Below are 61,449 nucleotides of genomic sequence, written 5' to 3'. Positions count from 1 at the left end.
TTTAATCCAAATTCTAGTTATTTTGGTTTTTCATGTTATTATTTTTTCTCTGTGATTTTGACATGTGTATTTCTTTTGTAGTTTCTGACTCTTGTGTGGTACTCGGGCCTTCAAGTTTAGTTCTGTTTCTTTTTTTGAACTTTATGTGTCATCTTTGTCGTTTACTTTTTGGGTATGAAGAGCTGGTTCGTCTTAGCTTCTGGTTCTCTCTTTTGATTTTATATTGTCGAGGCCGGATTGATTTTGTCTTCAGGAGTTCCGCGGTGGCCCAACTCCAATGTGGATCAGAAGTTTTCAGACTTTCTCCTTAGGTCTGGAATCTTCTAAGAATGCTTTTGGCCTCAGGAACTTGGGTGGCACTGACCTGAGACCCTTGCCGTGGCTGCGCCACGCAGGGAAGCAAAGGCAGATGGGGAGGGAAGAAGCCCCAAGATTTCCCAGGGAGTGGATTGAGTAGCTGGGTTGTACTGGATGCAAAGGATCAGGGAGAGTAAAGGTAAGCCTCAGAGCCCTAGAAAGAGGCTGTCAGCCCCAGAAAGAGGCTGGCGGGGGTTGGAGGACCAGGGAAGTAGAGGGAGGTGAGGGCAGGGCCAGGACCAGAAGCTGTGCTTCTAGGGCCCAAGAAAGGCACTGAGTTGGTCTGGGTGAGAAGGATCAGGAAGCAGTATTGGTTCCCCAGGTGTCTGGGGCCCCAAGCCTAGGAATGGCGCAGGGCCCAAACTAGGAGTATAGAAGGGCGGGGGGGATGGAAGGGTGAATGTGGCTTAGGGAGTCCCGGCGCGGAGAGCTGTGCTCTAGACTTACCCCAAGAGGCCTGAGGATAGTAGTCAAACTCTTCTGTCTTTAAATTGTTTCTTGTCAGGTATTTGGTTACAGCAATGAGGAAGGTAAGTAGAACAGTATATTAGTAGTATAAATAGACAGTAACTAAAACGTCATGGCCTGAGACTATCAACAAAGATCCATTGGATTGCGTAGAGCCCAGAAACTCACCAGACATTGGTACAGAGATTCAGTATGTGAAATAGCCATCATTCCTCATCACTGAGAAAATAAAGGATTTTAAATGAATGATTGGGGGACATTTGAATAGTTATGTGGGAAAATATTACAGCTGAGTCTTCCATTAAATAAGGACTTCTATGCTTGTTTAAAATCAAAAGATATTTGCATGGCAAGATCTTATTGGTCAGCTAACTGCCGGCTGTGTGAGTCACAGCATTACTCTTCTACTTGATATAATTTAAGTTTTAGTTTAGTTTTACTTTTGGTTCACTGTCTTGCAGTTTCTTTTAGACAAAGTGCAGAGAAGGAATAGACCCCTGAATACTAGTGTTTTAATTCATTAAAAAATATTTATTGTATTGTGTGTGTATGTGTACGTGTATGTGTGTGTGTGTGTGTGTGTGTGTGTGTGTGTGTGTGTGCAGGTCAGGGGACAACTGTCAAGAGTCAATTCTCTCCTGCCACTTTGTAGGATCTGTGGATCAAAATCAAGTCCTATGCACAAGGATCTCTACTCACTGAGCCATCTTGCCAATCCTTGAACCCTGATGTTTTAAATCCAAGTCTTTGACTTAAGTAGGGCATTAAACTGTGACTTGAAGGACATATTATGGGACCTTTGGGTCTCACTGGAGTGACGCTTCGGAAACCCTTGCCAATTTTCTGCAGTGATGCTGAAGAGAGAACTCTTGGGTACTCTCTGCCACTGTCTACTTGCTTAGTCATTCTGTCATGTCTCCAACAAACATTGATTGCCCAGCTATTTTGTGTGGATGTTGCTAGGCACGGAGATGATAGCTAAGCCCCCAACCTCACAGATTCTATAGACTGTCAAAAAAGAAGCATTTCTCTTTGAGTTGATCAAAACTAATAACATGACATGATACAAATTGACTTGGTCTACTTAAGGGCGAAGATGATCTCCCAAGAAGTGAGTGGGGCCCACAGATGGTGTCATTTTTTTTTCTTTCTTAATGATTTAACAGCTGAAAGTGGCCAACCAAATCATATTGTTGTTTAAGTATATCCTTAAAATTTTTTAATAGAGTCTTACAAACTTTTTCTTAAATTCTAGGGTCGTGATATAAAAGTTTTATGAGGTGTTCAATTTTATTCACTAACTATTGTGACAATAATCACATCTTTGATTAAGCAGCTGAGTAGTCAGTTAACCTGGTTTACTATATAATTCATCCCCCATCTACTTTTCTGGTAGTGCCATTAAACAGGAGAAAAAGATGGTGGAGCTCATCCTCGCTGGGCTCCAGCTTCCTCTGGTATCTCATGCGAATTGGTTGTTACTTGGTTAAAGATTATTTAGGCTGATTCAGGTGAGGCTCTTCTGTGTTAGCGGAAGTGATTTCATTGGCTGCTTGCTCACTTTCTTTTTCTGGTGGTTAGTAGATATTGACATCTGCTTTCAGGGATCATATGCATTCATTTTTGTGTCCCTTCAAACTGACTTTTCAACAGCTTCTCTTTCTTGGAGATCTACCGTGGCTGGAGGGTGAATCTGGAAGCAAGTAATCCACTAGCCTGGCATGTGACCTTCTGATTTCTGTACAAATAAACCAGCCATCTATCCTAAAACTCAACCTGTAATAGAGATTACTAATATACAATAAATAACCAACTGATTTGAAAACCTGTTCCACTCTGTGCCACCCACAAGAGCAGTTGTAATAACTGCTTGGTTATAAAAATCACGCAGCATGTAATTATTGGCATTATCGTGTCCATTTGTTCTCTTGTTCTCTCTTTTTGGAAACAAAATTCTTAGTTCAAAAACAACTTTCCAGTGGCATTTCCTATTCTGAATTGTGATGTGAAATTTAAGTAAAAAATAAACTTGGGCAGCGATACAAATGTAAGTGGATCTTTTTAAAAATAAAAGATCCAAAACTATAATTTCAAATGAGTCATTGCTGATTAATATAATAATAATTTTCTCTGGAATTTGCTGCAGCATATATAGAAAAGCCACTATGGAAACTCATAAAAGTGTTGTGGTTTGTCAAATTTTTAGATTTTTTTATAAGAAACTATAAACATGTGTCTGGGTAGAGCAGGGGGATTAAGAACCTGCCTTATTTCTACTGGCCAGGACTTCTGAGCTCTAAGAAATATCCAATATCCTTTGTCACTATGCTTCTCTGTGTAACCGACATTTTGTTTATAAAAATCCTGGGGTGCACAGGGAGTCTGTGCTGGTCAGAAAGCATGGCCAACAAATCCTTCAGTTCAGCCAGGTATCAGAAATATGTAGGGAAAACAAAGAGCATGCCAAATTCAATTTCTTTATTGAAACTCTAACCACAAGTTAGTCGATTGTATGTGTACATGGAAATTTCACTCCATAACAAAGGCTTATCCTTGCAGTGGTCACTGATGAACTTCTTCATCGGGGTACAGCCAGAGTGCCTCTATTCATTTTTCAACACCTGGGAGCCACACATAGGTTATTTTGTGGACATTTTCCTGAATAAATAGATTAAAGTCTCAGGGTACTTCTGGAGAGGATGAAAGTTAGGATTAGGTTAGTGACAATATGGTACCCATGATGCAATGGGACACCTAAATGAAAGCAAGCTTCAAGTTGGCCTATAACATCTATGCAGAATCTGTCAATCAAAGACCAAATGCAGATTTCACAATGGGATCAAACACCTCCTAGGTGCAGGGAAATATGAAAAATACTAGCATCTCTTTAAAGGCCTTCGAATTCATTTCAGATGCTAAATCCTAGGAGCCCATGTTACAGAATTCCTCTTGGTGTTGCAAGCATCCTGTATCTTCATTATGTAGAAGACGGTTAAACCACCAAGAATGGGTGACTTGCAAAAATTGTGGAAGAAGTCAGTTGAAACTCTGAAGAGCTTGGGTAGCTTCCTTAGCCTTTTCTCACAAGCGGTATTTAGGCATTTTCTGGGGTTACATGGCCTGCTTGGCGAGGAACTGAATCCTGAACAACAGCAGGGGCCCCTGCACGGTGTGACTATCCTGTTGCCAGTGAAGCTGTCTGATGAAGACTGGGGGACGAATACACCAGGAGTTGAAGACATCATTCTGCATTGCTATAATATTATAGCTACTAGATTTCTGACTGACACTCTCCCACATCCCCATCCATTCCCTCCCTCAGATGGCTAGTCTACATTAATAATTTATCCTTCTGGCTACTGTTTGGCTTTGGAATCGTTACATCTAAGCAAGTCAGAGCCACAGAAGTATAATAATTCAGGCTTGCTTAAGGAATTAGAGAGAGAGGAAAAAATAGAGCGCTTCTCTGTGTGTGTCTGTGTGTGTGTGTGTGTGTAGGACATCCTTGCTCTATCATCACAAAGGGGCAAAAACGCAGCTTCTAAGCTGCTAAGAGTCAGTAAGAACCCATCTTGCCTCGATTCAACCTTCCCTCTTACCATTCAAAACCAAAGAGCCAAGAGACCATATATATATATATAATATATATTATATATATGTATATATATTTCTACTGTGTCACTTGAATAAAAATAAATTCAAATGCTACATTAGTTTTCTTGGCTGCAATCTGCCAAGCAGTCCTAATTTCCCTTGATAGCTGACCATCGGTAGACACAGGTTCTGTTATTCCAATCTTACTTGCTATTATTAACTCATATCACATAATTAAAGAGCTCTGTTATGTAAATATGCAGGTTAAAGAATAGCTACCCACAGGCTAAGGTTGTGCAAAGAAGCCTTACTGGAGACAGAGAGCTGATAAAGATACAGAGTCACTGCAGTGGTAAGAAAGATTATTAATGAACCCAGTTGGAGAATTGCTGGAGGTGTAGACCCAGGGTGAAGGGTCTCAGGGTTGAAGGAGGCTTCCAAGTTGAATTGAGCTACATAAGCAATGAAGGGATGGGTGAAAATCGAAATAGGCCCTGTCAGAAGTGGGAACAGAGCTGAGCTGAAACCCTGGGGACAGCTGGAAGTTCTTTACCTGTAGATCTCTTGACAAACATACCAGATGGTCAGATGACAGGTCAGTGGGGCCATCACCATTGCAGTGTTAGGTGTCTTCTTTATGGGCTTCAGGTGAGGGTGAGGGAACTTTCTTTGGTCTGTGGTTTGATAAGTTCTTGGGACTGTTTCTGGTGTTGTGGTTTCAATACAACTATGTGTTCATATGATCCTAAGGTACTTTGATAAGTTTACAGGTTGATACCGTCTTACTTTTAGGAATAAATATTCATCAATGTTTGCCTTGTGGGTGGTCCTGGATAGGTGGCTGTCCTAGTTTGTTCTTCATTGCTGTGACAAAATACTCTGACCACTACCAACTTGGGAAGGAAAGGGTTTATTTATCTTACATTTCCAGGGTCACAGTTCATCATTGAGTCCAAGGTAGGAACTCAGAGCAGGAACCTGGAAGCAGAAGCTGGAGCACAGGCCATGGAGGAACGCTGCTTACTGGCTTGCCTCCCCGGCCCCTGCTCAGCCTGCTTTCTTATGCAACACAGGCCTACCTGCCCAGGGGTGGCACCACCCACAGTGGGCTGGGCCCTCCCACATCACTCATCATGAAGATGCCCCTCAGACATGGCCACAGGCCAGTCCAATAGAGGCAAATCCCCCAATTGAGGCTCCTTCAACCCAGGTGTGTCAAGTTGACACTAAAGCTATCCAGCACAGTGGCTTTGTCTACATGCATAGCAAGGTCCACAATCATTCTGCCTCTACATTTGTGCCCAAAATGGAGATAAATGCTGTTTGTAAAATGAAGTGTCCCAGGGCAAGGTTGACCTGAAAGCCACCATTTTGTGCAATATGGACTAACTTTAAGCAGAACACAAATCTCCTGTGAGGTCTCTTGAATTAGATGGTGTGTCTTTATCTTGTGTGTGTCATTTATTTTATTTATTTTTTGTTTTTTTTGAGACAGGGTCTCCCTGTAACCCCAGCTGGCCAGCAACTTACTATGTAGACCAGGCTGGCCTTGAACTCACAGAGATCCTGCCTGCCTCTGCCTCCCAAGTGCTGGGATTAAAGGTGTACGCCACCATGCCTGGCTTGTGAGTATCATTTAAAAGAAGCAGCAGACTTAACGGTATTGGAAATGCAAGTATCCACCTCAGAAGACCCAGTCAGACACAGCATCCCATGGATTTTTCTCCTTCTTTAGAAATTGCTCTAAATCCACAGCACATGACTTTTTAGCAGTGGGGAAATTCACCCATTCTCTAACTGATGGTCCCTCTTTTGATTCCATTTTCCAGATGGAGCACTTCAGATAGTGGGATAGAGAGATAAATACCACACATTTCCTTTAATGTAGCTTATGGTACAAATAGATTCCCTCCTTTAGTGGACTTTGATCTCTCCAAAGCTTTTTTTCCTATGATTTATTTATTAGTATATATTAATTATACTTAATGTGTTTCATTGCATTTTCATACATGAATACAGGGTACCCCTACTGCCCTCTGTTGATAAAATTCCTTCTGGGAGGCACACGTGGCATCTGGCCCCCTCCTCCCATGTCCTTACAACAAAACAAAGTATAATTTCTTCAAACTACAGTTTGGAGAACCAAAGAATTTATTGGGCTTCTGTAGAGATCAATGGGTGAGGGGGTTACTTACAGAAGTGTGGGCATGGGTGATCTTCCCTCTGCATTATGACAGGGACTTTGTGACAAGCTGTCCAAGACGGCGAAGGCCATCCCTCCTGTCTCACTTCCCCAGTCCCTATCCTTAGTCCCACCCCCATGTACCACTCAGGCCAGCTGGTTGGATGGAAGGTATGACTGACTCTCTCTGCCCCTCTCCTCTTACGGAAAGTTCATTTGTGGCAAGAGCAAGCGGGTGAACCCCAGCTTGAGAAGAAGGCATGGGTCCACTATTTGCCAGTCTAGCTTGCCAGGCAGAGGACAAGTCCATACAACACTCTCTTTGTACTCCCATTTCTGCTGATCCCTTTCCTCTTTCCAACTATTCCCCCTTCTACATTATTATTATTTTTTTAGATGACCTTGTTAGTTTCATTAGGGTTGCTTACAGAAGGATGGGTGAGGAGTTGCTTAGAGGAGCCTGGTTGCCCTACCAGTGGTTATACCACTGAAGTAAATGTCTTTCCCTCCCCCAGCAACCACTAACTACATATGAATCATCAGGCAAAAGGAGTGAGCTTCTCTCTACTTCATAACAGGATCCTGGCCAGGCCAATCTTGTGCAGATCTTGAGCAGATAATCACAGTTGCTATGAGTTCAAGAGTGCTATGGTCACATCATGCCCAGATGTCATCTTTCCACCCTTACTACTGCATCCTCTCTCTCCTTCATTCTTTCTGTCACTAAAGAGGCATACTTTAAAAAAAATTATTTATTTATTTTATGTGTATGAGTGTTTTGCCTGCAAGTAAGCAAGAGTACCCATATCATGCAATGCCTGAGGAGGCCAGAAGAGGGCGTCAGATCTTCTGGAACTGGAGTTACAGATGATTGTCAGCTGCTATGTGGGTGCTGGGAACTGAACCCAGGTCCTCTGCAAGAGCAGTCAATGATCTTACCAGCTGAGACATCTCTCCAGGCCCAGAGGCATACTTTCTTTATAGTAATTGGTAAACTAGCCTTAGAGTCAAGTTGACCTTCTTGGCATGATAGAATAGGAAGATGAAAACATACAGAGCTCTTTGATGAATACAAGAGCTCCATCAGTCCACTCTGAAGTCTCCCTGTAATGTGAGTGGATACATTTTCTCATTATGTAAGACAGTTTGAGTGAGGCTCTGCTATTTGCAATAGGCACCCTAATCAGCAAGTTGGGGATGTGAATCAGTGGTAGAACTCTCACCTGGCATCTTAGACCCTGCGTTGGGTCCCCAGAACCCCCAAAGAAAATTCTCATCAGATATTCTAATGTTTTGCTCATGTTATTTTTTGGGTCTGTCATGTGCCCCATCTTGTCTCTGCCCTTCTGGCCTCAGGACATTGACAGCCTGGGCTGACTGCACCACCTTGCCCTCTTGTTCTCTGATTTCTAGTTAGGATCATCCAACAGTAGAGGTACCAGAAGGCTGTGGGAGGGTAGAAGAGGAACTTGGGGTGTTCCCAACTCCCAGAAGATTAGAAGTTGCTTTCTGTCCAGGCCTCTTCTGGGCAGTAGCATTCCTTCCTGTCTTGCCATTTGGGTCCCAGGAGTAGCGGTAGATACCTGTTGTTCTTTTGGTTCCTTTACATTTGTCCCCACCACTGGAAGTGGCCCTTTCACTAGAACATCTTTATTTGAACCTTCTGTTCATTTTTTTTTTTCTTCCAGGAATAGCTGATACTTTTTTCTGCCTCATCTTCTGTATTTCATTTGTTTAAAGCTATAAAATTCTCCAACCTTGAGCTCTAAGTGAAACAATTTGGGCCGAGATGAGTGTGGGTCAGGGTTCGAGGATCTTTCTTTTTGCTCAGTTATTGGCTTTGGATGAGAGAGACTGGCAGGGTTTCCTACAAATGTTTTAGACTTTGTGGGACATACAGTCTGTGTTGCAACCATGAATTCTGCTACTTTTAAATGGATGGCTGTATATACATTCTAATAAAACTTTATTTACAAAAACAGATGATGAGTTAGGTTTGGTTCCAGGCCTGCAGTTTGTTGACCTTGAATTAGCTCACTTCGTTTATGGTCCTCTGGTGTGGGAAGAAAATTTTTTCTAGACAGTTTCAGATACCAGTGCATTGTGAAGAATGTTTTTTTGGTTACAAGGTGACTCTTGCACATGGTAAAAGCATTCTGGGGAGATGAGTTTCATTTTAAATATAGCATGGAAGAATAATTTTCTTCCTCTACCAGCAGAGAACCACAGAACAATGCAGTGATCACCAGGAAGCCTCACCCTTGGCTGGCCCTTCCAAACTCCCCTCTGAGGTGAGATAGATTTCTAGGTCCAGAGGAAGGCACTGGCTTTAAGGAACAGCTTACTATTTTATGTCAGGTAAGGACAGGAATTCCTGGGGTGGCTCCTGAGACTAGAGGAGAGTTTAGATTGGCAAGCAGTACAGACATCTACCATAAGGTCATGTGTTCCAGGAGCTGCCTTAGATTGTTTAAGGTTAAAATCCCCACCTCTTGAGATTTTCACCTGAGACTGTCTCCACAGTCATCTTGGGGTTGATAGACATGCTGTGTGTGGAAGCTGCAGTGTGACTCTCTGCTATTTACCACTAGGTTGTAAGCATCTCATGATGCAGACTCAGTTCATCTCTCTGTATGCCATAAACCTGCATGAGGTCTTCCTGTATACCACATAGGCCAGTGAACTGAAAATAATTTCTGGCATATCTTTAATATTTTCAGGGTCTGAGACAGTAAATGGAGGTCTCCACTATTTGTTCAGCCTGGCTGTGTTCCCATCCCAGCCCCACAGTTTGCCCATCAGTTATCTATCACCTTGAGGTCTGTGAGTAAGGCTCTCTCCTGGGCCAGCCTGAGAAATTGTATAGGCCTCCATGGGCAGAGCAGGAAACAGGGCAGCTCAGTCCAGGCTTAGGACTTCTGCATTCTGGGTAAGCTGCGGGTGGCTAGCACTCAAATTTCCTGGGGAGACTGGCTAGGCCAGAGTCCTCACTTCATGTCTTATTTGTGTGACTTGGGGTTTCTAGGCAGTGCCAAGGGCTTCCTAGAGTCACCTCATGTAAGTGAAGGGAAGAACAGAACAGATACCTAGGGAATTCGCCTGCTAAAAGTCCACTTTGGGCAATGGAGGGCAGCCAAGTTCAACAAAAGCAGGCACTCTGACGCTGCTCTCCCAGGGCAGAGATGGTAGCCAGCCGAGTCCCCTCCCTGCTTTCTCAGCCTTGCTCCCCTTGGCCTTGGGTTTTGTTCAATGGCTTTTTCTCATAATCTTCATTCACTTATTACTTAACATTAACAAGAGTAATGAAGCATCTTTGGGTGCAGTTTGTGAGGTCTGGAGTGAATCCAAGGGCACACAGAGGATATCATATTCGTCTTTCTGGTGAATCTGTCTGCTGAACCCTGTGTGCCTGTGGTCAGACTTGTCTGCAGGGTTTGCTGACACATACATTACTGGGCTCCACCTCCAGCATTCCTCATTCAGTGGGTTGGGATTTACGCATCTAAGAACCTGCCAGGTGATACAGGTTGTCTGAGCCCACAATGCCATGGGCGTGTAGACTGCGGTTAGTAAAGACCCTAAAATAGACATGCTATTCATAACTCTACAGACATGCCATGGGTTACCCTAGCTGGCATTGGCCCCAAGATATTGTTAGAAACTTGATCTTTAGTAGCTGGGAAAAGAGTGAAACATTCAAATCTGCAGGCAATTTCTAGTCTCTAAGGGTGGGGACACAAATTCACCTCAGAGGAAAATCATTGCTTTTGGTCTGGGAAAACCACTTGAGTCTGCCATTTATTTACAAAAATGTAAATCAAATACTCCCTCACTGTTCTAGAGGGACACGTGAATTCACTGTTAACCTGAACACAGACGTTTTAGACTGAGAAGTGAAGGATTCTAACTGATGATATAAATTTGGGGGGCAAGACGGAGCCAAACTTCTGTCTGGGAAATGTAGTTGTCTGGTGGGGAGAATGAATGTTCCAGGATTTCTAGGCCTGTTTCTTGGTTCTGAGGACACTTTTCCACAAGCTGGTGCCTAGTGTAGTTTTGCGTATGCGACTGTTTGCAGTTGTTTCCAGAACATCTGTACTTTGACCTAAGGACTGTGGAAAGACAAGCATGACTAGAACCACAGTTCCTGAGGCTTGGTAGGCTCACCAAGAATATCTCACCACAGAGGGAGGTTCAGCTACTGCCTTTCTTCTGAGGTGGCGGGAAGAAAGGATATTCACAAGATGTGATGGGAGGGGGAGGTGGCATGGACTGGGAGCTGCACTACAAGCCTGATGGTAAGAATCTTTGAAGAGAAGGTGGGGGTCTGTGGACCCAAAGTCTCAGCTTTTCTGTCCCAGAATTTCATCTTCCTTCCTTAATATCTGAACTTTTGCTGAAATATTTTACAAGCTAAAGTTTAGTCTTTGTTGGAACACAAAGACTTAAAGGAAGAAAGTCCCCTACCTTGGAACTAACTGCAAAAGAGAGATCAGTATTCATGTTATGGCCAGTTCTGAGGAACAGTGGGCCTCCCTGCAGTGAGAGGCTTTTCTAAGTATTATAGCAAGAATGGAACAGAGAAACAAGAGGGTCTAAGCCATGTGTAAACAACACATACCACATGGTGGGAAGGGTGTGTTAGACTCAAGCTTAACTGTGATTTTGAAGCTGTGGTATTGAAAACCTGGATATTTGGGTAGCAAATGGGATCTGGGTGCCATGTCTGGCTACACACTAGAGAGAATTTGGGAATGAGAATTAGCTATGAATTTCCATCTTAAAGATTAGTCATCAGTAATGGAGCTGGAACTGACCTGGAAGCCTCCTCCCTGAAGACTAGCTCTCATAGTATCAGGATACTATGCAACCTGCTAAGGGAGAAAATCAAATCAATGGTTCAACCTCACATGGAAAGCCCAGTAACTACGACAATGACTAGCACAACAAACTATCTCTATTGGTGCAGCAGTAGCACTTTTATCTTGGGGGTAATCAAGAGCTATCTAATTGAGCTTAAAACCTGCTCAAGGAAAGGGAACTCATGTGTGGTACTGTAAACATAGCCACATACACATGGTTCGAGGGGTCATAGATTCTACAGAAAAACCTATGTCTGTTACATTCCTGGACAAATGTAATTTCTTGCTGTTCGCTAGATATGTATCTTTATATTTACAGACAAGTATACTTCTCACCTCTCATCAAGGAAGCTTCTTTTTGCAACAGATGGAGACTATTACAGAATTCCATAACTCATCAACACAGAGAATAAGGGTGTATGAGATGCCCAACCCTAAGTGACATATCTACAATGGAACCTCTATACCTAAGACTCACAGAACATAGTAGGATAAAGGGTAGAGAGAATATTACTGCATCTCTCAACTCTCACCAGAGAAGCTTCCTTATGCAACAGAGGGTGATTAACACAGAAAGTCACAACTGGCCAAAATGTAATGAATAAGAGACTGCAGAATGTGTGTTCTGGTATAGGACTCCTTTATTAAACCTCAGTCACTCAGGATTCAGGGACCATTGTGGAAGATGGGGTGGAAATATTGTAAGAGCCAGGGGTGGTGAATGACCACAAGGAGATCGAGTTTTCCAGGTTGAAATCCTATATTAAACCTCACCCACCCAAGAACCAAAGACTATTGTGGAAGAGGGGGCAGAAAGATTGTAAGAGACTGGGGTGATGGATAACCACAGGAAACAGAATTTTCCTGGTTTCTGGTAACTTGATCATATGAACTTGCAGCAATGGTAACAGCATTCACAAGACCCATGCAAACTCAACCCACATAAAAACCCAGCATAGAACTTGGGAAATAGGTAAAAAGCCCTAATTTTAGCTGAGGAACTCTTGGCAGCTGATCACTGCTGGGTGAGGAAGAGTTGACCTTCTTTAAGGGAGAATAGTTGATGAACTCACATAGAAGGGCATATGGGCACACAAACCTCACTCGATAGGCCTTAACATATATGACAGAATATATAAAATATGGTGGGTACAGATAGGAGAGTAGGGTATCTAAATATGATTAAGATATATTGTATGAAGTGCACAAACTTTCAATCAAAATATATATTAAAAAGATCAGTTAGTAGAAAAAGTTCTGTTTCATTAATAAGATAATTCAAGTCTTCATGACAAGTGAATATTTCTAAAGCTATTTCAGCAAGAAGTGTATTGCTTTATCTGCAGATTTTAGATAGCAAATAAAGTTCCCGAATAGAGTTTCAAGAACTCCTTCCAATTGTATGATTCATATCAGCTTTATTAATACCCATGACATATAAAAAAGTCCTAAACATAGAAGGAGATAAATCAAGTTAGAACAACATAAGGGGCAGAATAGGTGCAGAGGTCACCAAAGGACAAGAACTGTCCTGTAATTTACTTTGAGAGCTCCCAAAACGTCATAATTAAAAGTCATGGAGCCATCATTCCTGCTCCTTTATAGCCCCCCACATCCAGCATACTGACCAAGGCCTTGTGGGCCATCTTGACTTTCACCAAAATGAGTAAGCATACTTGTGCAGAAAGCCAAACAGTTTGGGGAGAAGATACCAACATGTCACAAGTGCTGACTCAGTGAAAAAGTGAACGCTACTACATCAGAGGACTGTACTAAGGATGGCACCATGTGGGTACAGGACCATGGAAGTGACAATCAACTACTCGCTCTGACAAAAATGTCGCTTATGTGAGTGACAGCCCTCTATTGCTTAACAAGGAGTGAGACAGACTATCTTCTCTTCAAGGAAATTTATATATACATTGGCTATTTTTTTCTGAGACAGGACCTCATGGAACTTTAACTCACTATGTAACCTAGGATGACCTTGAAGGCCCCTACCTTCAGAATCCTGGGATTACAGACATGTGCCATTATGCCGTGCTGGAGAGCAAACCCAGAGCTTTGTGCATACTAGATAAGCATGCTACCAACTGAGCTATATCCCAGGTCCCTTTACTGGATTCTTGATCTTAAAAAACTGAAATGACTATTCTTCAGTATTCGGATGAAGGTATCAGATATTAGCTTCTTTAATGATTGCTGTTTGTTCTAGGAACTATAATGCTGGAAGGTTCATATGACTAAGGTCAGATATCATGTACAAAAGGCTTTCCTGAAGTTCTTTTAATTCAGTATCTCCCTTTAATTTCATTTATTTATTTTTTATTTTATTTGTATAAGTGTTTTGCCCACATTTATGTAAGTGTACCCTTGCGTGCAATGCCTGTGGAGGTCAGAAGAGGGTGTCAGATTATCTGGAACTGGAGTTATGGACAGTTGTTAGCTGCCATGTGGGTGCTGGGAACCAAACCTGGGTCCTTTGCAAGACCAGTCAGTGCTCTTAACCACTGACCATCTCTCTACTCCACCCCCAAAATTTCCTTTTGAAAAAGACCCACAGCTTATTTAGACTGTGAAACATTAAAAATCCCTTTACTCACTAATGTGAGAGAAAGGGGAACATTATATTTTCCACTTTGAATATGTTATGAACTAATTGGCATCATACAGTATTTCTTGACTGCAATTTTTCCCTGCTTGCATAATTTCCTTGGGAAAATCTACTGGTATATAATTATCTTTTAACCGCATTTTTTGAGTGGAGATTTCAGAGAGTTTTACCAGAATTTTCCTATCCATCTCCTGCCTCTGCTTTATACAATTGAAATCATGAAAACACACAAGTGAACAGCTGATTCAGGGTTACATAGTGAGTCAGTTATACAGTCAAGTAGGGGTTAGGCTCTGGATCCCCTATTCAGGGCATATGGAGTTTGCCAGTAAGCCTGTTCTGCTTCTTGGAGCCCTAAGTCCTCAGGGCACAGAACCCTCACAGATGTCAAAGCTCCCTATGGAGAAGTTCCTGTTTCTATGGTGCTATCAAACAGTGACATGCTGTAGAATTCAGAAACACTTGAGAACTTGATGACAATGGGGACATTTTACTTTATGGGATCTTCTTTTTTATTCAGTCAGAATAAAATTGATTGATTGTCAATATTCAGTCATTCATACAATCCAGGTATATCTGTTTGTACAAGGCCTAGGCATTCTAAAATGCTGTATTAATTTTACACTGGGTACTGTAAAATGATAAACATTACAATGCAAGGAAAATAGTACAAAGATAAAATTATTTCTTCTAGGCTTCTGGGAACTTGCTCATATGAACTTATAGTAATGGTGAAAACACGCACAAGACCCATGCAAACTCAAGCATACAAAAATCCAGCACAGAACTGAGAAAATGGACAGGAGGCCCCAGCCTTAGCCAAGGAACTATTGGCAGCTGATCAATGCTGGGTGAGAGAGAGTTGATCTTCTTTAAGAGAGTGATACTAGATAGGTTGAACAGGCTCTAATGAATGAACTCATACCAAGGGACATCCAGGTAAACAAATGACGCTATAAGCCTTAGCATATATGTCAGAATGCATGAAAACTGGCGGGTGGGATATGGGGAATGTAGACAGGGGAGGGGGTCTAAATACGATTAAGATGTACTTTATGAAATACACAAAAATTCAGTAAAAATATGCATTGAAAAAAATACAGTTGTTGTAGAGCTTTATCAGATAGCCTTTTACATTCTGAGTTTTGCCTTCAGGAATAATAGCATACTACATATCCAAACTCAAACTATTTTTTGAGACTACAGTACTCAACAGTATACCAGGTGCACTAAGTACGACATCGGACAAGAATCAAGAGAGACAAAGAAAGCCTTCAATGATGAAAGAGTGGGGAGGAGTGCGTAGAGAGTCAAGGAATCAATTGTTCTGTGCTGATTTCTTCTGAAGTGGTCTCCTTAATTTATGGCACTAATAAGAAGTCTGCAAAATAAGGAAAAAATGGATCCAGGCTTAACTTTCCATGGGGGATTTCCAACTCCGAACCTACCCAGGCAACAGCATTCAGGGTCTGTTCCTGGTGCCCTTGTTCGTTAGCCCTGTATAAGGACCCTTTGTTCTTTGCCCATGCCTTTTCTAATCTCTTTTTGAGGGTTTACCAGGCACATCTTGCTTACTATCACTCAAAATATAAACCAAAAGGCACTAAGCAGAACAAGAGAACCTATCCGGCTAATCAGGCCCAAAGACTCAGATTCTGTTTAGACATTAGTCACAAGACTCAGATAAGTCTGCACCTTTTCACACACATTCCCATGCCCCCAGCCCCCATGTATTGACCCAAAGGTTAATTTGGGGGAAAGATGACATCTTAGTAATTCTCTCCAATCAGTGATCTGCCTGTTGGAAAGCTGCTTTGGTTGGCAGCAGTGTTTGAATGCTTGGTCAAAATAGATAAAATGAATCAGTGAATTAAGATGACTTATTCTAATGGCTTTCATAGATAGGAAAGATTCACCTTACGGACTTCCCCCACTGATTTCAGAGGAAGAAGACTGCTTTTAAAGAGGAAAGAGAAAAACAAGCAGGGAAATACTATAAGATATAAGTGCTTTGGTAATAGCAATAAAAGAAATAGTCATAGCCAAGCCATTTTTCTAAGAGAATTCTGGCATGAAAAATCAAACTTTTTCTCTTACCATCTTTCTGTGCTAGAATAATAGATGTTTTATATCATGGGGAGTGGGGAAGTCACTTAAACACCTGCCTTTAAATATTGGGAGTTTCAGGCTTGTGGTGTGTGGATCCATCCTCTTCTACCTCTGTATGGAAATGTTACAAGGGAGTTTCTGTCAGGAGATCAAGGAGTTGATTAGCTTTTAAATCTGTGAAGATACTTCTGAAGATGATATTGAAGATGACATCCTTGCTGATGGGCCTTCTCCTGTCCATTTACACCATCAGTCTTACGTGGTACAGTTTATCCTTAACACAGTACCAAGAGCATGATCATTGATAAAGTAGTTACAGCAAGCATTTTCCCAACTGCAGCTGTCTCTACCCTCTGCATTTGATGAATTGACTCCTTTTAAATTATTCAAAGCCTATGGAAGCCTGCAATCAAACTGGAGCAGCTTGACCATGTTTCTTCTACACAAGGATTCTGAATTAATAAGTCTAAGGCAAACATGAGCTCAATGCCTTGCCCTGCTGCGCCATCTTTGGGGGAGACCCCCCTCCTACAGCTAACCTCTCCAGTGATGAGGTCACCTGGTTCTGCCAGCTTCAACAATAAACTTCCATTTTAAAAACATAAAGCAAATCTCCAAGCACTCCCATTACCTCTGGGGCTTTCCAAGTTTAGTCTGTCATTACCTACCTGGTGCACAGGGCAATGCTCTCCTCTAGTTTTGAAGCTTGTATTTCAAAGGCCATCAAATAGTTCTAATTACTTTACCTTTCATTCATCAGACAGCCATCATGTAAGGCCCATTTTGATGCCAAAGTATTTTGGGTGACTTTTAAAAGCATATTTTATAAGACTTTTTCTCTGAAATTATCAAACTGTCTTTTTGGCAAATGTGAATGAAATTTGAATTCTCACTCAAATTGACAGACAATTCGCTTTTTTAAAGATTTTTTTGAAGACACTTATATGCTTGATAATTTGATCTTTTACAGCATTAACCAAAATTTTAGCTGTTTAATAGTCTGAAAAGAAAGCAGTAGGAAAGAGCGTCAGGAGCCTCAAAGCTTGATGTTACGTTCCTCTAACCAGTTCCTCCTGTACATCTGCTTTTCAAGGCACTGTACTCTGTGTTTGGGAGAATATAAAGCGTGGTCTTTACTTTTAAGGAGTTTACCTTTGAATAAGGGAGAAAGAAAGTCACAAAAAGGTAATAAAAGCTGTTCAGGGTACAAAGTGTTATAAAAGTATAGAGGTGGGAAAATCACTTTATAAGAGACAAGAAAGGCTTAGTGGCTCAGACTGCCTTTGAACAGCCCAGTGGTTGGGAATGTTACCTAGGAAGAAGACCAGGGCACTCATCGAGGGTGATTGAAGGAAACCCAGCTAATTCAGGAAGCAGTGACTGGTCTGAGGAGACCCTAGCCCCAGTTTTCCATCTTAGTAGCATGCTCCAAAATTTCTTTAAAATATGTGACCAGTCAAAAATGCACCAACTATAAATATCTGTGTGGGCTTGTGATAGCCCCAATTTTATAGTTAACGGACCATTATAATTTGTCACATGGCATGATCAAAGGCTATCCTGACTTATGGAATTGAGACCATAGTGACCCGGTGCACACTGAGCACCAGCTGGCATTTTGGTGACCAGTGACCAACTCTGGTCTCCAGATCATGAACCAGATATCTGTCAGCAGGTCTGCACAGTGGCCTTTTCCTTCTGTAACAGGGAAAATTTGCAGTTGTATTGTGTGGTGTTGTGCTGTGCTGTGCTGTGTTGTGTTCTGTTGTATTATATGTGACAGGGGTTATCAGATAGTCTGGGAAGTTGGCAAGCCCTGATCGGCCTGGTCTTTCTTAGTGTTGATTTACTAGTGGACTATTGGAGAATTATCTTGATGAACAACACGTTTGGATTCACCAAGGATCAAAGGCTATGCCTTTGCATAGGTGTGAAAGATTTTCACTGAATGTTAGGAAGACGATACTAGAACTTTCTGTACATTGCAACATAATAATAGGAAGGAAACGAAGCTTTACTAACATATGATGCCCAACCCGAGGTTGTTCAAGTTAGAGTGTATCTTTTTGTTGTTAATGGAAGATTTCTTTTGTTTATTTATTTTGTGGTACTAAGATCAAACTTGATGCCTCAGATAGTCTTATGTCACCCTCTCTATATGGAGTATGAGAGTAGTGGGTCAAAGGACATGACTTCAGGTATGTGCATTCAGACTGGCTGCATTTGGCATACCAAATGAATTCACACATGACTCGTCTATGATGTCTTCTTACATTAATATGTTTTATGATATCATCAAATTCAAACTAAACAAAACCCACAAATATCTTGAAAAACTTCCTGCAAAGAATCATGAATTGAAGGTACTTCTGATAATGAAAGTGAGAGGCTGTGAGGCTTCTCATGTCCTTCTGCCATACAGTGAGCAAAGCCAGAACAGTGCACTCTGATCTATGAAACTTGCTACAATAACAGAAGATAGATTATGTGCTGGGCACAATTACGTATAGCATATGATTATCAAGAAATGCTTTTATGTTCAAGAGCTATTGTTAAGGAAGATTTAGCTCTAATATACCTTGAATCAATAATAGTAGTAAATACACTTTCCAAAGAAGTAGACAGATCTTGGGAGATGTGCTTACCATGTTGAAGATCCCTGCTCAACAGGGATCTTTGTGTCAGGCATCTAGACAGACAGAAACATCCTGGTGAGCATGGCATGACAGCATGGATGCTTCCCATGAGCTGTTTCCTTGGGTTAACACTGCCAAATGCAATCTCTCTTCTCAACTGCATCCTGAGCATCTCCATTCAGTTTTACATTCTTTTTCAAAAATATTTTTATTCTATGTGCATGACTTTTTCCTATATGTATATAAGTGTACATGTGTGTTTGATGCCTGCAGAGGCCAAAATAGGGTGTTGGATCCCCTGGAACTGGAGTTAGGGATGGTTGTTAGGTGCCATGTGGGTGCTGGAAACTGAACCTGGGTCCTCTGCAGGAGCAGCTTTTAACTACTAAACCATCTCTTCTGCCCCCTACATTCTATCTTTAACAACCTCAGTCACCCTCACTTTGTTCTGCCTTAGACCTAAGAAGCACTTGTGTTATAACCAGTATTTTGGTAGATGTATATGTAATCCACAATATTTTGATTTTACTGCGCTCAATATGAGAATTGTTACTGTGCCTCCAGAAGAGGTATCTTTATTTTTATCTAACAATGAATGCTTCCAATAATTATAGCGAACAAATTAAAATTTATAATGTATTCATTTCCAAATTTGAACTCATCTGCACTGTGGAATTCCATTTACATTACAAGAACAAGCAACATGAATGTGAAAAATGATTATAGGCAGTTTTACTAGGAGATGACACAGGATGACATATGTATGAAGTAAACAAGGCTACAGGTGTGTTTTCTCACTTCCTCCGTGTAGGTGTTGGAGCAGGTGGCTTAAATTAAGTGATTTTATTCAACGTTGAACCAGTGCTAACCACTTAATTAGACTTCTATAAAGTCTGTTTCACCCTAGAGTTCTAGAGAGGGTTAAAAATGCTTGGCACAGCAAACTCAAATATTTTTACCATTAAAAATAACTATAATTTAAAAACTTTTTTTAGTTTCTTCTCCTCTTTAAACCAAGGGTCCTGGGTAAAAGATCTAACCAACTCCTGGGATTTAATAAAACCTTCTGATAATAGTCTTTGAAATTCATTAGCTTTGTAATGTGTTCCTTTACCTCCATCTGAGTGGAACCATAAAATAATAGAGAGCAGGATTAACTCATTTCCCCCACCAACTTAGAGGCAAAACTTGCATAAACATGGTGTTACAAGATACAACTATCAGATAAGGTGTAATGCAGTGCAGGCCTTTGATGAAAATACGAGGGGAGGGTAAAGTGTACTGTTTCATAATGCAAACCCTTGCACATCAGTCCTTAGCAACAAAAGATGATGAGTCAGTTAAATTCTTTCGAGAAATCGATAGTACAGTACGAAATAAATTAGCAAATAAAGTAAAATTGAACCGATGTAGAACTCTTATACGTCAATATAAAACAGGTCTCACTGTTTCCTGCTTGGCAATACCAGGCACCTGATCTGAGTTCATTTAATTTCCCAGTTCCTTCATTCACAGGAAGTAAAGTACCTCTTAACAGTGTGGGGCTCACTGTCCCCTGATTTGTGTCACCCTACAAGAATGTTAAGTTCATCAGCGTGTTGTTCATCCACATTCTCCAAGGCCCCTTCCCTATGAATTTGCCATTTAAGGGTTGCAGAATTCCCTTGGAAAAGTGGGCTAAGTCTCTCTCAGTTTACTGAAGGCTTTAACTCATCCCTGGCTCCTCTGAGGAATACAAGTTCTCTTTGTAGCTCAGCAACTCAGAAACTAATTTGAAGGCCAAAATCCTGTCTCTGGAAAGTCCAGGGGGCTTAAGTCCCTCTAGTATAATGGATACATTTTCTCTATAACTCCTTAAGTACCACAGTGCTAAGATTAGAGTGGTCCTGCAGGCTAGTAGACTAGCCTGCACAGGACAATAGTGCCAGAGAAGTGCCTTTCCATCCATTGATGGTGGCTTATTTACATGGAAAAGCACAGAAAGCGGGCTAATCCAAGAAGCAGCAGTCTAGACATTTTTAGCAGGATTAAGGACTTGATTTTGGGGAGAAAGGGTAATGAATTTAAGATTAGTTACAACTTTAGTTATTTTCTTATTTGGATTTTTTGAGATAGGCAAATCTGAAATTCATGGTGATCCTCCTGCCTCAGCATTCCAAGTACTAGGATTATAGGCACAAGCCACCAAGCCTAGCAGGTCACCACACCATTGCTATAAAAAGATTAGGTATGGAAGACTGAAAACAGCAGCAGAGAATTCAGAAGACTGGTGAAGGGCAAGTGGGACTCAAATGCAGGTGCCCGCCATCCAAGCAAATGCTAAGGGAGCTTCTGGAAGTCATGTGGTTCACTGTCTCCACCTGCTCTAAATGATCTCCAAACCTGAAAAAAAGCATCATTTTCCCCTTTTCCTAAGAGAATGGGGTGGGGGTTTTGGGTACGTGTGTGTGTTTCTGTGCTTGTGCTCAGGAGTACACCCTCTACTTTGCTTCTGTGTTTGTCATTAAACTTGAAAGATGTGCAAGTTTTAGCTTCAGGGGACGCTTTTTATAGCAGAATTATAAATCACATCAAGGAGTGATTTTTGGTGGAGTTGACAGCTCACGAGTGAAGTGACCATGCCAGGCAAGCCATTCAAAGGGCTGGAGACCAGCCTCATTTTCCTCTCAAATGGAAGTGATCCTTTCTTGGGGAAGTCACAGGAGCAGGCAAGCCTTAGTGTTCCTGTCATTTGTGCTATCTTTGGATGAAACTAGGAGGCGTTAGTGTGACGCAATATACAATATGAACACGGAATGAAACAGTTGTGCCTGAGCCTCTCTCTGGTGCAGCCTGGAAATGGAAATGCTGTTTATTGCTACAGAAAATGTGTCTGGTTGCCACGTTTCAGTCCAATAATTGATGACTCCAAGTGGTAACCGCTGCAGCTCTGGGGCATGCTATAACCTTTTCCCATGATTTTAAGAAAACTGTAAGCCTAGAGAAAGAGTCGTCCCAAATCTCTCATGGTGGAATCTGTGGCACAGCCAAAGCTAAGGACAGTAATGAAATGTCTTAGTCCTTTTCATGTTGCTAATAGCACAGTACTACAGACTGGGTAAATTAGGAAGAAAAGAAGTTTATTTTCTTCCAAGGTCAAGAGGCTGCATATGGTTCCAGGCTTCTTGCCGGCAGAGTCCAGAGGCAGCTCAGGGTGTCACATAGCTGGTGTGGAGAATGCTCCGCCTCTTACTATCCCTTGATGGGAATTCATTTCAATATGAGCTTCAGTGAGACAGTTCTTACTCAAAACAGCAAGAGGTCAAAAAGGCCTCTCACACAAGGCCATTGAGAGTCATCTTTAAGCAAGAGATGAAGTCACAAGCTTCTGATGCAAGAAGTGGACCTCCGAGCACCCCTGCTAGTCATGAATAATGGAGGACATACAAGATCTAGAGCAGATAAAAATTCCCCTCAAATCCCAATTTTAGCACCAGTGCCCCAGGACAAAAGAGCCGGAGGACGAGAGCAGAAATCACTGCCTCTTTATTAGAGCTCACAGTCTCCCACCGCACACCTCTTGGCTCGTGTGAAACAATTCTGGAAAAAAAGCAGGTTAAAAAGCACACTTAAAAATATATTTGTTGCCAACATACTTTTTTGATAGAAAATATTTTATGGAAAATTAAGCTTCAAAAATAGTTTATTTAAAGAAGAAACAAATCATGTGCAATGTCAATTAGAGGCAGAGAAATTTCCACAGAAAGGATTTGAATGTTGTTCTTTCCGTTATTAGAAGTTCCTGGTGAAGAAGTCTGTATGGTACCTGGAGGCCCGGAGCTTTCTCTTCTGTAATGGCTTCACCATCACATCTTGTCCTTGGCTCCCTCTCAAAGTGGGGCCCAGGTCAAGAAATGCTTAGTGTTTTTTAGGGTGGTTGACATCTTCATTCTACATGGGGCTGAGATTTTTGTCTGCTTCTTTCATCCAAGATCCTCCCAATCATGTGAATTGATGCTTTCCTTGCTTAATTTCACTTAAGAGTTAAAAAAAAAAAATCCCAAGGAAATAGATGCATTCAAAGAGTAAAATTTCTGAAATTATTTTTGAAAGGCATTGATTTCTCCCTCATCTTACTCCTTTATCTTTATAGGCTTTAATTTATATAAATTTAACTTACATGTAGCTTTATGTATCTACGTAGATCTTGAGAAAATTGAGAAATGGCTATAATTCTCATTACAGAGTTGAGGATCTATTTTTAAATGTTATCATATGCAAATATCTAAATCAGTAGACTTTCACTGATTATCACAGCCAAGATCCTATTGTACAGAACAGGCAAAACCAGATAGGCAGCAGCCTCTGCAGTCCCTGCTTCAGTGAGGCTTATTTCTGTCTGGGAATGTAACGTGCTATAATGGCTCCACCAGATGGGACACTTAACACTGTCAGCACCCCCTTCCTCCCCAATATGCCACTGTGTAGGAGAGAAATCCACCCAGTAAGCGGGAATGAGATGAGCAGTACAGGGTCCTCTTTCAATTAAAAATGTAGCACTCAGATCCAACAAGTAGAAGGTTTAATTAAAACGTTTGGAAATGGACATAGATTTAGGTGCCTCATTAATTGCTTGGGTAATTTCCTTTGCGATCACGCAGCAAAGTTGCTTGTGTTCTCACCACATGGCATGCTTTCTACTACCTCCTGCTCTGCTAATTTCAGTGAATCTACACTTTGGTAATATGAAATTGAAAATCAAGGCTCTTGTTATTGAAGTCTTACTATTCACCCGAAAGCCATGGACTTCCCTTCAGTGGGCCCCGTAACCCATTTCTTTCCAGGTCCTCCTGCCTCTCACAAAGAATCATAATTCTATAAATAAATGAAAGAATACATTATTTAAGCATGGGCCTACTGTCACCTCTTTGTGCCTCTGCTCATGAGTTTTAAAATGGGTGCTAATAGCAAAGTTGCAGAAACAGTCACCTGGCTTCTGCTTTCAACCCATTCTCAGCATCTAATATTGCTGTCTCAAGAACTGGTTTCTTTTTCAGAAAAATATTTTCATTGATTCTTTTCATATGATATATTTCTATCCTATTCAGACCTCTCTCCCATGACCACTGCCACCTTATTAAATCCCTTCATCTCCTCTATTATTTTTTAAAGGCCTATTGAGTCTAATTTTTGTTCCCCAAATGCTCTTGAATATGGGTCCATCCCATGGAGCCTGGTTGACCTGCCCGTTATCACACTCTTAAAGAAAACTGACTCTCCCTCTCTAAGCAGCTATCAATTGCCCATAGTTCCTCAGCTAGGGCTGGAGCTTCCTATCTCTGTCACCCCCTGCCCCCTGCTTGCTGGGTTTTTTTCTGGCATGGCTTGTGCAGCAGGTCTTGTACATACTGTCACAAGCGCTGTGGGTTCATATGTGCAACTGCCTGTTGTGCCTGGAAAACACAGTTTCCTTTTATTCATCTACTTCTTACTGTTAGAGTTTTTCTTCCCCCTCTTTCTCAATGATCCCTGAGCCCTGGGAGGAGAGGGTGTGATATAAGTGTCTCATTCAGAGCACTCCGCAGTCTTGTGTTCTCTGCACATTGACCAATTGTGGATTGCTGTGGTAATCACCATCTGCTGCAAAACAAAAAAACAGAAAACAAGAAACCAAACCAAACAAAAAACCCAGAAAAACAAAATACCAAAACTTCTCTGGTCAGAATTGAGAAATGAACTAATCTATGGGTATAACAAAAAGTCATCAGTTGTTTTGATACTATATCCATTTAACAGGATAATATTAGTAGATCCTTCCTTATGTGACCTGTCTAGCTACAAGATTTTTGCCCTGATAACAGTGCTAGGTATGGGCTCCATCTTGTAAAGCAAGCCTTAAATTCCAGGAGAAACTGATTGGTCACTCCCACAGCAGTCATTCCACTAGTGCACCAGTGGGCGTATCTTGCCAGGCCAGTCATTGTAGCACACGGGGTATGCCGCTGGGTGAGATTGATGGTTACTTTTCCTTTCAACAGCATGTATAGAACCTTCCAGCACTATGAAAACTTGGCAGTAGAGATGAAGCTTTGAGGTCAGTACCAGCTTGATTTCTCTGTTTGTTCTATGACTCAGGTATATAGTGTCTTCCGCAACAAGGTCTTACTGTCATGTTTCCTTCATCTCCTACTTCAGTGTCTGCATTGCATTGTACATGGATGCAGTCACCTCGGAGTTTACCTTCTCCTGAGCAAGTCCCCTAGACAGAACGAGGCTGGGCTGCCTGTGTACTCAGGAGCTTTAAGAGCAATTCCTCACTGCATTTCCTTCCATGTCATATACTTCAAAATTTATAATAACATTTCATTTAAGGGGGAAAAACACCCCTGTTCTCTCTGTGAGGCATATCACTACTTTTTTCATGCTAATGTGTGTGCATTGTCCTTCATAACTATTGTACCACAAACACACCAATCAGTGAGAAGTGATGTGAGTTATTTTATTAACTAACAATATATAATATTGTGCCAATCTGGGGGGAATAGAACATCAGGCAGACCCATAGTGATCAATAACACATATTTGTAAAATTTCTGACTGGTATACAAATACAGTGTGTAAAATTTCTCTTCCTCCACAATGATAAATGATTTATTTCAGCCAAATTCATAGACATTTCATGTTCAGACACTATGTGAAGAAGCACAAAGTGGTTAAGTATAGGCTTTGGAATCACAGAAGCCTTCATTAGCTCTAGGCTCTGCAGTGATGACCATGGATGTTTCTCAATTTATGTGTTCTTGGGACCTCAGTTTACTTCTCTGAAACCCAGAACAACAATCAAACCTGCCTAGCAAGGCTGTCTTTTTTGATATGGGAGTAAGAAAGCGCATTTCATAGCATATCCAAAGCCCTGGGTTTAATTCTCATCACAGAAGAAGAAAGTGGAGGGAGAAGGAGGGAAAACATCAGCTGCATGGTGGCACCTAATCAAGAGTCTTTCTTTTAAAGACAGAATGCTGCTTTGTAGCCTAATTTGGCCTCCCTGCTGATCCTCCTCCCTTGACCTTCTTAATGTTGGCATCTGGTACCCAACCAGGATTCTGAAAAGAAAAAGATGATGTCTACCTTTTTTAGTTGATTTAATCACATGGTTAAATCATGGTGGTATGGTTGACAGATTCCATCCATGTAGTATGCAGGATGTAGTTACTTGCTTAAAATGATTGCAGCTTTCTTGGACAATATTCAGCTGCCACCTGGGACGTTTGTGGAATCATGTCCTTGGAGTCCCTTATGCTACCTCTTTGGCCCCTCAGTATCATCCCTTTCTCTGCAACACACTAAGTGTCATCCTTGACATTGCCTTCCTTTCTCACTAAGCTGATCCAGCTCTTCTTACTTCTCTCCATATCCATGCTACAGCATCCTCACAGCACGCCCAGGTTCTCATGTGGTCCCACTCCAGCTTCCCTGGCTTTCCTGTCTTTAGTCTTTGCCTGCTGTCCAAGAACACGTAGTAAATCAATTAAAACTGAAGTTTGAATAATCTATTCCCAACCAGACTTCTGCCTCAGTCCCTTCTTTAGTCCCGTTCTTAGACCAAGGACTTTTTTTACCATCAGATCCTGGGAGGCTTCATGCTGGCCAGTGAGTCAAACTCTTCCCCACCCACTACAAAGCTAGCAGCCTTGATGAAGCAATGGCCTGCTGTTTTTTCTGTATATGTCAATATTTATGACCAGGAAGGAAATCAAAGCTTCTTTTTCCTTCCTCAAGGCATGGTGAGGTTCCTTGAGAGCTTATTTTCCATAGACTTCCGGAGAACCTCTCATGAAATGTTAAAAAACAAGCCCAATTTATTACTAGGATTTGAATTACGCCCAAACAGCTCTGATATTTCTAGTAGGTCTGAAATTCCTAAACTAGCTACCATTTTCTTAGCATGTGTGAACTTCAATTTTCAGGCCTGAGTCTGGCTACAAAAGCCCTGACATTTTGAAATGTTATACTGCAGAAAAAGATACTGGAATGTTTTGTAACCTGTAAATGTTTATCTTGGAACTCAGTTCCAGGTGTCAAGGCAAATTTCATGTGACAGTGAGGTATCCAAAGTGGGAGCAAGTTTGCCAGGCAGCCAGGAGTATCAAAGCACCTTTGGAAGGAAGATTTGAGTAGAGCAGAAGTCTGTTCAATAGTAATTTCTGGGTAGGAATCCAACAGGACCTCCTCTTCTATCCCTGACACTGTTCTAGTACTTCCATTTTATTTTTGTCATCACTGGCAAGTGCCCATGGGTAATCAGGAGGATGCCAAGGGATTATAAGGCAAGGATGTTTCCAGAGGGCGTCCAGCCAGCTCAGAATCTCTAGATTCTGACAGCTGCTCAGGATGGGTATTTCTGGTTCTCCTGATGCTTCTGAGTATCTTCTGATCTTGACCAACACTGGAGCTGTCCAATCTGCTACCTGCTGACTTGTATGTCAGCATGCTGGTGTCTGCTTTTCATTAATTCCTCCTATTGCTACAGCTAAACTTCATAGGCATGAGTAAAAAAGATACGGGACTTTTTATCATTTTCTGTTTTGGTCAAGAGATTTCAGCCATTGAAGACTTTAAGCTTCAAAGATGAGCTTTTCTACTAATAACAACATTAGTCGTGACAGTTTTTGTCGTGGGAATTTTATGATGATTTTTAGAGGCTGAAGGAGGTCTTTCAAGCCCTCTGATACTTTGGGCCCCTCTGCTGTACTCTTTGTACACTTGGTGTTTCTCTGTTTACAAAATCTGTTTCACCTGTGTTAATATCAATACTGTTTCCTGCCAGACTACATGTGTCCTATGTACACAGGATCTTTGCTCATTTTATTCATTATGGATCCTTGTATGTTGTATCTGAATACTTTTTAGGCATGGATGGAAAAATCATAAAAGTGTAAGAGTATATACATAAAATGAGATTCTTATAACAGCACGGGTTCTTAAAGAGGAATTAGTTGAATTTATTACTGCTTGTAGCTAGAACAATTTTAATACCTCCTTAACCTGATATAAAATAATAATTTATAATAATGAGAGATAAGATTGAAAAACTGGATTTCATTAAATTTACATTTTTCTGCTCCGTGAAAGATAATGTAAAGGGGGGAAAAGAAGGTAAAGCCAAAAACTAGGAAAAATACTTGCAAAACATATATGTGATAAAGGGTTATTAACGAAAACATCCAAGTACCTGAACAGATATATCAAGGAAGAGACACAACTGACAAACATGAAAAGATGCTCCACCTGATATATCATAAAATGACAGTTACAACAACAATGAAACAGCCCAGCCCACTATTTGAACAGCTAAAGCCCAGAACTCTGATAACACCAAATGCTGGCAGGGATGTGGAACAACAGGAACTCGTGTGCATTGCAGGAGGGTGAGATACTGCACGTGCTTTGAAAGTTTTTTGCAAAACTGAATGTACTCATAACATGATACGGCAATCAAGAGCCTTGATATCAGCTTAGCCAGTGGCACAGGCCTTTAGTTCCAGCACTTGGGAGGCAGAGGCAGGCAGAGCTCTGTGAGATCAAGGCCAGCCTGGTTTACACAGCAAGTTCTAGGCCAACTGGGGATACAGGGAGACCCTGTCTCGAAAAAAAAAAAAAAAAAAAAAAAAAAACCAACCAAACAACAACAAAAAACCCCTAAAAGCCCTTTCTATTAACTTGAAGGAGCTGAAAACCTATGTTTGCAAACATCTGATGTAGATGCTTACAGCAACTACATTAATAATTGTTACACAAAAAAGCTATCAGGACACAGAAAAAATGTGAGATACTTAAAAATATGTAGTAGCTCCCTCCCCTGCTGTGACTACAAGTGCAACCTGTCATACCTGACTTTTCTTTTTTTAAATATGAGTTTTTGGGGTGGAATTCAGGTCCTCCTGGCTGTAAGAAGTGTACAGACTGAGCCATATCCTCAGCTCTGAACTGTAGTTTCGAGAAAATTGAAAGGTAATGGTAAGACCAGGAAAACAACAAAAGAAAGATGAAAGGAATGTTACCCTAAGTTTGGGAGAAGGACCTAAAGATAATTGAGCAGCTAAATAAAAACAAAGGGCAAGCAGGGTATGGTGGCGCTTGCCTTTAATCCCAGCACTCGGGAGGCAGAGGCAGGCAGATCTCTGTGAGTTCAAGTCCAGCCTGGTCTACATAGTGAGTTCCAGGACAGCTGGGGCTACAAAGGGCAAAAATCCTCTGTGGTACCAGTCAGGCCATGACTAGTTGTGACACCAACTCACCCTGCATGCTGGGTGTGGAGCAGCAAGGATGGGCAGCAGAGGCCTCGAACATCCTATTAATGTTCCCTAAAGAGCAGCTGACCATGAACTCAGTCCAGAATGGGGACCACGGTGTGGCTCCACAGCATGGAGGAGTGTGTGAAGGGGATGTGAGAGACACAAATGTGTCCGTCCTGTTGAAAATGCACCCCACCTGGCTTAAATGAATTCTCAGGCGGAGAGCGCCTATTCTTTTTTAACCTCTGCTAAAAATGTGGAAGCCAGTTTGTTTCTTCATCTGTAAAATAAAGGTATTATTTGCCATGCTCCTCCTCACAGAGATGCTGAGAGGATTAAAGGCTCCTGTGAAATTTCCAGGTCCTCTTTATAGCAGTTTTGCAAAACCAGTTTATCAATGTTCTTTTGTTATTGATTTTTATGGTTTTTAAGTAGTAATAAATTTCAAATAATGTCTAGAGTTCTGGCTTTTGAATGGGTTATTTTCCATAGAAAATCTGGCATCCATGAGTCCACACTTTAGCATGTCCACAGTAAGAACAAACCTGTCTGCTGAAAATATGGTTAGGCATGGACCAAGCCCCAAGCCCCAAGTGGGCTTCATTCTCATGGTTGAATCTCCCATTCTGATACAGACCCATTGTTTTTTGTTCTTTTTTTTTTAGCTACATTTGTCTGTTTCTCATCAAAGCCCTGACTGGTCAGGATGAACTACCTATAGGAGCCCTACTAGGTGGGGAAGGGACCAGGACTAGGTCATGAAAGATCATTAGCTGCCAGTCCATGAGGAATAAGCCAGAGACAGAAAGAAGAGACATGAATTCAGACTTGAGTCAGAGATCAGCGTCAGAAATTAGGAGCCTCCTCTTGGCAAACTAGAGCCAGTAGCTGGAGTTTTAAGTGTCTGCAGACTGCCCTTTAATGGCATTGCCTGTTTAATAAGATAAGCCACAGTGGTGCATTATAAACACTGGGGACATTATACACATACGTGTCCTTGCATCTATTTGTACCTACATCCAGAGCCCAAGCTTTCCACCAGCAATTCTGACTCAGAAGTTGTGGGTGGGGTTGGGTGGCAATATTTTCTGATGGTTCCCAGGAATTCATACTATGCATTGTACTGTAGTGAGCTAATCTCCTCCCGATGCCCTATCTCCAAGTAGAAATATGAGTCTGACTCCATACAAGGACATTCTCTAGAGAACAGAAGTTCATTCCTTGGAGGTTCCTCCTAACGTACAGTTCCCTAGTATGTGGAGGGAGGCAGTAGTGTCTTGATTCTGGATGGCTGGCTTCTGGACGTCTTCCCTGGCTGACTCAGTCCCATCATGGCTCATGTAGGTGTTATGAATTCCTCAGGGCCGATGGATGCCATATCCTCCAGTTGCCCTTTTCCTCTGGCCTAGGCAGTAACACATTAAGAGGGCCCCACGCCAGTTCCTCTGAACCTTAAAAGCCCCCCAGGGTCTGTGACAATCTGGGTCCTGCCCATTTACCTCTGCTTCTCCAGTGTGGGATTAAAGGCGTGTGCCACCACACCCAGATTTATTTTTTAAAAAAATATGCTGTAAGTTGAAAATCACTCTTTTTAGAAAAAGGAAGCCTCTAAATTTTGGTACCAATTTCAATATGAATAGCTGTAATGGAAAACAGTTTGGAAGTTCCCCAAAAAATTGAAAGTAGAGTACTCTATGATCCAGCAGCCTCACTCCTCAGTACAAATCCAAAGGAAATAAAGTCCCCATCTCCATGCTTGCTAAAAACCATTCACAGCAACTGAAGTGTCTGTGACCAATGACTGGATAAGGATAATGTGGTACCATAAACAATGGAGTATTACTCAGCCATAAAAGGAGAAAATTCTGATACTTGGGACAACACAGACAAACAGAGGACATGACATCTATGCTAAAAAAAAAAAAAAAAAAAAAGCCAGATCATTACTGTGTGATCTGACTTACACATGGAATGGAGTCAGCTTAATAGAGAAGCAGAATAGAAGGTGGTTTTGAAGAGTTAGGGGGTAGGACAGAGGGGAAAGTTTGCTCAAAGAGCACAGACTTTCCATTGTAAGGCGATTAAGTTCAGGAGGTCTATTGCACAGCGTTGCAATTACAGTCACAGTACTCTTTTTTTTTTTGAAATGTCAAAGAACAGATTATATGTATTCACTTTCCCCAAAGGCTAACTCTAAAATGGTGACAGGTGTGTTGTAATTGGTAGGAATCATATCACAATGCATATGTATGTTAAATTATCATACTTTATACCCTGAATATACACAATTTTATTTGTCCATTAAATATCTTAAAATTTAAAAAACAAAACAAATGCACTTTTACTAGTTGAAACGATGCTCTAAAACAAGAATGAGAGAGAATGCGAAGTACAAAAAGGGAAGCTCCGTGAGGCTGGTGCTCTGCATCTCCCTGGTTGTTACTGGCCATGAGCCTGGCTAGGAAGCATGGGGCACTGAGGTCTCCCTGCACAGTACACTTACGAAGCATGGAGGGCTCTGGGCTTGGTCTACTTTGAGCAGCACCCAACGGGATCCTGCCCTCCCTCTCCTCTGATGCCGTCTGAGCAGTGGAGAAGGAAGCCTGAGGGATTGTAATCACTGTGTTGGGTATGGAAGCAGACTAGCAATCAGTCCTCTCTAACTTCTCCCTTGGGTTCCCCACATTTTCTCTAACCCAAAAGCATACAAATCCTTAGCTGCCAGTGTACCTCTCATCACTCATCAAAGAAACAGATGGAAACTATTATAAAGCTCTACAACTGGTCAAACACAGAGAATAAGTGACTGAGATGCCCAACCCTAAGTGATATATCTACAATGCAGCCTCTACACCTAAGGCTTAGGGAACATTGTAGAAGAGGGGATGGAAAAAATAAAAGTAAGGGCCAGTGGGAAAGGACACCTGCTCCTAGTTAATGCATTCTAGACCTGATAGGCACGTAGTCTAACAAGATCTGCATAATGACAAACCAGTTGACATGCCAAGGTGAATGGGGAAAATTTCACAGGGTCCCACTTCAAGATAAAGAGCTACAGGCAAGCAGTGGGTACTGAGAGAAGAAGAATCAGTTTTCTCCAGAGACTAGCTCCCCGAGAGGTTATCTAACCCAAGTAGGCAGCTCTAAGCACAGGTACACATGAGCACCACTTCATCGATTCAGTACAGTATATGTATGTGTGTATTTATAAATATATGCATGTACCTGTAGCAATAAGAAGGAAGAGAACGAGGAATTCAGAGGGAGGGGGTGACATGGGAAGAGCGAGAGGGGGACTTAGAGTGAGGGAAATGATGCAGATACAATGCTCATTTAGGAAATTCTCAAAAACAAAGTTAAAAAAGAAAACCTTTTTTTTAAGGTTAAAAAGATAAAACAAAGCAACCCCAAAACATACAGGAATTCTTCCTCTCACTGGCTGCTCTTGCAGAGGACCCGGGTTAGAGTCCTAGCATCTACATGATGGCCAACAACTGTCTGTAACTCCAGTTCCAGGGGATCTGCTGCTGTCTTCTGATCTCTGTGGGCATTACATGACATGGGTGCACTTATATACATACAGGCAATACACTCATACACATAAACTAAAAATAATAAAAACTCCAAATAGTGTATGATAAAATGTATGTGATTTGCTTAGACTATATAAATCTATAGAGAGACTACAGACCAGTAGTTGCCAGAGGCTTGGAGGGGCTGGGGAGGCAATGAGAGTGATCACTCTGTGATTATGGTGTTTCTTTTGGGGGGTGATAAAATGTTCAGGGGGTAGTGGCGACAACTGCGCAACATTGGGAATGTATTTAATGCCATTGAGTACTGGGCACTTAAAATGGCTAAAATGATACTAGGAGAGCTGCTCTTTGGAGAAGAGGCCTCCAGGTCAGTTCCAGCTCTGTTGCTCCAAGTCCTGTGTCCAAAGATTGTCCTGTCTTCAGTACAGGGTTTTACCTTCAAAGTCTGGGAGACAAACAAGGGTTATGGCAATAGCTTAAATTATTTTGGGAGTCTCTTGAATTATTCTGACAAACAACTTGAAAGGAGCCCCCCCCAGCACTGTTATATAACCTTCAGCTATGCACATGCACTTACACACACACGCACACACACACACACACACACGCAACATGCACGTGTATGTACAAACATGCATTTTTAAGTAGTTTTATGAAATAATACATTTCCATATGGCTTTAAGACCACCTAAGTATTATTTATTTTTCTTTCCTTGCTCTCGCCCTGGATAACTCTTCCTCTCCCCATCTCTCAAGCTCCTTCTTCCCCTGTCTCCCATGATTTCTTTCTACTCTCCTGGCTCCCATGGTTACTTCAGGATATATACTCACATCTAAAGATTCAGAGCTAGGATACACAAATAAACAACAGTCTTACCAGCTGTAAAACCTAAAAATTATGACAAAGATCAGCCTAACAAAATAGTAGTATTAGGGCGGTAGTGGTACTTTTATCAACAGCTGTCTAGTTGGATTTAAGGCCTGCTCAGTAGAAGGGAATCTATGTATGGTACTGTAAACTAGCCAAGTACACATCGTAGGAAAGGGCATAGAACCTAGAGAACTTACTTCTGTCACTTTCCTAGGCCAACTGAATTTCTTAACTATATTCTAAATACAAATCCTTATTTTCATAGACCACTGTAGCTCTCACCATTCATCAAAGGAATTTCTTTTTGCAACAGATGGAGACCATTACAAAGCTCGACAACTGATCAAAATGCAGACAGTAAGCAACTTTATGGTGTTGGTGCCTAGCCCAAGTTGATGCATCTACAATGCAACTCCTATACCTAAGGCTCAGGGAACATTGTAGAACAGGGGACAGAAAGTGTGTAAGAGCAGAGGAACAGGGTGCCTGTTGCTAGATAATGCATGCCAGACATGATAGGGAAGCTGTACCAGTAAAATCTCCACAGTATAGTTTCCTAAACAAGACCTGCATGATGACACCACCAGATGACATGCCAGTGTGGATGGGGAAACGACACAGGGCCCCACCTCTAGATGAAGAGCTGCAGGTAATTAATGGATGCCACGAGAGGAAGAGTCAGTTTTCTCCAGGGACAAGCTCCAAGAGGTTATCTAATCCCAGTTGGTTAGCCCTAAACACATGTACATACGAGCACCACTAAATGGTTTCAGTTCATTATATATATATGTGTGTGTATTTATAAGTGTATTGTGTCTATGTAATAATAATAATCAAAGGAGAGAACAAGAGATTGGAAGGTAGGGGGGACATGGGAGGAGGGATGGAAATGTTCATACAGTCTCCATGTACGAAATTGTCAGAAAAATTTTTTAAAAATTGTGAAAATAATGACTTTTAAGTATTTTATCACAATAAAAAAATAGTGAGCCAAATGCTGTAGTGTAAAAATGACACATTTTTTACTTCATTGTCAGGGAAAAAGCATTCTCCTAGCTCTACTCCTGGTCCAGTCCTTTCTCTCTCTTCTCTGGGACTGAGCTAATGTAGGGAAGATGATTTTTCAGGGCAGTCTCCCTGGGGAATGCCTCATTTGGCCAGAGGTTGTAGCAAGACCATTTGTCTCATAGCTAAACAACATCATCCAGACAGACCTTCACGGATGTGCAAGCTGCTGACTGCTTCACTCATCTCTCCATGTTTCCAATTTTACATTGGGTGGTAATAAAGATTTTTCTTATTGAAATTTTCACCTGATCACTTCCCCTAACCAAGAAAACTCTAAGAAAAGTCATAGTTTAAACCATAATTCATGGGCTACAAGTAATCTCTGAACATCTTAACATGTGAAAACATTCACTTTAACTATTAAGAAGGAAGATGTTAAGTCAGGAACAATAGGTATTTTTTTAACAATGGAACATTCAATTATAGCTTCAACCTAACTTACAAAGTGTATCTTGTATAATCAAGTAGGTTAGCCTATTTGATTTATTAATTATAAGATAGATTTAAATCTCTTGCCCTCTCTCTCTCTCTCTCTCTCTCTCTCTCTCTCTCTTTTAAATGAGAGTGGGTCTCACTATGTAGTCCAAGCTGGCCTTGAACTCTTAGTAATCCTCCTGCCTCAGCCTCCTGATTACTGTGCTGATTAGTGTGTGCCACCATGCCATAAAAATCCTAGTTTCACCCCCAAAGAGACAGAAAGAAAATATAATATATAGAAAGGAAATATAATAACTGGAGAAAGGAATTCCAACGGAAAGTCATGAACACCTGTGGACATTTGAAGGCTTTTCCTGTGAGGTCACACACCAGAGTCTTTGTCTTTTTGGTCATCATCATTGACTTTTCTTCTAGAAAAGCAAAGCTTTCTTAAACATTGAGAATTATGAAATGCAAGACCAGCTCTGAACGAGGTCCAGATATGTGGACAGAGATGGCTGATGCAGAAGAACTTTTTTTTTTTTTCAGATGGTTTGGTGCAGGCTTGCTGAGTACTGAGGCTTACTTGCCTATCTCCTTTCCTTCCTTCCTTCCTTCCTTCCTTCCTTCCTTCCTTCCTTCCTTCCTTCTTTCTTTCTTTCTTTCTTTCTTTCTTTCTTTCTTTCTTTTCTTCCTTTCTTCCTTTCTTTTAATTCTGTTAAGAATTATAGCATCTACTAAAAGGATGCTTAAGGGAGTGGGAGAAGTGGGTGAGAAGCCAACTTGCACGGTCTTGGTAAACTCTATTTTCTTTTCATGTTTTGTATACTTGAAGATCTTTAGGAAACCTGTCTGTGACCCATATGAGCTCTAGTTTTATTTTCTGTATATTGTGCCATATTTCAGAAATAGAGGATCTTCTTGGAGCCACTAATAGCTATGGCTTTAAGAAGTAAAGATTGTTCTCTCTCTCTCTCTCTCTCTCTCTCTCTCTCTCTCTCTCTCTCTCTCTCTCTCTCTCCTCTCTCTATCAACTGGGAATGGTAAGCATTCTACCATTTGGCCACAGCCTTCAGTCCTATTGTAACTGAGGGGTGTGTGAAAAGTGCTTATAACAAATGAGCCTGGTATCCTGTTCCCAGTCAGGTCTGCATGCTTCAGTTAAATGTTCCAGCCTCTGTGCTCACACCTGTGAATGGAGGAGAAAATCTGAATGCTATAATTGAGAACAAAAGATAAGCTTTGCTCCTATGGAGATTTTTATCTTATGTGTTCAAAGATCACAATGTCCACTAAGGTTGCTGATGAGCGTAGCTGTCAGTGTATGATTTCTTCCTCTAGATAGCTATCCTGCAGAAGAATCCAGTTGTTTATACAACAGGCTTTGCTAAAGTGTCTGTGTCACTCTGATTAGCTGAGAGCAACTTTATACAATGGAGCAGTTATATTTTCTGTGGTATATTTATAGCATAAAATTTTTTGTTTAAAAAATTTACTTATTTTTATTTTATGTATATGTGTATTGCCTGCATGTGTGTAAGTGCGCCCATGTCATGCAACGCCCATGGAGATCAGAAGAGGGCATTGAATCCCCTGGAACTGGAGTTATGGACAGTTTGAACCTGGGTCCTCTGCAAGAGCAGCTGGTGCTCTTAACTGCTGAGCCATCTTTCCAGTTCCCCCATTGTATGAACTTTTACACAATAACTATAAAAAGGTAGTAGAGGTATGTGTTTATATATAAAAGACAACTTAAGGGATCTTGCTAAATGAAAAGGCAAGTTTCACAAAAATGTAAAGATCACAATTCAGTCTCTGACATAGCAGCATGGAAACTTGGATGCTGTGGAGACACAGACTGAAGGGCTTGAAAATGTCTTTCATGCTAACCAATGTACTGATAATTTAAAAACCATCTCATTTAACTCTCAATATGTACTCTTGTTATTCATATTGGTGATGAGGAAACTGAGGCACAGAAGTTAAATAACATGCCAATAGGTTATAATAGAAATCTATGATGCATATATTGGAGAAGGGCAAGATGGCGATACAGAGGACTGAAAATAAGATTTTAAAAAAATGTAACACAAACAACAAACAGGACTCAGAGATCTGGAGGCTAGAAAATCCAACAGGAAGGACTAGCAGACTCGGTGTCCAGGGAGGCTCCGCTCTCTGCTTATGGACAGCTGCTTTCTAATGTGTGCTCAGTGGTATTTCCTGGGTGCACATGTGTGAAGAGAGAGAGAGGGGGGGAGGGAGGGAGGGAGAGAGAGAGAGCGCTCTGGTCTCCTCCATTTCAGAGGATACCAATCCCATCCTGGAAGTTCTATTCTTATAACCTCATCTAAACCTGATCATCCCCAAAGTACCTCATTCCAAATGCCATCACGGTGGAGATTAGGCCTTCAACACACAGTTTTGGAGATGGACACATAACTTAGTGTATATCCAAGCATTTGCTAAACTCAACTTCCCATTTGAGTAAGAAAAAATAAAAATGGAAAGAAAAAGGTAAAATAAGCAACTATTGTTTCTTTTGAGTCCTCATGAGCTTCACAATGCTCTGCCTTCCACCCTTCACGACACTAACCTATAACGTGGTCTTGAGACTCTGCTGAGGCTTGTGTTCCTGTCTTCCCAGCCTTTACTTCTTCAGACAACATGGCTCTTTGGAGGTGAGAAGGTCAGGCTCAGCTAACAGCCACAGGATGGATGCAGGCATCATGTGGATCCCTCAGGTTCTGACTGTAAGAAAGGTGGTGAGGGGTACGGAGGAGTCAAAATCAGGAAATAATGTCGTATTTCCAGGGAGATTCACAGAGACTCCCTTAAGTCTCCACTGTTTACTTGGCTAGGTCCCAAGTAGTTCCCACATTCCTCTTTATGACCATTTCCCTAACAAAGCTGCTCCCTCCATGCCACCACCCCACATACTCATCAAGGCTGTTGTTGGTTCTATGCCTATAATTCATCAGTGAGCTTATGAATTATTTGTGCTACTGGTTGACATCTTCAATATGTTTGGTGTACACACAAGCTTTTCTAAGGCACTCGGAACACTTTCTGTCCATACAAGATTGATCTGGAGGAAACTGTGTTCAAGTTTTCTCTTGCACAGCCAGAGAACCATTCAGTCAGACTAAAGTTTTTCCTCTATGCCTGTATTAGTTAGCTTTCTATTGCTATGATAAAAATACTAACCAAAACCAACTTGGGGAGGAAAGGGTTTACTTTATCTTATGTTCCTCAGGTAATGGTATGTCACTGAGGGAAGTCAGGGCAGGAACTCAAGGTAGGAGCCTAGAGCACAGACCTTGGAGGAGTGCTGCTTACTGGCTTGCTCCTCCGGCATGTGCTCAGCCTGATTTTTATATAGCTCAGGACCACCTGCCTGGGGGTAGCACCACCTACAGTGGGTCTGGGCCCTCTCACATCACTTAATAATCAAGAAAATGCCCCACAGACATGGCCACAGGCCAGTCCAATGGGGAAAATTCCACAGTTGGGTCTGCCTACTAAGGTGTGTCAAGTGGACAACGGAAGCTATCCAGCACAATGTCCATTTCCAACTGGAGTCCAAAGACAAAGCCCACGAATTATGGGGTCTCTTCCTAGCAATGTGTCCCTGTCTCTTGGGTACTCCGGCCTGAAGTTTCTAGAGAATTGCCTGCTCAGTATTTGACTTTCTTTTCATTAATTCTTCAGGAAGAGGAACATACAGATTTTCTCCTAATACGTGACTCTGGGTCTAAGTTTCCCAATTGGACATGCAGATTATGTTACCTGCTCTTCTATAGATACCCATAAAATACCTTTCTGATGATTAAATTAAGAAAATGGAAAATTTCCTGAAATGTGCTTGCTTATCTGTTTAAAAGTTTTAAAAGCATGACTGATGCATTCTTTATTAGACATTTAGCCCTGGTTGGAATAAAATATGGAAAACCACATATAAATATCTCATTAAGGTAAAATATTTTGTCCTTCACCAGATGTATCCTCATATATTGAATATTTTTAAAATGTGACTGTACAAATATATTCCTCTCCAAAGTTAAAGTTCTAAGTTGTAATGTTTTCATCCAGAAAACATGAGAGGTAATTTTTGACTGTAGCAGAGACATAGACATTCATTTTGATTATTTTAATCTTTTCTAAGGGTTACTGCTTCTGAAAGAAGATAGAAATCATGTCATTAAAACTCTCCGTGACATCCATTAGGTTAACCATAATTGGGAGAAAATGAAGACAAGTATTAATCAGAGTGTGTAGAAATAGGAGTCATATGTTTCTGGTATCTTTTGTCTCAGTCCTTCTTGAGAAAGTCATTCTGGTACATGATTCCTGTTGACCATTCACCCAGAACAGGATGGGACTGTTTCATTGGCTTTGGCTCCCTTGTTACTGATGAAAACTGGGATGCTGAATCAAAAGCTAAACTGTTGAACTTTGGGCAATGTCTGTCTCCATTTTTGGTCAATAGTTCCTGCACCTTATTTATTTGTATCTGTCAACCTAAAAGGAATAACCTCCCCACACAAAACAATATGGAGACTCTCTTCAAAGAATAATATCCCTTATTTGAGAAGAACAAAGTATTTTACTGCCATGGGAAACCATACAGGAGTCAAGGAGTTGCAGGGAAAGAGGATCTTTGTAAAAGTCAAAGGGAGAATTTTATATAAGCTACTTGGACTCCAAGTATCCACTGAGCTTGGAGCCTCCTGGCAGGAGTCCCACCAGCTCACTGGAGGAGATATCACTCCTGGCATCACGTTCTGGTGAGCAAATCATTTTTGAAAATTGGCAATTGTAAAGAATGTTAAAGTAACCTTTGCTACAAAAAATCTATGCATACCTGGGAAGCAGGCAGAGCATGTGGTATAATGAGAAGTGATCTCTTTAGGGTTTTGAGAAATTCCTTAAACAAGTAGACACAAGCTCTCCCCGTTTGTAGCCTCTGATTCTAATTTTGCCTGAATCTGAACAGAGTAGTTTCATCTTGCTACCATCAATTTTCACAATTTAAAGAATGCTTGTTAAACAAATGGCTTCAATGCAGATGTAAAGTAGATACCTGACAATGAGGTTATTTAACTTCTTAATTTATGGAAGAACCAATAAAATATTACTGCCAGTACAAAAGCAAATTAACATACACACACAGGCAAACAAAGAGAGCTGGAATGAATTTTCAAAAAGATGTGGAAAGTCTAAACAAGGTCACTTATGACTTTATAATTCTGGGTACCATTAATTTGCATTCTAAAAATATTTATTTATTTTAGTGTGTGTGTGTGTGTGTGTGTGTGTGTGTGTGCCTGAGTGGATGTATGTATACCATATGCATGCAGGAAGCCATGGAGGTCAGAAGAGGGTCTCAGATTCCCTGGGGCTGAAGTTATAGGCAGTTGTGAGCTACCACATGAGTGCTGAGAACCGAATGTGGATCTTCCACAAGTGCTCTTTCACGTCTGCTGTAAGCACTCTGAACCACTGAGCCATCTCACCAGCCCCGGTAATTTGCATTCTGTGAGTAAAATCATTACTGGTTTTCTGATTTTGCAACTTAATAGAAATCTGAAATAACTAAAATGGATGCAATTTGGAGATAACTAAGATGTGTTCATTAGATAAAACTCTAGGAATTTTTATTTTTGCCTATTTAAATTATTTTCACAAAATTTCCCTATATTTATCTCTCTGTTTTAGTGTGTTGTGCAGTGTAATGCATCTCAGAAGCGGCTGGATGGCTGAGGAGACAGAACAATGTGCAAGTCTGAATTTACATTGTTAATAAAAATGGTTAAAGACTTGGAAAATCAGAAATAGAAAATCAAGCAAAAAGAAAGCGCAGCACGTAGGTGTCCTTTCAGTGGAATGTCATCGTGGCTCCCTGGACTGGGTCCTCCTTCAGAATCGTTCGACTTTATAAGGATGTGCACCTTTGACTCCGTCACATACAGTCCTATGAAGAAGCTGACATGGAGAAGGAAAACGAGCCCTATCCCACGAGGCCCTCACTCTTGTTCAGCACTATTCAAATCTTAAATCAGTCTCATTTGAACCAGTTTGAACATCTTACTGTTTCTAGTTAATGAGTGAAATGAAAATCTGTGACACATATTCATTTTATATTTATATGAAAGTTATGATTCTCCTCCTTTGAAAACTATGCCTTAATGATATTTCTAAGCAAACAGTGTAGGGTTGTAGGGTTGTAGGGTTGTAAACACACTCCCATACTAGGAAGCTCACTCAACATCTCATAAAAACAGACACTACAGAAGGCTTAGTCCAGAGTGTCCAGTGTTGCTTCCAGATGCAACTCTGAGAGAAACTGGGAGAACCTGCAGCTTCTAATTTCTGTTGTCCTTTCTTCTTCAGCTATGAGTTAGCATCATCCTTAAACAGGAATGACCTGCCCAGGTCATGCAAACTCCTGCCACTCCTGAGATGCCTCTGTTATTCCTGCAGTTCCTGCTCAGTGGACAGTGAGGGCAAGGAGGGTTTTAAAGAAGAGTCACTACTCTTGATGTCTCAGCTCTTGGGAGCCTGCTCCTGATCAGAACTTTTGGAAGTAAGTTAGCATACTGGAAAGGGCTGTTTGTGAGATCTAAAGTACAGTAAGTTGGATGTTCAGGACTCTGCCTTCTTAAGGAAGCCATCAATAACTATATATCCTGGGCAATCTATTCCTGCATTCTGTTCATATTCCCATCTAGAGACTTGTAATTGTGGACATCAGTCTTTATGCCCTACCTTACCAATTCAGATTGGCATTCCCCATGAGCACAAAGTCCTTGGACAAATGTCTGTTCATATATCATTTAAGTACTTTCATGTTTTAGTTTTAAAATTTTATTAATTTTTCATGTGTATGAGGGTTTTGCCTGAATGTATGTAAGGGCATCAGATCCCCTGGAACTGGAGTTATAGATGATTGTTAGCCACCAGGTGGGTGCTGGGAACTGAACTCAGGTCCTCTACAAGAACAATCAGTGCTCTTAACAACTGACCACTCTCCAGCCCTCAAGTACTTTCATGTTTTAAGTATGTGCTTGTCAAAGTCTATAATCATTAGTGGGAGATTTCTGATTCCATTTTAGAATCTCATTAACATTTCTCTCATTGTAGTAGCCAGTATTCTTAACTGCTGAGCCATTTCTCCAGTCATTAAAACATGTTTTAATGAAGAAAATTTTAGGATGAGATTTTCCCATAGTGTATTTAGGCCTCCCTTGTTTATGAACTCCTTCTTCTTGATGCCTCTTTCCCTTGATTCTTTATTGTGCTAGTTCATTTTCTCACTCTAACCCTCCAATGGAAGGAGGCATTTACACTTTACTCCAAATAACTGTTTTGTCTTCAGCTGCCTACAGACCCTTTTCAGTCTCTAAAGTTGATTTTTCCTTTATTTCAATAGTTCTGTAACACGCGTGTCACCCAGTGAACTCTTGAGAGCCTTTGTTTTCTGCTGCATGTGTGCGTGCGTGCGTGCGTGTGTGTGTGTGTGTGTGTGTGTGTATGTGTGTGTGTGGTAAGCACACGTGCCCGTGTGGGTGGATGCACATGCCTATGCACACCTAGAGGCAAGGGGGACGCTGGGTGTCGTCTTCTATTGTTCTCCGCCTTGTTCCCTTGAGACAGGGTCTTTCACTGAACCTGCCCCTGGCTGTTTTTATGCTAAGCTGGTGACTAGTGAGGCCCAGGGATTCTTCTGTCTAGAGCTTCCAGTATTGGGGTCACAAGCATGTGCAGCCACAACTGTATTTCTATATGGGTGATGCCAGCTTGGGTCTTCATGCTTTTGCAGCCAGTGCTTTTAGCCACCGAGCCATCTCCCCAGCTGGAGAGTCTCTTTTAGAGGCCACTGTTTTCTACTCTATAAGGTAAGAGTTTGGTGGGTGTTTTTTTATAAGCCCTTGATCATTTGGCAACAAGAAATTCCCAGTTCTCACTGCATACTGACTGTCAGGCCCTGATATCAACACTCAGATATCAATTCCTGGCTGATTAGAGCTCCTGGTACATAAGCAAATGTGATCAGACTAATGAATAAAATGAAGAGAAAAGCCCACAAGAGTACTTCTGCAGGGAGACGAGATAAGAAAGGGCCACTGGATGAAGAAGAGGATCATAGGTAACTCATGAGATGCTGGAGGCTGCCCGAGAGAAGAGGAGTTCGCCAAACATGGCACACAGGAGTGTATGAGGGAACAGACAAACAAGAAAACCAAAAACAGCAAGAACTGAGGTGGCGCCATGAGATGACCATGGTTGACTACAGCAGCACCTGGACTTCAGGGCATAAGTGGAAAAAGAATAGAAATGTATATGGTGGAGAGAGAGCCAAACTTCTTATGTAGGACCCTCCTAGACTGGTAAGATACTGAAGACTGTTTGACAGTCTGAGTTTATTTTAAAGTATGGAAGCAGTCTGAAAGGCTGTAGGAGGAACGAGATTGCCAGGACAGGAAGGGTAAGTAGTTCAGGTGAAGGATTAGAGGACTGTGGAAAAGGAGATAAGGACAGGTATCCAACAAAGCCCACTGAGCACCTGTCAGCCAGGACCAAAACTTGACAAGACAAATTCAGATCCATAGGTTGGGTGGAGGTCAGAAAGGAGTTAAGGATCTTGGAGAAGGTTTTATTACACATTTTACAAACTATAGAAATGATCACTGAACATATAGTCTTTTATTAGAATTTTTAAAATAATTTTTAAGGGGCTGGAGCAATGGCTCAGTGGTTAAGAACACTGGCTGTTCTTGCAGAAGACCCAGGTTCCAATCCCAGCACCCACATGGCAGCTAACAACTGTCTGTAACTCCAGTTCCAGGGGATCCAATGGCCTCTTCTGTCCTCCGCAGGCATTGCATGACACGGGTGCATGTACACACATGCAGGCAATGCAGTCATACACATAAAATAAAAATAATAAATAAAATATTTAAATAAGAGTTTTTAATTATTTCAACCCCTTTCAGTCCCCTCCCCAACTCCTCCTATGTTCCCCATACTCCCTCTCCATGTCTTGTCCTTTGGATTATTATTGTTACACACATACATAAAATTCACTGAGTCCATTTAGTGGTTCACGTGTGGACATGTGTTTAGGGCTGACCACTTTGCATCAGGTAACCTCTCAAGGAACTAGTCCCTTTAGGAAACTGATTCTCCCTTTCTTGACATCCATTGATTACCTGTAGCTCTTCATCTAGAGGCAAGTCTTTCTGAAATTTCCCCTGTCCACCTTGGCATGTCAACTGTTATGTCATTACACAGATCTTGTTTAGCTACCATGCTGTGGAGAGTTCATGGGTGCGACTTCCCTATCATGCCCAGAACGCATTGTCTAGCAGCAGGCATCCTGTTCCTCTGGCTCTTACAATCTTGCTGTTCCCTCTTCTGCAATCTTCCCTTAGCATTAGGTGCAGAGATTGCATTGTACATGTGTCAGTTAGGGCTGCTCACCCCACAGTCACATATTCTCTGCATGTTCACCAGTTATGTGGAACTTTACTGCAAAAAGAAACTTCTTTGATGAGCGGTGAGAACTATACTTTTTGGTGAATATAAGGATGCATACTTAGAAACATAGTAAGAAATTAGGTTGGTCTAGGGAAATGATAGAATAGGTTCTTTCTAGGGTATGCGACCTCTCTAGTCATGTGTGTTTAGCTATGTTTACCATGTATGAATTCCCTCCTATCGAGCAGGCCTTAAATCCAATTAGACAGTTATTGATTACCCCCAAGATGAAAGTGCCACTATTGCACCAATAGAGATAATTTGCTGGGCTGGTCATTGCTGTGGTTCATAAGCTTTACAGCTGGGTAGGACCACTGATTACTTTTCTTCCTTGGCAGCTAGGATAGTACATTTTGATACTGTGATAGCTAGTCTTCGGGGAGGAAGCTTCCAGGTCAGTTCCAGCTCAGTGGCTTGGAGAAGGTTTTGACTTGGGACATCTGTGTGAAGTTTGGTTCATTAACTAAAATGTGAATTCAGGAGGAGGAAAAAGATGGATGTTGGTGAGGCAGCAACTTAGTCCAGTTAAGAACATAACAGAATGTGTATTTTTCTAATGACCACCAGAGGAGAGACTGAACTTGAGAGAGAAGACAGTGATGCAAAGGAAAGAGCACTAATGCTGTTTTTAGTCCAGATGCCAAGCCCTGTGCCAGGTGATGCAGGCTGCTGCAGGGTACAACGGAAGTGGACTACGGTGATCTAGGAAAGGCGTTGCCACTCTGGATCCTGGTGGTTTCCTTTACTGGAGAATTATCCCAGGATTCTTGGGGAAAATCATAAAGTCATTATCAATGCAGATGCAGAAGTCATAACACGTTATGTGGTTTGTTTAATCATGAGCTTGGGGTACCACTGTGGTTGATTCATGGTCCTTGAAGCAGTACAGGCACATTTTTCCATAAATTCCAATTTATATTGCACCATTGGTATTTCCCATGAGGTATTGTTAAGATTTCCAAGCCTAGATATTGGCAAATTCACAACTAGCAGTTAGGAACAATAAGAAAGATACGAACACACAGCCTATGGATGGCCTGGGGATGAGAATTTCTTAAATGATCCCAGGGAAAAGAAGAGAGAGAGAGAGAGAGAGAGAGAGAGAGAGAGAGAGAGAGAGACTTTCTCTTTCTTTGTCTCCCTGTATCTCTTTCTCCTACCCTCACTCCTTCCAAAAGAACCTGGCAATTTTAGTGAAGACAAAGATCCAAGCAGGGTATGGTAGCCTTAAGCTCAGGAACAGTTGGAAAAAGAGATGGGGAAGTGGGGACCGGGGAGTTACTTAGAGGAGGTGATATTCATCCTTTAGGCTTTGATGTGGGCAGTGATTAGCCAGACTGAAAGGTAATACAGGGAAAGGGAGGGAAGATGCACTGAGGGACAGGGGCCAGACTGATCCTGACTGAGGAGCTATGCACAGGTGTTCATGCGAGCAGCAAGAGGAATGGACACCACAGGGAGAAGTCAGCCCAGGGTTGATGAAAAAGCAGGAGAGTGTGGGAAGCCTGTCCACAAGAGCGAAGAGGAAAGCAAGACAGTGACTAGTAAGAAAAAGGTGAGGAAGGATTTCTTACCATGAGCGAGTATGAAGAGCCTCATGTGCCTCCGTCTCCCGCGGCCCAGGATAGAAGGTGGGCTAGGAAGAGAGCTGGACTGGGAACCCTGGGAGCTGTGGGCGGGCTGCTACATCATGGAAGATGACAGAGGCTCTCCCAGGACTTTAAGCAGGTGACCAATGCAGCACCCCAGCAGCTGTTTGGACCTTAGTTAACTCTCACATTAGATCAGATGAGAAACCTGCAAGACGTGAATCAACAGGAGTGACAGGGATGGAGAGAAGGGGCATATGGCAATCATATGTTCTGGTCACAGAACTGATGACTCACTGAGACGGGTGCCATTGATCAAGGTAATGGACAAAAGAAGCAAGTGAGATCTAGGCTTGATGGTGGATGCCTTTAATTCCAGTACTCCAGAAGCAGAGGCAGGTGGATCTCTGTGAGTTCAAGGCCAGCCTGGTATATATAGTGAGTTACAGGCCAGTGGGGGCTACTGGGAGACCCTGTTTCAAAAATCAAAACAAACCAAACTGATAAGCCAACAAAGAAACAACAGAAAAGTGAGTTTGGGGAGTGCAGAGTGTGAAGCTAAAGTTCTCTGAAGAGACCCACCATAGCCAAGATCTTGCAGACTGTCTGCAATGTGGAGAAAGCGAATGCTCCGAGCCAAGGGCAAATTTATCCTGGGCTGTTTCAGTCCTTTAATAATGGTTGACTTTCAACCTTGATCTCCAGCTTAATCTCTTTGCTACTATTAGGCAAATCTCTCAGAATATATCACTCAGCTTTGTAAAACCACTTCCGTTAATCCCAAGCCCAAAATGCTATAAGTTAGAGCTTGATTCCAGTAGAAATATTTGTCCCCTTTGCTGTAGCTCACCTACTTAAAGCCCCACCAATGTATTTGCTCATGTCTTGACTCACAACTTCCTTTGCTCTGTGGATAAAAACTTCATTCAGCTTGTTCCACAACAGAACACAGTTTTCATGTTTGGAGCAGCTGGTTCCTGGGTCATGGTCATTCATATATGGAATACACTCTTTCATTGTTTTCTTAAATCGGAGTTGTTATTTGGCATTGACCATAAATAGAAAAATTTAGTTTTTAGCATACTAAATTTGAGGTCTCTGTAGATGAAGAGCAATGTGTAGTCTAGGAAAAGACTGAAAATCCTCATAGGTGATGGTCACAGGGGCAGGGATGATGATGGGTGATGGCCCCTTCACCAAGCACTTCTGGGTGAGGCACTGTGCTAGCTCCCACTTCGCTTTACCCTTCTTCAAGGTAGTGACTGCTACATACTATCTTGTTTGCTCATCTGTTCAGTGCCTATGTCTTTCCATAATAGAAGCATTGTGCAGACAAGGGCTTTTACTGTCATGTCTGTGAGAGTTTGAATGAGAATGTTCCCCATAGGTGCCAAGTATTTGGACATTTTGTCCCTAGCTGGTGCTACTGTTTTGGGAGGTCTTAGAAACTATGGCCATGTTGGAGGAAACACGTCGCTGGGGGTGGACTTAGAGAATTCTTGAGTCTTGCCAGATCTCAAGTCTCTCTCTTGCTTTCTGTGTCTGCTTGAAGATGTGAGCACTCCGCTTTCTGCTCCTGCACCAACTACCTTCTGTTGCCATGCCTCCCACCATGATGGACTTCTGCCCCTTTGGGACCGTAAACTAAACAAACTCTTCTTTTTATAAGTTCCCTTGGTCATGGTGTTTCTATCACAGCAACAGAAAAACTAATACAATGTCCTTCACCGTATAGCCAAGAGGAGAGTCAGAAAATGTTGGTAAATAAATGAATCTTTGTGAAAACAGTACCAGGTAAGAATGTTTTTTTTTTCCCATTTTGTGGATTAGAAAGCTGAGTCACACATATTGTCCCATGTCACAGGGCTCATTGGTAGACATGTCAGGACTCCCGTGCACCTCCATGATCCAGAAGTCAGGCACTTAACAGTTCTTCATATCAACATTAGCAGAAATGATTATAGAGCCCATGAGAAGGTATGAATTTAGACTCCTGAGAAGAATGTGCAGGGTGAAAACTAGAAAGACAAAAGGGAGAAGCCCCACAGCCCCACTCATTATGGAAAAAAAAGAACAGCTCTGAAAAAACCAGGAGACCAAAGCTGACAGAGGAAGTCAGCAAAGACACCACTTTCTAGAACAGAAGCAGGCAAGCCTGTCACAGTGAGTACCAAACTCAACTTACATGTCTAGAGGAGTGCTCTGGAAAAGGATTGTAAACCGGGGGTCCATGGCAGCCAGTGGCCTTAAGGAGCCAGACACAGGCATTCATGAGAACAGTAAAGAGGAATGGAAAACATAGTTCATGGAATGATGGTCAGAGAAGCCAGGTGAAGAGTGAGGTCAAAGTGGAAGAGATGGGGAGCCCATGGTAGACCACAGCAGGGTACGCTGTCCATGAGTACAAACAGGAAGTGAGACACTGACTAGTAAGAAAAAAGTGAGGATTTCTGAACAAGGTGAAAGGCTACTGCTCTTTGGCTGTACTTGACATAGAACAAAAATATGTGGGGTGCATGTGTACAGGTGGGTATGTGTACATGGGGGCAGGTATGTGTATGCATGTGTCATAAGAGAATTAATGAATCTATAGACTCTGATAATGGCTATAATCTGTTTTGTACACCATACAATGTAAAGCAAACAATTAATGAATCTATAGACTCTGATAATGGCTATAATCTGTTTTGTACACGATACAATGTAAAGCAAACACCATTTTTACTCCCTGCTTCATTCAATCTTGGAACCTTCAAACCCTGCTTTATATCCAGTGAGTACAAAGTTCTGACTGATGAAGGCTTACCTACTCATCCTGCTATCAGAAGCTGTGTCCTTCACACTCATTGTAGGCATATACAGTGGGCAGAGGGAGGGCATCACTATGGGTCACATAAACTATGCTTAAGGAGCCCAGAGAGGAAGCAGCAGGAAGTCCACCCCAGCCACGCCATCAGCCGGCTTCTGTGCAGAACAAAAGCCTGTCCTCCCACTGCCACTGACTAAAATGTGGAGGTTACCTTCTTATGCCACACATGAAATCAACTGTGGTCAGAGCTGCTGTGGAATTTACAGGGTCTCGTGAAAGATGAAAATAGAAAGTCTGTGATTTAACCTTGCCTGTCAACCCGACTGGATCTGTAATCAACTAAATGGCAAGCCACAGGGCACGCCTATGAAATATCTTCTTGATCAGATTATTTGAAGTAGGAAGACCACCCGCACAGTGGGTGGCACTTTCTGGTGGCAGCCCAGATAAAAGGAGATGCAAGAAGAAAGCTTCGTGCCTTCACCCTTGCCGGCCAGTTCATCTGTTGCTGCTGCTGATTTCCTTTGCTCTTAGAACCAGTTTCTTTGGGCTTACAGCATGCACTGAAGGCCAGTGGCTCTCCAAGCCTTTAGCACCACATCAGGAATGCCGAGACACCCAGCCTCCTGTACTGAGCAACTACCAGGTTTCCAGCCTCTCCAGTGTGACAACCATAATTGAATTGCTCCAACTCTATCTTGTAAACAAATCTAATAATCCCCTTTTGATATATATTCACCCTATTGGTTTTGTTCATCTGGAGAACCCCAACTGTACCAGGGACCTTGTTTAACTACATACAACTGTGAACAGCTGTGCCAGTGACAGTGCAGCACTTAACTAAGGGCAGCTCCTTCTAGCACCAAATCTTACCCAGGCTGTGAGACCCCAAAGGCCCTGAACTGCAGGAGAGGCCACGAGCAGTCCTCACTCTGCACAGATGCTTTAAGTTTCAATGTATGCCCTATCTTTGCAGAGCTGTCATTCTCAAAATTTCTCTATTAAAAAAAGGTGTTTTCCCCAGACTAACAAGAACGCCTGTCATTTATTGCCCATCTCTCTGGAAAGTTCTTTACTTCTCCTTTTGTGTGGTGGTTGTCTTGGCTTCCACAGTCCCACCCTTGGCCTTGTTTTCTCCTTACTTGTAACTCTATCTAGTGAGGATCAGGAGTTCATTTACTTCCCGTCCCTGGGTGACATATCTGATGATTTACTCACAGTGTGAGCCGACAGCTTCTTTGTGTCTGATATCATATCTCCCCGTCAGAGTGAGTTAAACTTTCAAATTCTTTCCCCCAGGTGACTGCAGAGAATCCCAAATACTTTAATGAATAAAGGTCCACAGTTAGGTGTCCATAATTCTGAATGAAATGACAACTGAGCAAAAGCTCTTAAAAAAAAAGAGAGAGAGATCTGAATGGAGACAAGTTGACCTAAAAAGGTTGTTCCTAGCCTTGTTATTGTGAATATTGACATGGTTCACTGTTGAAAATGTAATGGCTTGAGTGCTTCTCCAGCCTTGATGGGGGTTACACAATGCACGGTGTGTGCTTACATTACCTTCCTAAGGGTCCAGATTCTGAAGTCTGTCCCACATGGGTTATGGTTCAGTGAGTGTGACCTGAAATTAATATTTGCTTTGGGAAGCAATTTTCACTAGTCAGTGTGTAACCTGTTATCATTTGATTTGTATACACACTCTCTGGGAATGTAATTGATTGGAATTTTAAGCCACCTATTTTTTTATATTTAAATAATTGCCAAATCCCATGGCTGTACTCTTCCCAGGTATTGCCATTTCTTTGGGAACATTGACTAGGTTTGGGGAACTTTCATATTTAAGTCTTAAATCTTCAGTGACAATTCTTCACTTTATTAGCATTCTCTGGAGTTAGTAACCTCACATATAAATACTATAATAAAGTACTTATTGTCTTTAAAATATGACATTACTATAGCCATTGAACATTTCTAATTTCATTGGAAACAAGTGATTTAATTTGTAGTGTGAATCATTCAGAGACCAATAAAGGCATTTTATTTTCTGTGGGGAGGATGTGTGTCTGATGAGCCCTTGCAGTTTTGTAGCTGAGTGAAGAGCTGTCAGGTTATAAAGTGTTCAGAGATCTCCAACTCTACTAAGTGGGTTGAGTTGATCTGTATTCCTATTTATCAGATATACAAACTAAGACGCCTGTAGAAAGGAATGTTCAGTATTAGACCTTTGAATTTACTGTCAAAAACAACCCAAGAACCAAGAACTTTCCATCACTTCCTTCTCCTCCTCTCCCTCTCCCCTGTAGAAAGGAATGTTCAGTATTAGACCTTTGAATTTACTGTCAAAAACAATCCAAGAACCAAGAACTTTCCATCACTTCCTTCTCCTCCTCTCCCTCTCCCGGTTCTTCTGCAGCTCAGTGCCATTAGCTCACTGTTTATTCTTTTTTTGGCTTAAATTTCATCTTTTTTAGGATTTATTTATATTATTTTTAAATATGCACGTGCACGTGTGTGTGTGTGTGTGTGTGTGTGTGTGTGTGTGTGCATGTCTATGTGAGTGTGGGTGCCTACAGAGGCCAGAGGCTTTGAATCCCCTGGATCTGGAGTTGCAGGTGGTTGTGAGCCACTGACATGGATGCTAGGAACCCAGCTCAGGTCCTCTCCAGGAGCAGTATGTGTTCCTTAACACTGAGCCTCCAATGCCTTGGCTTAAACTTTCTATTACCTTTATTTACACGAAACATTTTTTACTTTCCCTGTGAAACACACAGTTAATGACTTTGGGATGAAGGGATTGCCTTAGAGACGATCAAAAACAGGGTGAACCATAGAAGGCAGAGAATGGCTTCATGGGCTGATGTAAGAAATGCATTATTTAGTAGAGCTATTGAAGCTAAGTTCTGGTGGACTTAATAGTTATAACCACCACTAAAAAGGGATACAATTTAAAAAATATCCCTAAAGTTATGGCTTGGTAAAACTCAATTTAGTGAGACTGACCACTTAGAAAGAAAGGCTGGCGCTGGCCAGGCTGGGCAGCGATGCAAGTCTCGAACGTCACAGATGGCACTGTAATTTGATGTCCTTTACAATTTGGTGAGACACGTCACAGTTGCAGCTCCCCTCAGGGAGACAAGCGTGGTCAAATTTAATAGAGCACTTATTACAGAAATGGAGTCAGAGGTAAAGCTGGGATGGAAACTCAGGGCATCCAAGGATCCCATTTCTGATACCCATTTAGCCATAGAAAGGATGAATTGAGTCACCAGTGAAAATTCTGGGGGAGGGGGACCCTAAAATAATTTCTTCTGACTATGCTACATCTTATCTTGCCACACTGTGGGTGACAGAGCCTGTCCTCATTATCTTATGCCCAACCATGAGCCCTTGTGTAGGAGAAGTGAGAAAAGTGAAGTCTGTGGTGTGATTTTGATTGTCATGTGGGAAGAGGATGGAACGGCTCCCTCCTCAGGGACCAGGGATATGAGTGTGCAGGCCTTTGACGATAGATCCAGGGCACGCACGGCGCTCTCTTCTCTGCCTGACAGCTGAGAGCGCACCTCCTACTTCCTTGGCCACAAGCACACATTTTTAATAAGACATCAGCTGAGCAGCAGGAGAGTGGATATGACTTTTAATTGCATTATGCTTCCCTTAAACTCCCTTCACTGTTACAAAAATCACCACCTTTGGGCTCACAAGGTGCTTTCTCCAGAGGCAGTCTCGAAATTTCATATTAAAAGTTCTGATGAAGATACCACCCAGCCCATCATCTTTTGGGGGCAAAACAGGGCTTCATTTCTCCTGGGTTTCATACCATATTAATCCCAAGCCTTTGTGCTACTGATCAGGAGAGGAATTGCCTCTGAAGATACCTAATAACTTTCTCATGGAAAGGGGACTGTAGTAATTATGAAGGCTTTGCAGAAGAGGACGCTATGTGATCGACCATTCCTCTAAGGGAGACCCTAGTCCCTAGACCTTCAAACAGCTGCGTTGTGGTGCAACAAAAACAGGAAATTTAAGAATACCAGGGCAAGGCGGGAAGTTGCAAGGTACCAAGGTATGCCTGCTACTAGCTCTGAGTGTAAGGCACCTCATCTTCATTTTCGTCCATGGTGGATTCAAATTTAAGCTACAATTGTGATGCTGTACACTTAAATGTGGACACTTTCCCCCAGAATGTGCTGTGGCACACTGGTTTAAGAAGGGTTGCAAAACTTGTTTTGCCCGGAAAGAGCTCTCTTGTGACTCTGGGCCTGATGCTGAACCTAGTTCTTGCTCATCTGTTGTCCTTATTCTGAGCGACATCAGGGCCTCAGATATTCTCTACAAACTTAGACAACTCAGTGCTTTGCTTTCTTTCCTTCTGGATGGCCACTTGGCCTTTAATATGAGTCTACTGACACAATGCCCAGTGTTATTCACTATCAAAACTGACCCAGCAACTTGTCACACTGAAAAGAATCTAGTCAGTACTTATTCTATATATTTAAAATGGCTTCCTATTTTCCCCTGAACATAAGCATGCAGTTTGTTATGCTGTTAAAGTTAGAAACAACTAAAATATTTTTGTGTCAGTGTTCAAAAAATTAGAAATAAAACAAATTAAATGGATAAAAATGATTCACCTCCCCCCAAACAATATTGTTTCGAGGCATGCCGTCATCTCATATAGGATTCTTGTTGGGGAAGGAGACAAAGATGACATCTAGCAATATATTTCATGTATATTAAAGTCACCACCAATGTTGATATTCTGACTATGTTAAGAACTGAGGAATCCCAGGGCTTCTGATACAGGTCGAGCCACTCTGACTCGAAAGCTGAAATCTGAAACACTCCCCAATCTAAACTGAGTGCTGTCACAACATCACTCTCCACAAAATTTTGTTTCATGCACAAAATTATTTACAATATTGTATAAAATTACCTTCATGCTGTATTAAATTGCATATGAAACACAAATGATTTCTTATTTAAACTTGAGTCCCATTCCCAAAGTCACTAATTAGATATAAACAAATCTTCTAAAATAAAACAAAACAAAAATCTCCAAATCTCAAACACTTCTGGAGTCATGCATTTTAGAAATGGGATATACAATCACCACAACAGCCAGGAAACTCATGTAAGAATGAGAAATACTCCCTTTTAGTCATACATTCAAAAGCATGCTTGGGCAGTAAGGGGGAAGACATGCAGGTGTCTACCAGGGCCCAAGTAGACTGGGCTCAGAATGGTTTCACAAATATTTCCTGTGGATAAAGTTAAGGCCAGCTTACACCTCATTGTAGTTCAGCTAAAGTAGACTCACATCTACCATAAGGCAGGGTTCCAAGAGCAACATCAAGGCAAATGCTATACATAACTAAATTATCGTGAAAAATATTCTCCAAAATGCCTGTGGGTTCAGAGTATATTTCTTTGTGGGTGGAACTCCAAAAGAACATCAGGTATCCGTTCCCCTGTCCTTGGGCATATGCATCACACAGAGAGGCTATAGCATCATCCACAACATTACACTGTACCCTCTTTTCTCCATGTGGTTATAGGTTAATGCTGTGAATTAACTGTGTATGTGCTATAACTACACTGTAGGTGGGAAGAAAAGCTATGAACAAGGGAGGCTTGAAAACACTGTCTCACCAGGAAAGACAATATTCACTAGGAAGTGCAAAGAAAAAAAAGCATTTCTAAAAATAATTCTGTCACAAAACCAAACAAATTGTATCTTCTCAGGAAGCTTCCAGTGTGAGATGCAGCCATGAAGTTCTTCAAAGGAGCCAAAGAGGAGACTGACACAGTTCTTGACACAGTTTCTAAAGTATTGACACAGTTTCTAAAGTGTTTCTTAATCTGGCTTCAAGGTCTCTAAACTATTTCTTCCATTGTGGCAATAACTTCTTGCCAGGGTTCTTTGCTCCTTCCTCCTCACCTTCCTGACCTCTGTTGGGATTCCACTGGACTTAGTTCATATTTCTTAGGTATACACTTACTGTCTTGGTAACTGTTTTGATTCCCGTGACTCTGAACCCATGGCCGTGATGGCTTTGCATATGTGTCTATAACCAGGGGTTCAAGACTTACATATGAATCACCTGCCTATTATTTTCACTTGGATGCAATAGGTATCTTAGGCAAACGTGTCTATTTCCATGATACTTGTTCTTCCTCCAGCATGTCCCATCACTGTCAGATGTATCACCTAGCTGCTTGGTTTAAAATCCAAAGTCATCCTTCACTCTCTCCTTTGCTCATTGGCAGATCTCATGGGTAGATACTCAGAATATGTACAACCTTGAGCCTTTTCATCATCTTTCGTGACAACTCCCTCGTCCAGACCACTGATATCACTTTCCTGGATCATGGACACCCTTTTCCAACTGATCTCATTTATCTTATACTTCCCTCTCACAAACTATTCTTTTCTCAGTGATCAGAGATTCATTTTAAAGATATTAACCATATGCCTCCTTTATTAAAAAATTTCAGGTGATTTTCCACTATGGCTAGAGTAAAAATCTCATTTTTTTTTCTGATGACTATTAAGATGCTCTGTGATCTGGACCCTGCCCACCTTTCAGCCATAAATTACTTTAGCCTTCAATATTTCCTAGAACTGTACTAAATTCTTAAGCTTACAAGAACATTTTTTTCTCTGCTAGCTCCTTAAGCCTGGAACCACCTTCTACAGTTTTAGTACAGCTGGCTCTAAGCCTAAAAAGCTGTGCATATGAAATAGGGAGAATGGAATTAGAAGAGCTAACCAAGTCCCATTTCACACTTCAGATCTTTACACCATGGCTAAAACCTGCATTGGGAAGAGGGGAGAAGTTGTTTAAATAAAATTTTTGGTTAGAGCCTTTGTCTGCATACGTTTTAATGAAGCAAATATTATGGAATTTGACCAAGTGTAATTAAAAGATACAGCTAGGAAATTCACCACAGCAGAGTTGAAGATAAAAGTTGGTGAGAAATTAGAAAAAAGGAAGAAATGTTTCATATTTATAATGCCTCCAGCTGACACTTCTCAGCAAACCAGTTCCTGTCATTTAGGGAAACCACTGATGTACACATATCAGACCCTCCATACTAACAAGCTCCATAAAGTTTCTAATAATAGTGGGTATTTCTTCACAATAAACAGTAGTATACCCTATTACTGCTCTTTGTGAATTGGAGATAAATACCTATCTCCAATATATATACCTCAGATAGATATAAACTCTTACTCAATCTCCTTTTTATACGAAAGAGGAAAAGCAAGTAATTGTTTCTCCAGAATCTGGCTTCTAAAGCTGGCTGTGCTGCCTACTTTGTTTTAATGTTTCGGCTAGACTGTGTGCCTAAGGCCAATACTGCTCTGTTTACATGTACAGACCTACCCCATACCACATGATGCAATGCACACAGTAGGCTTAGCAAATATTCATTGAGCTTCAGACTGTTCCAAGGTAAATCCACACCCTCCTGGAAGGATACATCAGAGGAATGATGTTTATGAGTTTCCAGAAAATTAGGCTGATCTCACTTGTTCACTGTGCAACAGAGGGTACAATTGGGCAGACTCTGCCCTGCTCACAGGCTCTCAGCCATGAGGGAACCTGGGAGCTGACATTCAGCCTGTCCTCAGGTCTCCCCCTCCCTCCTCCCTCCCTCCCTCCCTTCCTCCACCCATCCATTTTTCCTTCCTTCTCTGTGGTGTATGCCTGTGTGTGTGGATTTACTCACCCATTTGTGCATGTGTGGTGGCCAGAGGTTGACAGTGGCTGTCTTCCTCTGTTGATCTCTTCATTATTTTTTGAGAAAAGGCTTCTCACTGGTCCTAGATCTCACAGTTTTTCCCTCCTCCCTCCCTCCCTCCCTTCCTCCACCCATCCATTTTTCCTTCCTTCTCTGTGGTGTATGCCTGTGTGTGTGGATTTACTCACCCATTTGTGCATGTGTGGTGGCCAGAGGTTGACAGTGGCTGTCTTCCTCTGTTGATCTCTTCATTATTTTTTGAGAAAAGGCTTCTCACTGGTCCTAGATCTCACAGTTTTGGTTATACTCGCTGACCAGCAAGCTTCCCAGGATCCACCTGTCTCTACCCACCATAGTACTAGGGTTACAAGTGGGCACTGCTGCACCTAGTTTTGCATGGGTGCTATGGATCCAAGCTTAGGTTTATGGTTACACAGTAAGCGCTGCACCATCTCCTTAGTCCCTTCTTCAAGTTTTCTATGTAATGTTTTTGAGATTTATTATAAGAATATTCTATACCCTATCCATTATGTGTAATAATAAAAATAATTTTCAAAATGAGATAGTCAGAACTTAGAAGTCTTCAGGGTTAATCTAAAACAAGACAAAACGAGATGTGTTGCAACTGATGGAACTGAGAATTTACAACAAGAACAGAGTAAATATTAAAGTCAGCAGGCCATGTTGAATATGGTATTCGTAAACAAGACTGAAAACACAAAAAGACAAGTCAAAATAGTGTGTACTATGAAATTCATCATAATTAATTCATAATAAATCATAACTACGGTCCCAGGTCAGTTAGTAGCAACTAGGAAACAACAACTGAAGAGAAAAAGTAAATTCATACCAAGTTTCTCACTGGAAATATTATTGGGCAAAATTTATTGAGAATTAGATATATCTGGTTTAAAATGCAATGCATAACTTGATATTCTTTTTGAAAAAAATTAGCAGAATAAAAATTATTATTTGCAAATTATTATAGAAAACAAGAATTCTAAAGATGACTTACTTGTCAAGAGTTTTTGTGACCTAGGAACAGTAACACAGCACTTTCATTTTATACAAAAGTTGTTTACAAAGAAAGGAAAATACTCTTTAAAATGTGACAATGGTAGGCTGGCAAGATGGCTCAGCGAGTAAAGGTGCTTGCCACCAAGGCCGATGACCTGAGTTCAACACCCAGGATTCATATGGTAGAAGGAGAAAATCAACTCTCCTCACATATGGTCACACATGTGCAAACACCCAAACACAGTATAATAATTTAAGGAAAAAAAACGTGTTTAGTTATCAAGGTAGATTCCTTAGTATTCCTTAGAGCAATTAAAAAAAAAAAAAATAACCGTGCTAGGTTTCAGTTACATCTTGTGGAGCAGGATGTAAATCCAATCAGGAAGCATTTGATCGCTCCCAAACATTCATGCCACTATTGCACTAGTAGGTATCTCTTGCCAGGCCAGCTGTTACTATACATCACAGGGGTCATATTGGGTAAGAGTGCTGACTGCTTTTCTCCTCCAGTAGCATTCATAACACCTTCCAGCACCATGAAAACTGGACAGTAGGGATGAAGTGTCCAGGTCAGTTCCTGCTTGATTTCTCCATGTTCTATAACTCATGTATGTAATCTCTTCAGCAACTGGGTCTTACCATCATGTTCTGGAGGGTAACCAAGAGCGATGGCGATAGCCAGTACTGATGGAGAGTCTATAGGTCATCCTTGGTCAATAACTCCAAAAAAGGGAGCCCATTGTTGGCACTGGGCTTTTTGAACCCTAGCTTCTGGTATCTGGTAAGGGCCTTGCCCCCCATTATAGGGTAATTATATATGAAGCTTCTACAGTGGTAGGTTTCTATATGGCTTTTTCAAAAGGTCTTCAGTGTTAGTTATTCCTCCCCACACTCCCTCTTCTACCCTGCCTTCCAATCCCCCACCCCATTTAACCCTTCCTATCCCATTATTCCCCTTTCCTCCTTTATATCACTGCATTCTATCTCTTGTCCCTTGAAAGTCCCACCTCCTCTCCTCTTAGTAGTTTCCTGACCTTTTTGAGTTTTCCAAATGAAACAACCTGGCATCATTATCAGGGCCAAGAAGCTATGTCTAGATAGGTCATAGACCATAGGGAAATCCTATTACTATTATTCTGTTAAGTGAACATAATAATAAACTAACTCCTAATGAGATATCATTATACCCACAGATTAATGCATCTCTGGGCCCTCATCAGAGAAGCTTTTTCCTGCTATAGATGGCTATTTATATAGAAATCCACAATTAGTCAATGTGCAGAAAATAGGAGAATACAGAGTGCTTAGCCCTAAAGAGAGCATCTACATCACACCCTTCCCCTGAAGGCTCAGGGATCATTTTAGAAGAGTAGTCAGAAAGACTATATGAGTCAGAAATGGTGAATGACTACAAGGAAAAGTGTTTTCCAGACACAACAGGGAAGAGGCATGTGAACTCACAAGGTTCATGACAGCAAGCATAAGACCAGCACAAGTTCAACCCAGACAAAATCTCAGCATGGAGGCAGGAGGCAAGTTAGTTCTCTTAAGGGCATGACCTTTGGTAGGTTAACCATACTCCAGGAGATGGATCCACACCCAACGGTATTTGGGCAATACAGATTGGACACAATGGGCTTTTAAAAAGGACATGAAGTTGTAGGGGTGAGGTAGCGAGGAGGGGGTGGATCTGAGAGGAAAGTGGGCATAGGGGAGTGAACATGATCAAAACACATTTTATGAAATTCTCAAAGAACTAATAAAAATATTATTTAGAAAGTAACAGTGGTGTAACCATGTCTATTATTGTTTAAAGAGCATGGGCACATAGAAGTGTGGTAGTACTCACAGGATAAATTAGTGTGTATTTATTTACTTTTTGCTTCAATATGTCTTTCTATGCTCATAAACTACTTAGAAAACACATAGTGTATGTCCTGGTATAACATTTCAAGAATTTTCAGACATTAGGTTTTGTGCACAAAATATCAAATCAAAATTCCATGATGTGAAAACACGCTTCATTGCACTTTAAAACCTCAATCTCATTAGTTTTTCACCTTCATTTCTGTGTGAGATTAGTACACCAAACTCAATATACTAAAATATTAGTTTTGTCTTTTTTTCCTTAATAATGGAACCTCCAGTTTTTAGCTGATCAACTGTAAGAAAGACTTTTACATGCCATTTTCCCTTGTCATGTGACTTCATTCAAGCAAATGAGATGCAAGTTGAAGTACTGTGCGTAGCCTCTGGGAAGTGTTCTGGGAGGGAAGGATGCGTGTCCTTCACCTCCTCCTTCTCCCCTCTGATGCAGCAGCCGATGGGATGCTATCAGTCTTGGAATCTGAAGCCTCAGAGAAATTGGCTGAGCAACTCATGGGGAAAAGACCTACGGTTTCACATTTGTCAGAACAGCTTCTCATTCGTGACAAAAACCATAAAGCCACACTGAATTGCCTGGAGGCATAAGCGGCTGATGAGAAGTAAAAGCCAGGGGGACAGGCCAGGGAAGCAAGGAGATGTGTGGGTGGAGCTGTGGAGCAGTCATGCTGGAGGCCTGTCATGCCTTTTCAGGGGCATGAAGAGGAGAACAAGAGGGTATTCCGGAATGTTTCCAGACTGGGTCCAGGAAAGAATTACTTGTGGAGTGAGAGCAAAGTTTAACAAATTGTTGAGTCAAAATGTAATAAGGAAGATTCTATCAAATGAAGAAGACTGTGTACTATGGTGAAAGAGAAGGGATGGAGAAATAGACAAATTTGGAAGTTCAGGATAAGGAAAATAAAGGCTTCAGGTTTTTTTTCCCCTGAAACTTAAGAAGCGAACTCTTAAGAACGAGGATTGTAGACGAGGCTGAGTAATCTTAGAGAACTCAGGAAAACAGGCAGCAGAGAGGAAAGAGCACCACTCAGCATTCCTGTGACTCACCTGAAATTGGCCCTAAGGATCTGTCCTTAAAGAGTGAGCGGAGCCAGATAACTTCCTTCAGCGGTACTTGGCAGCTTGGAAATTAGAGGCCATTGGAGTGAATCATTAGGCTGTAGAATCATGGGCTGTCTGTCCGCAAGGCTGCAGAGAAGATCAAAGGATTGGCGGAAATGAGTGTGACGATGACAGTTGTTGAAATAACAAACCCTGAAATCCAAACAAGTTAGGGAATTGAAATAAGGGGGATGCAAGCCTGACTGAATAGAGGCAAAGGAGGAAATGCAGGTTTGATCATGCTGAGTATGGGTAGAGCAAGTGTGAAGGTCATGTGATGGAGAGGGTATTTGGTGGTCCACATGGAGCAATGTAGACAGATGCAGGAGGTCAAAGGTGGAGCAGGTGGCTGTGGATGAAGTTAAAGCAAAGAGAGGGCACATATGGTCAAAGGGATCAAAGGTCTGTGGCGCTGACATAGGAAAAGCTTCCTCCAAATCGAAGCTGAACTTGCCCTGAGCTTTGGAAGGAAACTGATCCCAGGCTGATCCTTCCAGAGACCGTGGGTGTGGACAGCATCTCAGAGCATGGGGACCTTGAAATGAGTGAGCAAGGCCAGCAGCTGAAGGCACCTATGTCGGTATTGTAGCCTTTCCATGAATGTGTAATCCATACAATGCACTGTCAGGTCTAATTAAAAGTGATTTTTAGAAAGTGTTTTTATTAGCGTGAGATCACTGTGAGGGAGATATTTGAGTTCTTACTTTTGTTATTGTTTTAAGAAAAATAACATTTTAGATGCTAGGACAGTACCTTCTAAGACCTCTGTGCTATC

At 41.5% G+C, this 61,449-nt stretch overlaps 1 long non-coding RNA gene across 1 annotated transcript; it reads left to right on the top strand.

Annotated features, from left to right (window-relative positions):
• Nucleotides 1-8,817: 8,817 nt before the first annotated feature.
• On the top strand, nt 8,818-40,993 carry LOC115070917. Its single transcript, XR_003850018.1, has 3 exons — nt 8,818-8,892; nt 24,840-24,895; nt 40,707-40,993. It is a non-coding gene; the product is annotated as an uncharacterized LOC115070917 (long non-coding RNA).
• Nucleotides 40,994-61,449: the final 20,456 nt, after the last annotated feature.

Source organism: Nannospalax galili, unplaced genomic scaffold (assembly GCF_000622305.1).
Source record: "Nannospalax galili isolate Female #2095 unplaced genomic scaffold, S.galili_v1.0 scaffold54, whole genome shotgun sequence".
Taxonomy (NCBI): domain Eukaryota; kingdom Metazoa; phylum Chordata; class Mammalia; order Rodentia; family Spalacidae; genus Nannospalax; species Nannospalax galili.
The sequence above is the reverse complement of the archived record's forward strand: the minus strand, read 5'-3'. Positions and strand labels throughout refer to the sequence as shown.